Here is a 72089-nt window from a genome sequence, read left to right as displayed (position 1 = left end):
ATGAAGAGGGGTGTTGAGTTGAGCATGCATGAAGAGGGAACAACTATGCTGAGACGAGAACGCAACCAAACACACCCTATATGCCACGCATGTTCATACCATTTGTGCCTTTCTACTTCACTTACTGCGCTACATTACTCAGGTTCGTACGTCCACTCCTGGGTACATGTCCGTCTCGTAGTTCCAGTCCCACGTGTTCTTCATATAGATGGAACGATCCTTGCATAACACGTGCACCTTGATGCTAGATGTCTCGCGTGTTGGCAAAAGGATGAACAAAGCTCACGTAAAAAAATAGAGTGGAAGAACATAGATTCCGGACGACCGAGAAGGAGCAAGGAACCTCGTGGTGGAGCGTCTGCACTCATAATATTTAATATTATTCAGCGATATAAAATTAACCAATCATCTCCACAGTGGACTTGCAGAGTACGAAACACGGCAGCCCAGTGTAGTTACATCATACTAGTACATGGCTAACCCACGCTATCACCATATTTCTTGGCTTCCGTGTGCACTACTAGAAAAAGGGCTATAGATGGGATTGACACTAATGGCGCACCAGACAAGTGGTGCGCCATTAATATATACTAATGGCGCACCACCTTCTGATACGCCATTAGAGTTGAAACTACTAATGGCGCACCTGGCCCAGGGTGCGCCATTAGTATCCTAAAAAAAAAAATTTAACTAGTGCGCCTGTCCAAACATACTAATGGCGCATCTAGACGCAGTGCGCCATTAGTAGTTGAAACTACTAATGGCGCACCTGGCCAGGGTGCGCCATTAGTATCAAAAAAAAAATTTAACTAGTGCGCCTGTCCAAACATACTAATGGCGCATCCAGACACAGTGCGCCATTAGTAGTTGAAACTACTAATGGCGCACCTTGCCCAGGGTGCGCCATTAGTATCAAAAAAAATTAACTAGTGCGCCTATCCAAACATACTAATGGCGCATCCAGACACAGTGCGCCATTAGTGGTTGCAACTAGTAATGGCGCACCTGGCCCAGGGTGCGCCATTAGTATCAAAAAAAAATTTAACTAGTGCGCCTGTCCAAACATACTAATGGCGCACCACCAGAAGGTGCGCCATTAGTAACCTGGATTACTAATGGCGCATTTAGAGTTGGTGCGCCATTAGTAAGTGGGCAGCAACAAGATATTTTGGACAGCCTCTCCTACCCACACTCACTTTCTCCCCACTTCATTCTCTCCACCTCCTCCTTGTCTCGGGTGCCTCCTCTTTTTCACCTCATTTCCACCATAGATTCATTCAATTTAAGTGGTTAAATTACCTTGTTTTGATAGGTAAGTAAGGGGGGAAGCTATATTTATGTTGTTCTCCCTACAACAATGTGCACATGCACTTTTTATGGCCTAGCTAGATCTATGTATGTTCGTGGTGTTGCATATGTTTGTGGTGTTGCATATGTGTTTGTGTTTGGAGGTGTACCGGTATTTGAAATGCGATAGTTGCCAATATTTTGCCGGAATGTTGATTCATTTCCGTTTCGGCGAGAATTTTGGCATTAAGCATTCTTTTTGGTCCTATTTTTAGGGAAAGTCATGCCAAATTTTTTCTATGTTCTAAAATATCGTTTTGCTCTACCCCGCAGGCGACCGTGGTCCGCATGATGACCGAAGGCATCGTGAATAGGTTTTTGAGGTCCGCGAAGGCCGAGATGCTTGAAAAGAACGAGACGGAGATAAGATGTCCGTGTCGAAGATGCAAGCTGAAGAGCCTTATTGCGGACCCGGAATCCTGGCAGGTGCGGGACCACCTGCTCTTGCGTGGTTTCATGGATGGCTATCGGTGGCAAGGTGATGAAGATGACTACGAAGTCGTCCATGGGGGCCGGGCAAGAAATGAGGAAGGGCAGCAAGACAACCACCGCGGCTCGGGCGGGCGAGAAGACGAAGAATCCCCAGGAGATGATCACGACGGTGATGCTGTACACAGTCATCATGTAGAAGATGCAGGACATGATGATGAGGAAGATGCCGGAGCAGACGACGGGCATGATCATGAAGATGATGATGCCGGCGGAGCAGACGACGCTGGACCATCGATGGGCTGGGTGGGACCCTCATATTCAAGAGCTGCTTCTCAAGCAGACGGATAACGCAAGAGCTGCCGCCCGAGAGAAAGCCAAGCTGGATCAACTGGAGATAGACGCGATTACTCCATTGTATGAAGGATGCAGGCCCGAGGATACCCGCCTGAAAGTAACGCTCATGGCTCTGGAGATGAAGGTAAAGCACAAAATGACCGACGCATGCTTCGACGAGAACATGTCAGTCTGGCACGAACGTCTTCCCAAGGGGAACAAGTGCCCGACCAGTTTCGAGGAGGCGAAGAAAATCGTGTGTCCTCTGGATTTACCGCACGTGAAATACCATGTGTGCATGAACAATTGCATCATTTATCGGGACGAGCATGCGGAGTCTACCATATGTCCGGTGTGCGGCGTCACTCGCTACAAGAAGAGGAAGAAAGCTCCTCGAAAAGTGGTGTGGTACTTTCCGATCACTCCTCGTCTGCAGCGGTATTTCGCGGACCCTAAGGTAGCAAAGCTCCTGCGTTGGCACGCGGATAGGGAGGAGAAGAAGCGAGAAGATGACGCAAATGATCCGGAGATAGATAAAAAAGACAAGATGCTGAGTCACCCTAAGGATGCGAGCCAGTGGCAAGCGTTGAACTTCGAAGACCTAGAATTTGGGAACGATCCAAGGAACATCGTGCTGGGCGCGAGCACCGATGGAGTCAATCCGTTTGGCAGCCAGAGAAGCACACATAGCACCTGGCCTGTGTTTGTGTGGATGTACAACCTTCCCCCCTGGTTGTGCATGAAGAGGAAGTACATTCACATGAGTATGCTAATTGAAGGACCGAAACAACCAGGGAACGACATCAATCTGTATCTGGGGCTGCTGAAAGAGGAGCTTGACACGCTGTGGAAAACGCCAGCCAATACATGGGACGCCGCAGAGAAAGAATATTTCCCTATGAGAGCCGCACTGCTCACGACGGTGCACGACTATCTCGGTTTCGGATATCTCGCGGGGCAGGTGGTCCACGGATTTTCTGGATGCGTCAGGTGCATGGATGACACAACGTATCGCCAGCTAGATAGAGATCCCGGGTCTTCGAAAACCGTGTTCATGGGACATCGAAGGTGGCTTCGCGACGATGACCCGTGGAGGAAACGCAAGGATCTGTTCGATGGTGAAACCGAACCCCGAAGACGCCAGCGTACGAGGAGCGGCGAGGAAATAGACGAGCTGTTGAAAAATTGGAAAGACTGCCCACTGCCGGGAAAGAAGCAAAAGGCGCCAGAGCCGGGAAAGGAGCGAAAGGCGCCAGAGCCGCTGCTGAAGGTATGGAAAACGAGGTCTGTTTTCTGGGACTTGCCGTACTAGAAGATCCACCGTGTGCCTCACAGCCTTGATGTCATGCATATCACGAAGAAATTGTGTGAGAGTCTGCTTGGTACCCTGCTCAACATGCCAGAGAGGACCAAAGATGGGCCGAAAGCAAGGGCAGACTTGAAATCAATGGGCATCAGGCAGGAGCTTCACGCTATATATGATGATGATGATGATGATGATGAGGCGAAGCAGGACACGGAAAGTCGTCGCAAAGGCAAAAAGGCCAAGAAGACCGGAAATGACTACCCTCCCGCGTGCTTCACTCTAAGTCAGGAGGAGATCGAGCAGTTTTTCACCTGCCTCGTAGGAGTAAAACTTCCTTACGGTTACGCGGGGAAGATAAGCAGATACCTAGACCTAGCGAAGCTGAAGTTCAGCGGGATGAAGTCTCACGACTGTCACGTGCTGATGACGCAGATACTTCCAGTTGCAATCCGTGGGATCATGGACGCGCACGTCCGTGAAACGCTATTTGGCCTATGCAACTTTTTCGACGTCATCTCTCGGAAGTCTGCTGGCGTGAGGCAACTCAGAAGGCTACAGGAAGAGATCGTGGTGATACTATGCGAGCTTGAGATGTACTTCCCGCCCGCATTCTTCGACGTTATGGTGCATCTGCTGGTCCATATCGTGGACGATATCATCCAACTCGGGCTGATGTTCCTGCACAACATGATGCCGTTCGAAAGGATGAATGGTGTCATCAAAGGATACGTTCGCAACATGTCACGTCTAGAGGGAAGCATAGCCAGGGGCTTTCTGACCGAAGAGTGCATCTCCTACTGCACGAATTATCTAGGCATCGAGAACCCCATTGGTCTGCCCGTCAATAGGCACCTCAGCAGGCTCGCTGGATGGGGTCACCGTGAGGGTCGCCGCGAAATGCATGTCGACTTCGAGGGTCGACTCGCCGACTTTGAAAGAGCAAACCTAGTCGCGCTACAACACATAGACGTGGTCGATCCTTGGGTGGTAGAGCACAAAACCTTTAATAAGAAGACGTACAATGACCGAGGCCAACAGAGGACGGACGGAGATATACTCAAAGAGCACAACTCATGTTTTACGCGTTGGTTCAAGCAGAAGCTTCTGTCGTCCCTTTACATGAGGATCCTTCCGCGGAAGAACAACTCATATTCGCCTTGTCACAGGGCGCCGAGCACAACCTGATGACCTATGAGGCGTACGATATCAACGGCTACACATTCTACACCGAGGCCAAGGACATGAAGAGCGATGGTTATCAGAACTCCGGGGTAACGATGGAATCCTACACCGGTAACGACAAGGACAGATACTACGGAAGGATCGAGGAGATCTGGGAGCTGAGCTACGCTGGAGAGAAGGTCCCGATGTTCCGTGTCAGATGGGCCAAGAGCGTCCTAAAAGAAGACCGGTATTTCACCACCATGGTTATACCCGAAGCCAAATCCAAGACCGCAGGCGCAAACGTCACCGCGAAAAATGAGCCATGGGTACTGGCTTCCCAAGTGGACCAATGCTTCTTCATTACCGACCCGTCAAAGCCCAGTCTTGTTGTTGTGAGGAGAGGCAAAAGGAAGATCATCAGAATGGATGGAGTAGCCAATGAGCAAGACTTCGACAAGTACGGCGACCCGAGAATCGAACATGACGACGATGATGAAGTAGCAGCATACACCACAAGAAGAAGCAGGACCACCCTACCTAAAGGACGTCCGTTCCACAGAAGAACTCCATTTGCGAAAATTAAGGGCAAGAAGATTGTGAACAGATAGCTAGCTAAGATCGATTGTATTTAAATCGTAGCCTTCATTTCTCGATTGTATTTCATGGGCACTTTTTGAACTATCATGAATATTTTTAAATTTCATGGACACTCGATCTCGATCCCCCTCCATCTCGATCGCTAGCTATCCCACCTCGCCAGATCCGGTCCCCCTCGCCGCCGAGCACCCTCCGGTCCACCGGCCCCCGCACCCCGCGCACCCTCCCCCGCTCCACCGGCATTACTGTTTGATGATATTTTAAAAAAAATTATTATTGTCTTATAAAAAAATTATTACTGTCTTATAAAAAAATTATTACTGTCTTAAAAAAAATTATTACTGTCTTATAAAAAATTATTACTGTCTTATAAAAAAATTGTGGAGCCTGGGAATCGAACCCAGGACCTCCTGGTGTGAGAACTGGCTGCTGACCAGTCGAGCTAGTAGAGGGGACTTGGTGTGGATCAGGTAAGGTGGAAGATAACCTGTTGGCTCGAGCAGAAATAAAAAAAATACTAATGGCGCACCAGGGTGAGGTGCGCCATTAGTATGGATGTACTATGGCGCACCGAGGGGTGGTGCGCCATTAGTATTGTGCCCTCGCCCTCGCCTATCCCCGGCCCAAACCTATCCCCTATCTCTCCCTCGCCCTTGCCCTCGATCCCCTTCCCCTCTCCTCTCCCGACGCCGCTGCCCCGCCGCCTCGACGCCGCCCCGTCGTCCTCGTCTCCGCCCCGACGCCCCGACGCCGCTGCCCCTTCCCCTCTCCGCCCCGTCATCCTCGTCTCCGCCCCGACACCCCGACGCCTCGACGCCGCCCCGTCGTCCTCGTCCTCGCCCTCCTCCTCGTCCGCGCCACCGCCGCGCCACTTCGACCTCCTCCTTGTCCCCTCCGGCCTCCTCCGCCTCCTCAGGAACTGCCCCACCTCTCCCTCCCCCTCCGGCCTCCTCCTTCCTCTCCCTCCACCACATTGGCCTTGAACTGACCGTTGTGCCCCTCTATGACCACTTCGTGATGGTCAGTGTATGACGTTCTCATGCTCTGTTCTTGTTGATGAGAAGTGGGTTGGATGCCATTTTGGAAGAAGAAGAAGATGGTGATGTGTCAATTCTGTTTATGGCCATGAATATGTTCTGTTGTTCCAGCATTTCCACCACTCGCTTTCACTTATTTCCCCACATATACATCCACTAAACCAGAGGAATATAAAAGTGAGAGTGGCAAGATGGTCAGTTCAGTTCAGTTCAGGCACATTCAGGTATTCCCTACAAGTGGATGGTGCTGCGGGCATGTGATCATTTATTTACATCAGATAGTAGGTTATAGGGTGTCATTTTATAGTGCTGCCTTTAATCATCTCCATAGCCTATATGTGTAGTAGCACCAGTAGCTCCACGTGTCCACTAGCAGTCACAAAATACAAAGATCAGATCACCGTCCGATTTGATGATTTGACTAGCCATGTTTAATTATGTGCTAGATCTTCACATTAACATTAACAATCTATATATGCTTAATTACCATGTAGTACATCGTCATATCATCAAGTAATCAAGCGTTGGAATAAATCAAATCCAAACATTAAGTTGATCCCCTTCCAACATACTTCCTCTATAAACTTTTATAGGATCTTTTTGTTGTTTGTGTCGGCCAAGAAAAACAGCTAGTTTTTTATCAGTGGTTAACAATATTATATGGTTTGGATTTTTGTAATCATGGTGGAAATGGACACGGACGATTCCCCACATAGCAGCCCAGTGCTCCACTGCCATTGGTTTACCTGTCAACCTTTTTCTTCAGAGGAAAAGGTGATTTAGCCCTGCTGCTTTCAGTAACCCGACAGATAACTACCTATCAGATTTATATATAGTATAATCAAATCAAACTACCTACCAGCCTTTTAAGGAGCTCCTTGCTCTTATATGGAAAGTCGAGATTCGAAGCAGACTGCTTCCGCAAAAAAAGAAAAAGAAATCCAACTGACACGCCAAAAGAAAAGAAAATTTTCTGTCATTGTCTTACTATCCTTCCTGTAGTATTTATAATTATTTTGAAGGAAAGCTTCACTCAACAGTTGAGAAACTTGCATGTTCCATTTAAGAGAAAATTTGAGACATGGTTTTCTATGCATTGATCTATCAATGATGTTGACAGCAAGGAATAGCGTTTCACCCAGTAGCTCAAGCTTATAGTGCACCTACATTGGACAATGAAACATTGGGGTTCCTAAGAACTTTCCATTCCGGAGCATACTAAGTTAAGACTAATTTGCACAAGCAGTATCACTAAAGTATCACTTTAGAACCAGAGCATGCCTTGTGCACCCAATTTTATCTTTCCCAACGAGATGTTTCTCATTACCAACTATCATGTGAAATTTGAAAAGTTACACTATACTGCAGTCAAATATTCAGCAAACGAGTCCATCAAACAAAGATCCTCTAGTAGAAGAAACTCTTCTTTTTCTATCAGTACTAAGCTACTGTTCATGTAAGTAAAACCAGCATACTACTGTTCAGTTGTGTAATTGCATATGTATCGAAGCACTAGGGGGTAAACCAAGAAGGTAGATAGCACAAAATTCTTCACTAGGACAGTGACAACAGTGACTTTCTGTTATCCCTACTGTTCCCTTGGTAAAACGTATAGGATGTACTTCTCACGATCAGGACTGCAGCTAAGATGAACATGCAATCTCTCTTTTCTTTTAATTTTCAGAACATTTACAGTCTTGCTCACTACTCTGATTCTTCTTTATCAGTGGATGCAAAGTCAAAAACAAGAGCTTTTAGGACTTCATGTTTTGAAACCAGTTAAATCATATAGTTTCTGCTATTTTTTCTCATGCTCCTGTTCTCTAAACATATTAGCTGGAAGCATCACATAGTTTGTTAGCTTTTTACAGACAAGTGTGCTTTGATTTTTGTTTAAGATTGCAGCTATCTTCATGTTGTTTGTTCCATAAATATTCTTATATACCATCAAAATAACTTCTGTTAATTAAGTTAGAACGTGTCTGTTTGTCTATTCTAAAACTAAGGTGTAGCATCCAAGAGCTTGTCTTCATTTAGTATGCTTCAGTTTGCCGGAATGATACTGCTTGGAGATGATACTGCTTGGTGTATTTTCCATGTTGTGATGGAGGCCTTTTTTGCCTTGTCCACCCGAGAGGCCCTTGATTTTGCCGGAATGTCGATTAACTTCCGTTCCGGCAAATTCGGGTACTCCATATGTCCTATTTTCAGCAAAGGTCATGCTGACATTTTCCGTGAATTTTAGCATGACTTTGCTAAAAATAGGACATATGGGGTACTTGTGACTAATGCATGGGCCGGGGTATCTTAGTAGTTAATTAAGTAGGATCAAGTGCCCCGGCGTACTTGTGACTAATGCATGGCTTTTAGGGTGCCTCGGTGTCGATAAAAACCGAAATGATGAAAGCTTAGGCTTTTAGGGTGCCTCGGCGTCGAAAAACCCTCAATGATAAAAGCTTAGCTTTTAGGATGCCTCGGTGTCGACAAACCCTAAATGATGAGACCATGATCTTGTTCCTTGACAATAACCAACTTTTTGACCAAACTTTGTTCCTATTTAGAGAGAAACATGGCCAACAACGATGAGGCCGGGGGTTCGAGCGTCAAGCCATTCTGGATGCTGTCCCAGGAGATGGAGGAACAACCTCACTTGTATGAGGACGCCGCCTTCCCCACCGATCCTGAGACCACTGATGGTACCGCCGAGGATGACCCCACTGATGGTGCCGCCGAGGATGCCACCACTGATGGTGCCGCGGAGGATGCCACCACTGATGATGGCAGCGCACGCACAGATGGCAGCCAACCGAAGAGGCAACGGAAGGACCGGCGCCCGACCGTGCTCCGCACCCTCAAGGAGGAAGTTGCTGAAGTGGACTCCGACGGGAAGCCAATGGCGCCCGAATGAATAGTCAAGGGGTACTCGCTTCAGCTCGGGTGCATTCTCTGGAGCACCGTCTCGATCAACACCGAGAACCTGAGGCATCCTGACCGAGGGAATTTGCGCAACCTCCTCTTCACGAAGCTGCACGAACGATACAAGTTCCCCACTGAATTTGAAAACACAAGCCTCAAAGGGAATAAAGTGAACAATGCTGCCCTCACGAAGATGAGCAAGGCCCTGTCTACTTGGAAAAGCAATGTGAAGAGAATGGTCGGGAAAGGTGAGAGTTATGAGAAGATCAAGGAGAAAAATCCTTCGATCACCGAAGATGACTACAATGACTTCAAGATCAATTGCTCGAGCACCGCAAACTCCGAATCAAGTAAGTGGGGGAAAGAAATGCGGGAGCTGAACTTAGGGGAACACACACTCGGTCCCGGCGGTTACAGAGTGGCGGAGCCTATATGGGACAAGGAGGAGGCGGACCGTGCCGAGCAAGGCCTACCGCCCCTCTTCGATAAATACGGTGACAAGCAGACCAGGAACTTTGTCAGGGCCCGGTACAAGAAGGACCCGAAAACAAAGGAGCTTACCACGGATCCGAAGACCAGGGCGCTTGAGCTTGTTCTGGTAAGGAATACACCCCCTCGTAATTAGCTCCATATGGTTGCATTCTAATTAATGAAGCCAAATTTCTAAATGGTTCACATTCCTTCCGCAGGCGACTGAAAGCAGTAGCGCGGGGTCGACTAAGAGCAACCCTTGGGACACCACTCTAAATAGGGCGTTGAATGTAATGAAGAACAAGGATAAGCTCAGTAAGCCGACGTCAGCTGGTCGTGTGGCCGGCAAAGGCTTGTCGACAAAATGGTCGTCATACTATGACACTGCTGGGCGAAAGGAGAAAAAGACCAGCTCGAAAAGCCAGGCGCGCGAGGTTCAAGAACTCAGGGCACAGGTGGCGCGGATTCCGGAGATTGTCCAAGAGCAAGTGCAACAACAACTCGGAGCGACGATCACCGCCATTGTGCCTACCTTGATCCAGGGGATTAGTGCGTGGATTGCGGGCGGCCCCTGTTGGCTCCATATGGTTGCATTCTAATTAATGAAGCCAAATTTGGCCGCCCCCGATTCCTAGCTTCACGGCCAGCAACTCGCAGAACGCGATGGCGGGGCCATTGGTGTCTCCGGCGGAGCCGGCATTGGTGTCTCCGACGCCGGCACGGGAGCTTAATGCACCCGGGTGTACGCCGGCCGGAACCTCTGCAGCAAGCGGCCCCTCCGTCAACTGCACGCCCGCCGTTGGCGGTGCCTCGACATTAGCCGAGCTCGACGCCATCATCACGGTAACTAATTAAGCCTCTCTCGGCCGAGGACTTCATCTCCTTGCCTTTGACTGGGCATCCCTAACGCCCTACATGTTTTCGCAGGGCGCCGCCGACGTTCCGTGCACTCTCCTGCACTTCGTGAACAACGAGTTGGTCGATGTCGCCAAGGGCAAAATCGTTCAACCGGGCAACCCCTTGTTCCACGGTACCCAGATGCCACCCAACTTGTTTAGGGTTCAACTGGTTCGGGTGCTGCCAGGCTGCGACGAGGTGTTACCTCCGATTCGACCAATGGGGGCCGACGATGATGACGTGATGAACCTCAGCGCCTGCCTGAGCTGGCCCCTGCTTTGGCCGAAGAGCCAGATTCGTTTGGGGGCGGGGGACACCACCCCAAAGACAACACCGCCAGTCGTGCCGGCGCCAAGTCGGCCCCATGGCAAGACCGCCGCAACGGTGCCGTACATCCCTATGCCACTGGATCCAAACATGCATATGGCACAGGATCAGAACGACGACGACGACGATACATTTGCCAACGTCGATCAGTACTTTGCCGATCATGGGGATGGTGGCGACTTCATGGGGCCTCCTTCTCAAGAACCCAACCCAACAAAAGACGTGTGCGATCTAGCTGGTACCGCGGAGAAGCCAAGTTGCAACAGGCGTCGTCTGCAGTTCAGCTCTCAGGAGACGCCTCCAGCTGCCGACTTCACCGAGCCTCAGATAGGCGAGGTGCCAAATATGATCAGCCCCAACACACTCAAGAAGGCGGTCTGTGAGCAGAACTCGGTCCCATTACAGGAGATCAAGAAGAAGGCACGCAAAAGAAAGACTAACAAGGGTGCGGGCCAGCTGGCACCGAGTACGATCCGTGCTCAGGACGGGCCACCTTCAACTGCGGATATCTCGAGGAGGGTGCATGTGGCGGGTAGGCCGATGCTACCGAGAAATATGCTCGATGCTACAACCGGTGCTATGCGGAGTCTGCATGACAGTGTGCTTTCTTTGGAGAAGCGGCGTCTCCGAGAGAAGGATGTGGCATACCCGGTTTTCGCGGCCAAGGTGCCAGAGGGCAAGGGCTTTGTGGATAACTCCATCGGGGGTACGATCGTCCTGCGGTTTGATGACATCCACGCTATGTTGAACCTTCATCCGCTGCACTACACCTTCGTTCGGCTATTTTCGCTGAGTATGGAGATGCGGATCATTCGCGACAAGACCCCAGACATCGTGATAGTCGACCCCTTCTACATGTGTGCCAAGATCTTGGGCAGCGCTGGGGACCGGCAAGTCGCGAGTTCTTACCTCGAAGGCGTCATTCTGGCAAACCAAGATAAGGACAACTTCCTCGTGCCTTACTTTCCCGAGTAAGTCCTCCCCTCAACCGCCCCGTAACATATGAATTCTTAGATTTCGATCGTTTTTCTTTTAACATTCCGTGTTTTCTGCAGTGACACACATTGCACGCTCATCCTCCTAAGCCCCAAATATTCCATGGCCACGTATTTCGACCCGGACCGTCAGTCGAACGTAGACTACACAAATGTTAAGAAGGTTCTTGATGATGTTCTCCCCGGCTACGTCAAATCTGGAGGCACCTTCACCAGGCCTATTCGTAAGTACGGCAAGCACGTGTTCTCCCACAACACGACGTTCTGCTGCGTCAAGCAGCCGCCTGGCGGTCAGAAGGGTGCCTACTACGCCATCCATCACATGCGGGCGATCGTACGGGACCATCATCAACTACTGCTACCGAGTAGACTCAAAGATTGGGCCGCGAGCGTGTCGGCAATCCAGGACGCGGACATCAGACAAGAATTCTTTCGCATCCAGTCGGAGTTTGCGGAAATCATCCATCAAGATGTCCTTCGTACCTCGGGGCAGTTCTACCTCAGAAATCAACCGTCCAACAATGACATCGACACAATCCTACAAATGCAGGCTGACAACGCCCGTGGTTTCATGACTCCCACGATAGACGGCGGCTTCATCCACGCTCCGGTCCCTTGAGTCGAGTCGAAAGCAGTGATGCTGTGTCTAGTTCTGAAACATCGATTGGCTCATGTTGTAATTAAACTTTAATGAACTTGTAGTATGTCTCTTTGGTTTCGAGAGTCCTTCAACTTAGATGTAATCGATGCTATTAATGTCTTGCTTTTCTCTTCCGATCGTTCTGTTGCATACTTATATATTGCTGATGTATTGTCTGTGAATTGGTACTAACGTTTCGTTTGGCTACTGCATAGCGATGCCGTGGTATGTCGTGTACAAGGGTAAGGTTCCCGGAGTCTACGACGACTGGGAGGAGTGTCGGAGACAGGTTCACCGATTCAGCGGTAACCGTTACAAAGGGTACGCCACTAGGGTCGAGGCCGAATCTAGATACGCCCTCTATCTAGCGGGAGAGGGGAGGGAGCGTTGGAGGAACCGGATGAAGACGAGTTTCATCGTGACGATGCCCATCGTGATGACCGCAGCTCTCTTCTATGTGATGGTAGTTTAGATGATCGATATCGACTTGTAATGTGAAGACAAACTCGCGGTCTCGAGACTTGTAATATAATGATTCATACTTATACATTTTGTTCGGTCTTTTCAATTCGGAGACTAATATGATGAATTGTATTCGGAGACTAAAATGATGAATTGTATTCAGAGACTAATCTTTTATTGTATTCGATGAATCTGTTGTTGATGTGTGCTGTCTATATTTTGTCCAATTATACATTTTGTAACCTGTGCAAAAAACAGAAAATTAAAAAATAAAAAAAACTAATATTCATACTAATGGCGCATCACATCATAGTGCGCCATTAGTATGCCAAAGGATACTAATGGCGCATCACTAAACAGTGCGCCATTAGTATGCCGAAGTTACTAATGGCGCATCCATCTGTAGTGCGCCATTAGTATGCCAAAGCACCTGGGTATACATGGCCCCCTGGGAGGCATACTAATGGCGCACTGTTGTATATACTAATGGCGCATCTGGGGTGCGCCATTAGTATACCAGATACTAATGGCGCACCAGTGGTGCGCCATTAGTAAAATATACTAATGGCGCACCACTGATGCGCCATTAATGGCCAGATTAGGTGCGCCATTAGTAGGCCTTTTTCTAGTAGTGGTGACACCTATCTCTAGTAATCCAGTAGCCTGTATCGTTTCTCCCTCCTCGTCTCTATCAAAGTGCGGCGGGCTGGCGTTTCTGCCGTCTATTGAGGTCGGTTAACTATCACATGTTAGCGACATGCCAAGAGCATTCTATAAAAATTCCTTTTACGTTCCGTTTTCAAAAAGAAAGAAATCCTTTCACGTACGAATTTGCATGTATGCTTTGAGCAACTTGCATGTCCTATACTGCTCCTGTTTGATACTCTAACTTAGCTGGAGGTTAGACTAACTCATGACTAACCCTGAACTAACTGTAGCCCAAGAGGTGTTTGGGTGACAGGGTTAGATTGACAATAAATGCACTTCATGGAGAGAGAAAAGTGATTTTTCAGTGGTCCCAATGAGAACTATCTCCAGTTAGCACCTCTTGGGTGGGATAGTTTTTTTGGTGGGTTCGGTGCAGCTTGCTCCAATTTAAACCCTCATGCTTGGATACTTTAGGGCTATTTGAGCCCCAACTAGCTCAAACTAACTCTAACCCATGGATCGAAACAGGGCCTATGGCCAGTCTCAACGCGGAGCAATCGCGTGCACAGCGCTCTCTCGGCCGTCGCGCCACTTCAAAGCCAGCGCTAGTGAGAGGTCGCCTCCGCTCTGGCCGGGCATTAATGCGGCACTGACGATCCAGGGCGACGCTGACCGTTTCACGCGGGAAGCGCGCGCTGGCAAGGGAGTATAGGTTTTGAACCGTTTCAGGTGTAGTACTGGTAGTTTGCAAAACTACTCAATTATTGCACTCAGTTTCCTAAGAAATTGTGGTAAAAAAAGTTACTCCACAGCCCGCTTCCCTTCTCCTTCCTCTTCCACCGCCCGCGCACGCCCACGGGAAGCGACGGGTCAACCCGTATATAGGAGTGCTAGCACAAAAAGATGCATGCATGACCACTAAAATTTCCATATTAAAGCGCCGCTCCGGCGGGAGTATGGCGTATGTCGTTACCTTTGGCCGGCCCATGGCTACCGGGCGACGGCGACCAGAGAAGAGGCGGCGGGAGGGGAATGAATGCAGCTACTGTTTGGGTTCGCCTTCCGGCTTAAATAAATGCGCAGCATCACGTGTACCCGCGAGTGCACAAATTGTAACATACGTGTCTGCTTAAGTGGGCATCACGTAACTGGTGTGTGTGTGAGAGAGATTCTGAGAGATAGAGTGTGTGTGTGCGACTCTACTCTTCGGACATGTACTCAACCTTTTGCATCGGGATATAAGTATAATGGTATTTACTTTAGCTAGTGATTTACGTGGCCATGTTAACGTGGTTGTGTCAAAAAAATGTCACTTCCCGCTCGTGATTTGCGTTATATAATTACAAGCAAGATTCTCGTGCATTGCACGGAACATCAATATGCATTTTTTACAGAACACCTGTTGTGATTGACCCATGCAGGAGTAATCCCATGTGTAAAAACTAATGATATCTCGAGAATTTTATCGGAAAACTGGTATCTCGAGAATGTCATCGAAAAAATGGAAGATGAGAGATAAGGCGAGGAGGAGTGGAGCGTGGTGGTGACTGGTGGTCGGAATGGGCGGAGGCATGGCGATGGACGGCGCCGGCAGGCGGCAGCGGCCACCATGCATGCTAGATTGTTCCAGAGACTTATTCCTTTTTTTAATTGCTGAGCAATGAGGTTGCGGGAGATAATGATGTGGAGAGAGGTGCGGGTATCTTTTGTAAAATTATCATAGTTTGCTTTCTATCCTCAGATATAGATCATACGGTCTGTATTACAAGATGGCAGGCACACCATCACCGCCAACTCATTTTTTTATAAGGGTACAGATGATAAGTTTGCTGACTACTAAATTAAAGTGGAATTTGTCCATGTTATGCAAGTAAATAAAGGTGATTGTTTATCATACGGGTAAGGTTGGATGAAGGGTGGTAGGAACAAATGCTCCACCTAGAGCGTGTGTGTGAGATGGAGTCTTAGTGTGTGTGTGGGGTGTGTGTGTGTGTGTGTGAGAGAGAGAGAGAGAGAGGAGAGAGAGAGATGGAGTCTTAGTTTGTCTGTGTGTGTGTGTGTGATAGAGAGAGATAGATGGAGTCTTAGTGTGTGTGGGGGGGTGTGCGTGCGTGCGTGCGTGTGTGTTGTGTGTGTGTGTGTGTGTGTGAGAGAGAGAGAGAGATGGAGTCTTAGTGTGCGTGTGTGTGGGGGGGTGCGTGCGTGCGTGTGTGTGTGTGTGTGTGTGTCGCGTGGTCCTCTGTGGAGGATGTAATTTAAGTGTGCATGGCTTCATCATAGAGAGGTGATGTGTATGGCAGAGGCCACCAACGATGGGGTGCGAGAGAGAAAATGACCGTAGAGAGGGAAGAGAAGGTGTGTGCGCGTGAGAGGAGTCGACATCGAGAGAACGTGTTTGTTCGAGAGACACCGAGGAAGACTACTATATATCGATGGTGCATGTAGGCGGGAATTAAACAAAGGGATGGTCTTATTGGTTTCGGGGATATAGGGGAAGAGTGAGAGGCGGGGGGTAGCTAGAAGGAGATTGTTAAGTGTGAGTGTGTGTTTTACCCATCCAGGCGGAAGTTATGTGCACAAAAGAGGAGAACGATTCGATGTGGCGTTAGGATTGAGGGTAATTAAACGTATGGAGACATAGAGACCTTGAACGTGCATGTGTGAGAGGTATACATGTATACGTGGGATGTGTGTGTGTGCGCGCGCGCATGATCGAGATAAAAGAAAGAAGACATAAGTCATAAGATCAACGACATGGGAGAGACGGATCGGTATGACAATATGCATGCATGTGAGAATGCAGGGAAGAAGGCCCGACAATTGAGCATGTGTTTTTGTCTTTAAGAGATAGTGGCGTGGGCTGGAGCATGCATCTATGGCGAGCAGAGGGAGTGAGGCGCAACGATTGTGCAAAAGAGACCAACCTATAAATGCATATGTATGGAGAGACATATATAGTGTGGGTGATAGGAAGCAAGACTCCGTGCGAGAAAGAAATGTTGACGGAGAAACTACAGATAGATACAGAGATGGAGATGCTAGCTAGAGGGACATCCGCTAGTTTGGGTGTTGGAGATGACCGTCGGGTGGTTCAAAGGGTGAAGTTATATATGTGTGTGAGAGGGCACTTGACTGCATGTAGAGAGAAACATATGTAGTGTGCGTGATAGGAATCAAGAGTGAGGGCGAGAAAGAAGGTTGATGGAGAAACAGATAAATAGAAAGATAAAGATGCTAGCTAGTGTGCGTTAGAGATAGGAGTCGAGTGGATCAGAAGGCTGGGTTATGTGTGTGGGTGTGAGAGAGATAGAGAGAGGGTGCATGTGAGTCACATACAAACAGATATCAGAGAGAAATGAGATCCAGAGAGACGGAGTTTTGTGTCTGCGAGAGAGAAAGATATTTCACAACGAGAGTGATAGCTAGAGAGACATACGAGGGAACGCAAGATATCTCTAGGGAGAGAGGGTGTGTGTGAGCGACATACAAGAGAACAATGGAGAAATATGAGACCCTGGGAGACAGAGTTTGTGTTTGTGTGTGAGAAAGAGATATTGAAGAGGAAGAGTCGTAGGTTCTCATATCTAAGGAGCGAAAGACATCTCTGTATGAGGGGTGTGCGAGTGGCACACATGGGAATAGTAGAGAGAAATGAGACCCCGGGAGACAAAGTTTTGTGTTTGTGTGAGAGAAAGAGATTCCACATGGAGAATCATAGTTAGAGACACATAGCAGGGAGCGAGATATACTTAGAGAGAGATAGAGTGATGAAGGTCGAGGGAGAGAGTACCGTCAGTGTGTTACGAAGATAAAAGATCATTGTCGACATACAGGTAGCACGAGAGATACCTGAGAGACGATGAACGCGTATAGGTCCAGAGAGATAGTCCTATATAAGCATGAGTGATAGCTATATGAGACGAATATCTGGATTAAAGGGGATTCAAATATTTAAACTGGAGATCACGACATCGATAATATCATAACGCAAATTGGTGTATCAAACATGCATATTCATTTGAATTTGGGCACACGTGTAATGTTATATAGTTTATCAATATTGGTGATCCATAGATTCTTCAATTACAAACAATGCATGGTTTATATGCAATTAATGTCTAAACGGGATTACACTATATGTTGCGTGTGTGAAACACATTATACATGTTTGAGAAGTAAAAAAAACCCGCATGAAACACACATTAATTGGAGACAGTTAGCGAGGAATGCATACATTGGATTTCAACATAAAGTGGTTTCAAATATTTGAAAATCCAAATTGATGGATACAACCTTATGAATCTGAGATCATGCCATTTGTAAACCATATTTATGTATAAATGGTGTTGTGCTTTTGAAAGTATATATAAAAAATGATGTATATAGAATGTAATTCCAATTGAAAATGGATCCCGCCCGAAAAAAATAGAATACAAACGGGATTCGAATTGAGTTGGCACGGTAAACGTGCACTCTGCAAAATTTGAACGAAGCGGGGAAAGTCGCAGTAACCGCCCGAAACCAAAATCTGCGAGATGGAAATCACTACTGCCTATCCCTGCCACGCAAAGCCTATCTGCTGGATTTCTATAGGTTTCGATAGGGGTAGGTTTGTAATTTCACCCAAACGTGACGTAACCGCCTCTCACCCGGATTCATACACGGTGGGCGCCAAAACACAGTGTGTCCTCGGCCGAAATCGACTCCCTCCCCGATTCATATTCATACACGGTGGGCGCCAAAAACAAACTCTCGTCGGCAAATATTCGGTGTATGCGAGATTACCGTCCTATCCCCAACCGACTAATGTTGCTGTGATGTAGTAGAAATTTGAAACGGGGGCTAAGTTTGTAAATTTCCTCGCATTTGAGACAAGCGCGCCCTGAATACATGGTTCCCCCTTCCTCTCTACCTCCCTTTTCCCCATTCGTACTCCGTGGGCGCCAAAACACCCTCTCCACCCCACCCTCCTCCGTCCGCCGCCGTCCGCCACCCCATCCACCGCCGTCCTCCTCCACCATGCCGGAGCTGATACCCCGACGCCGCCGTCCATTACAAGAGATCGACCTCTCTCATCCACGGCTTCGGACCGGGATCCTTGCATCCCGTCCTCTCGCTTCATCCCCGCCGTCGTCCACCTTGCCGGCGCCGCTCCTACGACCGTCTCGTCCACCGCGCCCCGCCGCCACCGTCTACCCTCCTAGATCTGCTTCCACGCCGCCGACAGCCATCGCTACCGCAGCACCGTCAAATTCTCAGCAGATGCGTACACGGCGCCGCACCAGAGGCGGTACTCTTTCGTATCTGCTCAACTTATTTATCGCAGCAAGAAAATAGATCGCCACTGCTTTACTCTGATTTCTTGTCTTGGTTGCGAAGTTGCCTTTGTCCGGTTTGCACCTTCAGATCCGCCATGGCACGCTCAACACTATACTCCCAATGCTTATGGTTTTCCCCTTTTATATTCCACACTAGTTAAATCACAGTAGACTAAATTTCAAAATTGGGTCAGTCGATTTTTCAGAGCTCGCCGGAGTTCGCCGGTGCGATCGAAGGGGCTCGGGTGGTTGTGGGGCCTCGCCGAACGAAGAAAACTCGACGCGGGTGGGGGTTGGGGCGGGGGTGGGGGTGGGGTGGCGGAGGAACACAGGCGGTGGGGGCCGGTGGTCCGGCCGGCGGCCCGTGCGGTGTTCTGTATGGGAAGAATCAGAGACGAGGAAGAAGAAGGGTTAGGAGACGTAGGATCTTCATCCAACCGCCTGAAATGGTCGAGAGACAGCTGGGAGTTGCATTCTTAATGCGCTCTGGTTCATCATGTGTGGGCACTGCGCAACCAACATTTTATTATCCAAAATCTGCTTGCTCTTCTTTACCATGTTCCTCTTCCGTTCTTCTTTAATATGTACTCTCTCCGTTCCTAAATACAAGTCTTTGTATAGATTCCACCATGGACTACATATGGAGCAAAATGAGTGAATCTACACTCTAAAATGTATCTGGATACATCTGTATGTGATCCATAGTGGAAATCTCTACCAAGACTTATATTTTGGAACGGAGGGAGTATGATAGTAGTACAGTATGTTCCTTGTACTGAAGATGAGCAGGGACATTTGCAGTGTAGAGGTCTATACGGTCGGTTGTGATGGACACTTTGAGCCTCTTTGATTCGTAGGATCTTGTAAACATAGGAATAGGATTTGTAGTGGCCTGCCCACTTGAATCCTATAAGAATAGCAAGGAAATGCGGGGAGCTGTGTCGCCTTTGAGAGTTACACTGATATTAACAGTACCGCACCTTCACTTGAAGAGAGCTGGTATCCGAAGCCTTTCTAGCCGTACCGGCAATACTAGCACATATATTCCAGCAAGTTCCACTTTGCTGATTTTACTCTGATGCTTAAGGTTTTCCCGTTATATCTACACTATGATCTGTGTAGCTGCTTTGTGTCGCACTAGCAGCAGTCCACTCTTGAAGCTAAACACTGCAATGACTTACAAAATTGGCACCAAGGCATTGAGTGCCATTCTGGATGCAATGAAACTCATACGCTCCCCACCTGTTGATTCTTGTTCAGAATATGATCCTAATGACTATTCTAACCTCGAGGAGTCAAAGGCAGATGGCCTGTCCTGTTCACCCATCAAGGTGCCTGTTCTAATTTGGCAATGTTTTATTGATTGCGGGTATCTTGCATATGTTGTCTTGCATTTCTTCTACTTTGTTGCACCGCCATCTGCTTAGTTTACTCATCATATATGTCGAGATGCCATGCCCATCCATTATCAATACATATTCCATCTGTCATCATACCATGTTTTTCCACTCAAATGTTGTTCTTGTGCATCAGACATCAAAAAGGAAGAGGGTGATTGCCGAACCTGAAGGAGCACCAGCAAAGTCCTTGAAAAACGTGGTGGTGCCGGAGAAATCAGACAGCACCCCACTTATATTGGCTGTACAACCAGTGACACAAAACGTAGGACCGACTCCAGCAGACTGTACCCATACTTCACTGGCCACACCACTAGCCCCACCACACAGGACCTGCACTCCAGCAAAAGGTATACCGATTTCATTTGCCATAGCACCAGCTGTACCACAGAAAAATCCCACTCCAGCAAAAAGTACAGCAAGTCCACCGGCCGAAGACCTATCCCAACTGCAGAGACGGCCAATTCCTGCAGATTGGAACCCCATTCCATTTATTCCCAGTTTAAAAGACAATGCTTTCAATGTTGTTAGGGACTACGTGCATATATTCCCATCATGGGAAGATTATTGTGAAGACAAACACCATTTTCACATCTTCCTGTCCAACTTACGTGTAAGTGCTATTATTCATGGTTATTATTTTCCTGTTTTCTGCTGATTGAACACATCAATGATTTACATTACATTGTTGTAACTAGGCGAGGGTCAATCTGGATAGTCATGACGAGCAAAGCTTGCTTGTGCTTTTCAAGGAAGCATTGCAGCAGTATCGGTGTTACCTGAGGAAATCACACTTTGATGGCAAGTCTATAAACGAATTTCCGGTGAAGTCTCCTGTGCTAAATTTAGAAGACATTGAATGGAAAAACCTTGTTATGCACTGGTCTCGTTCCCAGGATGAGGTACTGTCTATGAAATCACATGACAATTTGAACTTCTACTTTTCCGCATGTGCCTTACGGATCTTTTTTGCAGGAAATCTGCTCGAAGAAGAATTCCGGTTTGACAAGAACGACAGGATATCGCAAATATGCTGCCCGCTGCTTTGCTCTTGTTAGTACATGTTGTCCTGTATCACTGTACTTGCATACATACCTGGTTCATTATGTGACAGCAGTATGCATGATAGCTTGCTTATCAATTGTTCGCTCCAAATTATCTGATCTGTATGAATGGTTACATTAGTGTAGAATATATCCAATGCCAATGTTTTTTAGCTCTGCATTGTTCTTGTAAGTACATGCTGTCCTTTATCAGTGTACTTATAATGACAGGTAGTTGTTCATGTACCATCACTCTGCAGCTTATTTTCCTTTGCCCTCCATTTTCTACACATCAGATCTATATTTACTCTTACCATAAGGTTGGTACTGAAGAAGTTTAGCTGTGCATTGCTCTTGGCTGTACCTTTTGCCTGTATCGCTGCACTTACATTTATAGCTACTTGGTTATGTAGCATCACTCTTCATCTTATCTTAAATATTCTCCATTTTTTCGTATATTATCACATCTATATTTACTCTTAACAAAATGTAGAATAAAGGCAATGCTTTTGAAGAAGATTCTGTGGTAAACTTCTTGAATTGCCCCCCCATCAGCATGGACAAGGCCTTTATAGAGCCTGTCTTCACCAATAATGTAAGTTTGTCCATCTCAAGCCTTCAAACTTTGTTGTATATATTTGGTTAGGCATGACTGCAACAGCTGTTTATTTTTGGTGTTTGCATCAAATTGCTTGTTTAAAGTTTATTATGTAGTTCATAAACAAAAGTTTGTCCTTTCTCAATTTAAGTTTTCAGTTGTACAACCAAGTTCCTTCTTCATACCATGTAAATTAAACTATACAGAGCAAGTGATCTTCTTTTGCACTGCATGTATGCTTCTGTTCTTCATCCGTAATCCAGTGGTGTGGTGAACCTACCCACTACAGCACAATGTCATATTCTGCAATGTCTTAACTATGAACAATGTCATATCATTCTACTATTATTTAAACCGTCTCTTTATTTGCCAATCTGAAATGGTATAAATTGACAGCACACTAACCATTGATACTTATGAGTTCTTGATCTGTAATCCAGTGGTGTCGTGAAGCTGCCAACTCCTTCACAATGTCATTTCCTGCCATGTCTTGACCTGAACAATACCATATTGTGTTAATGCAATTTTAAACTGTGTCACTTTATTCGTCAGTAAGAAATGTGATGAATTGTTAGCACTGATACTTTTATGTGCAAAACCTGTCATCTGTCTGCTTGTTTATCTTTCAGAGTGAGGAAGATATAAGTGTTGAACAAGCGCAGTCTCATCATCTTGCTCAGCTGCTTGCGCTGCAGCTCCCCAGCAGGGCTAACCTTTCTTGAACTCTATTGAAGTGCTGTCGGTTTTGTATATTATTTTGTCGGCGTGTTTATTTGCACTGGTGGCGATCTTTGATGCCCAGTGTATGTAATCTGATGTCTGCTTGTGCTTTATTATCATAGTAGCGAACTTTGATGCCCAGTGGATGTAATATGCCGTAATTTCTTTATTGTATAGTCTAGGTTTTTATTATTCACGATGCTGTAGTTATTTTACTGTCTATATATCCTGTCTTCGCAGTAAACCGGCCAAACCGTAAAATTAAGGTACATAATCGGGCCGTCATGCAATCACGATGTAGGTTGGGCCTGAAACGTGCCGAACAGCTCACGGGCTGGCAGCAGCCCGAAATGAACCCCGGCCCATGATTGTGCGAATCAAATCATGGGATTTTAACAGGCCAAAATTGTCTCGGTCCTTGTTTGGCCCAATTAGATATTGGCTGCGAGCAGGCCAGATGCAAACCGGGCCGTAGTTAGGCCCAACTATAGGACGGGCTTTTAACAAGCCGAAATTAATATAGGGCCGAAATGTTAAACGGGCCTTTAACAGGACAAAACTAATATCAGGCCGAATTACTAAGTGGGCCTTTAGCAAGTGGGCCCAAAAGCATAGTGTCCAGTTGACGGGCCGAATCTAATATGGGCCATAATTGAGCCCAAAGCCTCTTAAAGGGCCAGACCTGATCTGGGCCGTAATTTGGCCCAGAACGTGGTAGGCTTTTAACGAGCCGGATCTCATATGAGCCACTATTAGGCCCGGAGCGTGGCAGGCCATTAATGGACCGGATCAAATATGGGCCGGCATTTGGCCCAAAACATGGCAGCCAGTTAATGGGCCGGCCTACTAGGGTCCTCAAAATCTTGTGGGCCTACAGCTAGGCCGGCCCATTAATGTCGGCGAAATCTCGTGGGCCTTTAGCTGGGCCGGCCCATTATGATCCGGAAGAATCTTGTGGGCCTTTACCTGGGCCGGCCCATTATGGCACACAAAAATCTTGTGGGCCTTTACCTGGGCCAGCCCATTATGGTCCGCAAAATCTTGTGGGCCTTTAGCTAGGCCAGCCCATTATGGCCCGCAAAATCTCGTGGGCCTTTAGCTGGGCCGGCCCATTATGGTCCGCAAAATCCTGTGGGCCTTCAGTTGGGCCGGCCCATTTAAACTTGATGGGCCGGTCCATGTGTCATTGGATGAGTGACACCTGTGCCAACGCGGATCTGACACGTGTCTCCTCCAGCCAATGATGATTTTAACGTGGAAAATCCCCATTGGTCGGGGCTGTTAACGGGTTATCGAATCCAAAACCCGACCCGATAGCTTAACGGCGTTCCGTTACGGTGGATGCCACGTGTCGGTCACCCTTGACGAAAGCACTACTGTGATGCGCGATTTATCGTCATGGAAGTGGACACTTCCGTGATGATAATTTTGGTAATGTCATGGAACACTTCTACGACAGCACAGATATGACTATCTTGACTCTGTCATAAATTTGTCATGGATGTACGTGCATGACAAAAAACGCGACCTACTGTGACAAACACGTATCATCATGGAAGTGTATTTTTTGTAGTGTAAGGACTCGACAAGCATGACTTTGTCCATGTGTCGATCCTTTGTGATCGCAACCTTACCTAGACCCAATACCTGACTTTTGCCTTTGTCAGCGAAGATGATATGCTTTAGATGCGATGGAGATAAGGGAGTATCCATCAATAGATTCTTGTCACCAGTCATGTGATTTGTACATCCACAATCGAGGACCCACTCAGTGGCTTTGGGTTGATCATCCTGTAGATGAATTAGTGCAGCTTATGAACTTCATATACTTCATCAGTGAAGAATATGACATCACAATTCATCAGATCAATTTCATCAAGCAACAGAATAGATAAAGCAGTAGGAGGACTTGAGAAATGAAAGTTCATTTCTTCATGATTAGCCTGCGTCCTTTTAGGCACTCTCAGGTCTCCAGCAAATTCTTCAGACGTTTGAGCACGTCTGGAGACCTGACCCTGCAGAAGAGATTAGTTCTTTTTCTTCACCACCTACATCTGAAGGGGTGGCAAAGAGTTCATCACTCTGCGAGCTCCATATGAGAAAGGTGGCATAGAAGCCAGCCCATTTCGTTTCACATAAGAGGAGTTAGGATAAGCATATGAATAAGCAGAGAAATTCTTCGAGGACTTATGAACATAATGGTTAGAAGAATAATGCTCATATTCATAGCCCTTAGCTCTTCCCTGCGAGACAGAGTTGTTAGCACGATAATGATCATATGAGGACTTTGATCCTTTTGAGGAATTTGATCCACGTGAGGAATTTGGTCCGTATGAGGACTTGGATCCATATGAAGAATTTGATCTGGGGTTCCTATTCTTCACAGGTGGTGTCATGAGGACATTCACCTGAAGACTTTCAAGGAAACTTTTGGGAACCCAGATTTTCTTCATAGGGGAACCATTCCTGCAGTTAGTGCCAACATATCTAGCAAATACTTCACCATTCTGATTTTTTAACAGTTTATAGTTGGAGTCAAATGACTCATCAGAAGAATGAGGAGATTCACATGTAAATCCAGATAAATTGGATGGATCAACTGGAGGTCCCTTTGCAGCAACCCATGAAGTTTTGGGGTACTGCTCAGGCTTCCAATATGTACCATCAGCATTGAGTTTCCTCTCAAAGGCAATACCCTCTTTCCTAGGGTTCCTGTTGAGGATCTGCTTTTTAAGCACATCACAAAGAGTCTGATGCCGTTTGAGGCTTTTGTACATGCCTGTCATGTACAATTCCTTCAGCCCTGCATCATCAGTGATACTAGCAATGTCCTCGGATGAGGAATTAGTGATAGCAGAGGCGGGTGAAGAATTTGTAACATTAGAAGCATTTGAACATTTAGGTGAAGAATTAGCAGATTCACGTTCAATGCATTTCAAACATGGAGGAACAAATTCTTCCTGAGCAGCGCTGATTTGTTGAGCAAGTAATGAATCGTGCTCCTTCTGAAGATCTTCATAACTCACTCTTAGCTTTTCAAGATCTTGCTTTCTTTGAAGAAATTCATAAGAAAGCTTCTCATGATCAGATAAGAGAGTGTTATGATGACCTTGAAGGGTGTCAAACTTAGACTGAAGTCTCTGAAGACTTTCAGCCAAAGCTTTCGACTGATCCATTTCTTCACCCAACATATCATCGCTCTTATTTAGCATGTATTGAACTTTTTCCAAAGCTCTTTGTTGTTTAGAGGCAAGGGAAGCAAGTTTGACATAACTGGGTCCAAATTCATCACCAGATTCTTCATCACTGGACTCAGATAGGTAGCATTCAGTTACCTTAGCACCTTTTGCCATAAGGCATGGAGTAGAGGATGATGATTCTGGTTCGAATGTCATCGATTTGAGAGATTCCTTGAAATCCTCAAACCAGGGATTCATGATGGGTTCGATGACCTTCGTAGACCTCAAAGAGACGGTCCCAGATAAGCTTCGCATGATCGAGATGCATGACGTTCCTGAACTGATTTTGAGACAGACAGGAGCAGATGACGTCCTTCGCCGTGAGGTTGAAAAGAGTGTACTTGCGAATGTCATCAGCTTCCGCCATCTTGCACAGATCGGTAAGACCAATATCAGTGACGGTCCACAGCTCGCTGTTCATCGCCATGAGGCGCTTCTTCATCATGGCCTTCCACTTGGGATACTCGTGATCGTCAAAGATGGGGCATGACATAGTCTTCATTCCTGTGGTCGACATAACTAAAACTCCGGGCGGTTAAACCAAAATCACACAGAACAAGGGAGTACCTCGCTCTGATACCAATTGAAAGTGCGTTATATCGACTAGAGGGGTGTGAATAGGCAATTTTTATGAATTCTTCACTGAGGAATTTGCCGGTGAGGAAATTCCTTAGCGAAGAACTACTTGCAGCGGAATAAGTACTCAAAAGTAAACATAAAAGAATACAAGCATGGTCATCATGATGAAATGAAAACAAGCACAGAGTATTGAAAGCGTAAACACAGGATAACACAGGATGAAGACAAACAGACTGAAGAAATTGAACTGTGGAAATTGAGAAAGTCTTCAGTCAAAGTCTTCAAACACAGATATGAAAAGCACACAACACAGTAATGAGGAAATGAAAGAGTTGAGGAAATAGAACCAGTAAGCTTGGTGAAGACAATGATTTGGTAGACTAGTTCCAACTGTTGTCTCAGTTGTACATCTGGTTGGAGCGGCTAGGTATTTAAACCTGAGGACACACAGTCCCGGACACACAGTCCTCACCGTATTCTCCTTGAGCTAAGGTCACACAGACCTCGCCCAATCACTCGTGGTAAGTCCTCAGGTGACTTCCGAACCTTCACAAACTCGGTCACTCGGCGACCCACAATTCCTCTTGGATGCTCTAGACCATGACGCCTAACTGTCTGGAAGAAGCACAGTCTTCAAAGGTAACAAGCGTCGGATCCACGCTGGATCAATCTCTTCAGTGATGCTCAATCACTTTGGGTTTGTAGGTGTTTGGGTTTGGGTTTTCCTCACTTGATGATTTTCGCTCAAAGTCCTCGGAGGATGGGATGCTCTCAAATGACAAGTGTCAGTTTCTCTCGGAGCAGCCAACCAGCTAGTGGTTGTAGGGGGCGGCTATTTATAGCCTAGGGAGCAACCCGACATGATAAGACATAAATGCCCTTCAATGATATGACCGTTAGGTGGGTAGATATTTTGGGACAGCTGGCGCATAGGACAGCAACGGTCAGAAATTTGAGTATCAAATTCCTCAGGGCTATCATGTTCCTCACTGTGTAGGCAATCCGCACTGGCGAATTCCTAACTCCTCAGTCAGAACAAATTCCTCAGCGACCAGAAGAACTTCGTCTCTGTCACTGAAGAAATTGACTGAACTGTATGAGATTTCCAATGGCTTCACTCGAAGGGATTGGTAGGTGTAGGATTTTGAGTTGAGCATCACATGGAAATTTTTCCTTAGTATTTCCTCGACCCCCTTTAACAGTACGGTGCTTCCTATGACTCAAGAAAGAGAAAATGAAACTATGAAAACAAAAGTCTTCACGCTTCATGTTCCTTGAATGAATACTAAGTGTTCAAGGTCACACCAATTTCTTCACTTTCAAAGTCTTCAGAAAGTCTTCAGAAATCCAAAGTCTTCAGTCGAAGAACTTCATTTTTAGGGGTCGACTTTCTCTGTAAATATCAAACTCCTCATAGACTTATAGACCTGTGTATACTCATAAACACATTAGTCCCTTAACCTATAAGTCTTCAATACACCAAAATCACTAAGGGGCACTAGATGCACTTACAAAGACTGAAGAACAGCTAGCCGATATCTTCACAAAGCCCTTGGATGAGAAGATATTTAGCAAGTTGCGGTGTGAGCTAAATATCTTAGAATCTTCAAATGTTCTTTGAATAGGACACTCATCCTAACACGTATGCATAAATTGATGACTTAGATGTGCAACACATGAAGAAACGTTTTTCTTCAATCAATGAAGACTAACAATCTAAGTGTGAAGAAATTAACGAAGAATTTGATTCTCAGAACCCTACGACAATTGTACGCGGTGTCTGAAATCATCATTCTTATACGGTGGGTCACGCCACCACCAAAGTTGAAAATCTTCAATTTGAGTTTCTCCTCAGTATTGAAATTCCTCGGTTGTTCATTTTCTTTAACTTTGCATTGTCTCCACCTTTTCCATCATTTTTCTTCATTGGCTATATATGTATATGTATATATATATATATATATATATATATATATATATATATGTGTGTGTGTGTGTGTGTGTGTATATATATGAGTTTATGTCCTCTACAGCATTCACTTATTGCTATTTCTTCAAGTTGTTTTTCCTGCTAAGTGAATGTGATCGGACCCTTCCCCCTCTATGCTAAACTCAACCCATTCTATTCACAAATTCTTCATGTGCGTTTTATTTTAAACTCGTTCAAAATATTCACTGTGTCCTTGTCAGCTGAAGAATTTGCGAACGCAACGTTAAAACTTATCTTATCCAAAAATTTCGGTTTTGCCGCTCAAACTGTTCTGAATCCCACGAAAACACTTATCTATTCACCCACGATCTCACACAATCTCCACTTCTCAGTACGTGGGTGACACATGTCAAGCGAATGAGAAGGGTCAGGGGCACGTTCGTCCAATTTCTTTGGGCGAACAGTTTTTCACCGTGGCTATAAATACCCCTCCCCTTCCTCACTTCTCTTTTACTCCGCTCGATCTCACTCCCGCTCGAGCTTATCAAACCCTAGCGCCGCCACTACTTCATCGTCGCCGGTGAGGAAGAGCTTCACTGCCTCGACCTCGTCGCCGTCGTACTCGCGCCGGCAGCGGATTTCTTCACTCCGCCGCCGCCGTAGCTGTCTTCCTCAGCCGAGTTAGGGCGTGGAAGATCTGCACTGACGAACTTCACATCTCCACTTCCCAGTTCGTCGTGTTCTTCGTCCAGGGTAATTAAAAGTTACTTTTACTGCCCTCTTTGATTCAAATGATTTCTACAAAATCCTCAAAGGTGTTTTTCTTCAAATCTTCACACACTAAACACCTCACATGTCATCTGTTCTTGATTCATTTCTCTAAGCTGTGTTTTTCTTCAAGATTCCTCAATTTTGTGGATTCTCAATCTATACAACTCTGGAACCTAAGACAAAGAACTCTTAGTGAAATTCTTCAAGACTCATCTGGTCAAATTTCTCAAACTTGTTCTTTTAACAAAACCTTCTGAGAACGCATATGACCTCTCCAAATTCCTCGCAACTATACTCTGTTCACAGCTACTCATGTCCGCTGCTGAATCACTAGGTTCTCATCAACTTAACTCATTTGCAGCATTCCTCGAAGAAAAGTTGCATACTTCTTCAGAGAATTCCATTGTTCAAATTCCTCATCTGAAGAAAATGGTTGATGGAAAGAAGCCACAGAAAGGAGGAAAGAGGCCTAAAATCAATACTGCCTTTGAGATCCCCGATGACATATACAAAGATTATTGCACTCCTGATGAGGCCAAGTTCGGAAAAGAGGACAAAAATCAGCGCAAGGTGCGCATACAGAGGATAGAAAGGAGATGGGCAAGAGAGTGGAGGGAGTACAGGTATGTTACTCCCAAGTACATGAAGAAATTCGCACTCAATCCTCCATGCCCAAGACCTCCATTGGCACCTGGCCAAGAAGCAGATCCCACCAGCCTCAAGCGCGGTGAGGATTATCCTGATGAATGGGCCAAGCGCCAGGCCAAGTTGGCCAGACAAGCAAGAGAAGCAGTGAGGAAATTCAACGAATACTCTGCTGCTGCTGCTGCCACTGCTGAGGCCTCTGCTAACAAGCCGAATAAGGCCATGGCAAAGAAGCCTGCGCATAAGCCAAGTGCTTCACCTTCAATGCCCTCAAGGCCAAGTTCCTCAGCAATGCCCTCACGGCCAGATTTCTCAAAGCCTTCACGGCCAACTCCTCAAACTGCTCCTGCTCCTCCAAAGTCCTCGGCTCCTCCGCCAAAGTCTTTGGCTGCTCCGACCAAATCCTCAGCACCAGTGCATCTCGCCACGTGCCAAAGGACTACTGGCATATCTATTGCCTCATAAGCCTCTGCAAGTTCCTCAGCTGCTCCAAGTTCCTCAGTTGGCCCCTCTCTGCTGAAGAAAAAGGCCGCTGCTGGACGAGGTCATCGACCAAGTCCTCACAAGAAGCAGGTCACCTTCCACGTGCCCTCTGATGACATGAGGTTGATGATGAAGAACTAGCCGAAATCATCAGAGACAGACAAGTCAAGGCCGCTAGAGCCAAATGAAGCAAAGTGCCACTGCTTTTGGATCCGAAGCTGATCCTAGACTTCATCGATCTCTGGCACAAGGATCCCAACACACCTTTGCCTGAGATGAACCTCACACCTGGTCAAAGTCATGTTCTGACTGCCTTCATTGAAGAAGAGAAATGGAAATTTGAGAAGGCAAGGCAGCTGAAGAAAGCTCAGTACAGGAAGGAGCGCTTCCTGAAGAAAAACGTTGTCTCTATGACAACTGAAGAACTAGTGAAGATCCAGGCTGAAATCAAAGGCCTCGGCGATGACTTCAATGCTTACTATGCTGATTGGCAAGGAGCCAAGGTCAGGTTTGTAAAACTGACTGAGAAATTCACTTCAAAGGTTGCAGCTCCATTGCAGCCAGAAATTCCTCAAGCCGAAGCATCTGCTCAACCAACAGAAGAGCACGCCAGCACCGCTGATGAAAATCAGGCTGCTGAAGAAAATTTGAGTTCCAGGGCTGATGACTGCATTCCAGCCGCTGAAGAAATTGCCAGGGCATCCACTAGTGGTGCGCCTGAAGAAAATGAAGAAGTCAGGGCAACTGCATCAGTTGTGCCTGAAGAAATTCAACCAAATTCCTCTGCTCCTCCTGTGCCTACCCCAACTCCAATCCTTCCATCTGCATCAGATGTGAAGAAGACCAAGGCTGCAGAGCGTGCAGCTGTGAAGAAAAGGAAGGCATCAACTTCATCAGATTCTTCAGCCCCAAAGAAGATGAAGCCATTGACTAGCTCATTTGACAACCCAATTGATGTTGTTCCTATCTCAACCATGCCATCAAAGGACCTTGTTCCTTTTGATGAAGATTATGTGATTCCAAGTGAATCCGATGAAGACATTCCCTCTACTACTTCCTCAGAGCAGATGGATGAAGAAATTGAAGCGGACGCAATCCCTTCAACTCCAATTGTCTTCTCGCCCATGCCTCAGTTCACTGCTGGAGAGGCCGGCGTTGAGGAATTGGATGAACAAAATTCTGACGTGGACATTGGGAGTACTACTCCATTGATGAATGATGACTTTTGGGATAGTTAGCATCCCAACTCTCCTCTGTTCACGCCATTGCAACAAATCCCTCAGTCCCCAGCACATACTGTTCCATTGGGCTCTGAAGAAACTCACCCCCACTCCGTCTGTACATGAAGAAATTCCAGCCACTAGTGCTGAAGAAACTGCTGCTGCTGAATCACTGCAGACACAGACTGCCACTGAAGAGGAACCAGAAATTCCTCAGCCTGAAGAACCTGAGATTGCGATTCCTGAGGTTGTGATGCAACTGACTGACACTCCTCAACCCAAGCCAAAGGATCCATTCTCAAGGAAGCAAAAATTCAAGACTAATGATTTCTTCGGCGAGCATGTATTCTTCACTGATTACAACCCCTATGACTCTGCTCGCATTAGGAAGAGGCGTTTCTGAACTGCCAGCCAGGCAAATTTATATTCCTCAGTGTTGTTCAACAAAGACAAAGTCTTCGATCATGAGCACATTCCTCACGTGGATATGGAATCTCTGCCGTGCTTCGTGCCAGTCCTCAGTGTTCTTCATGACGTTGGACTGTTAAATTTCTGCACTGACATATGTGATTGGAATGAAGAACTCGTTCTTCAATTCTATGCAACGCTGCACATCACCGGAGACTCTGAAGATGTGAATTCATGGGTGCTGGACTGGATGACTGAAAACACTCACTACAAAGCACCAGCTACTGAATTGCTTCGTGCATTGCCTCTCAGTCCTCCCCTTGAAGATGCTCGTTGCATGTACCTAGAGCCTGAGCTTACAGATCACTATATGCAAGTGCTGATGAAGCCATTGACGCCAGGTCAGGCCCCAAGAACCAAATTCCTCGTGAAGGAATTGCTATATGTGCCTCGGACTGTCTATCGCATTCTGTCGAAGACATTGAGTCCTATCAAGGGCCACGACTCGAATGAAGAAGAAGTCGTTGGCATCATGAAGAATCTGCTTTTCAATATCATTCATGGCGTTCCCGTCAACTTCCATGATTTCTTCATGAGGACTCTGGCCAATGTCGCTATGTCACCGTTTGAGTTGAAGCCTTATGCTCCGTGGATTATGAGATTCATCAGAACAAGGTCTTCACTCAACTACAAAGCTGATACACTGAACCATTGCAGCTACTTGCCCCCGATTGAAGTCCTCAAACGGACATTTTCCTCAGCTGATGACAAGGGCAAGGCTTCTGATGTTATTGATGAAGGCATTCGTCCATTGGATGGTCAATTTCGCAAAGCTGCATCCTACTCCACCAATGATGACTCTGCCACCCATGATTCTGCCGCCAACGCACCCAAGCAAAATCCTCAAGGCACAGCTCCCAGGGTGATGACTGATCGTGAGCTTCTCCTCAGTCTTCACCAGAAGGTTGATCGCAATCACAAATGGGTTAAGCGTCAGTTTGGTTCAATTCTTCACAACATGACTGCTACCCACAATGCAGTGAAGAAAAACCATTACTACCTCCATGAAACCTTCAACCTTACCTGGGCTGTTCTGTCTCACATTTATAGTAAAGAAGATCTGAAGAAAATGGGTCTCAAGGAAGATTTTGACTGGTCTGCTCCTCCACCGAAGAAATACAAGAAGGTCAAGGTTCCTTCCTTGGTAGCAAGCTCCTATTCTTCATCGCGCGACACCGACGAGCATGAAGACTTGGACGACACTGCGGCAGGCCCTACATCAACAATCGACCCCAACAACGCTGGCGCTCCTTCATCAACTTGATATTCTTCAGGGGTGTTAGTCCTCAGTTTCGATCCTTTTGGTCATTCGATGACAAAGGGGGGGAAATTTGAGTTAGTCTTCAAGCGGGTCTATCCTATATGGGCGTTTTTTTCTTAAGTTACAACTCTCGTTCTTCTGATGACTTTGCTGGATCGAGTTGTAAACTTAAACTCTATGGTGGCCTGGTACTTTTGCTGTGGCTTTTCTGCATGCTTATTCCTCATTAATGTTTATGCACGCATGCTGAATTGCATCAGTCACGATATTTCATCATGCATTTCAAATTCTTCATACATTATGTTGAATGCGTGTATGAATTACAAGATATAGGGGGAGATCTCCATGATTTTACTCTTCAAGTGTGCATTGCTTCAAAAGCAAATTCCTCACTATGCACATCTTCAGGGGGAGTTCTTCTATATCTTGCAATCAAATTCCTTAATATCAGTATTTACACTTCATATGTTTATCCCCGTTGAAAACTTAACCTATATTGTCATCAATCACCAAAAAGGGGGGAGATTGTAAGTGCATCTAGTGCCCCTTAGTGATTTTGGTGTATTGAAGACTTATAGGTTAAGGGACTAGTGTGTTTATGAGTATACACAGGTCTATAAGTCTATGAGGAGTTTGATATTTACAGAGAAAGTTGACCCCTAAAAATGAAGTTCTTCGTTTGAAGACTTTGGATTTCTGAACACTTTCTGAAGACTTTGAAAGTGAAGAAATTGGTGTGACCTTGAAGACTTGGTATTCATTCGAGGAACATGAAGCGTGAAGACTTTTGTTTTCGTAGTTTTATTTTCTCTTTCTTGAGTCATAGGAAACACCGTACTGTTAAAGGGGGTCGAGGAAATAATAAGGAAAAAATTCCATGTGATGCTCAACTCAAAATCCTACACCTACCAATCCCTTCGAGTGAAGCCATTGGAAATCTCATACAGTTCAGTCATATTCTTCAGTGACACAGACGAAGTTCTTCTGTTCTCTGAGGAATTTGTTCTGACTGAGGAGTTAGGAATTCGCCAGTGCGGATTGCCTACACAGTGAGGAACATGATAGCCCTGAGGAATTTGAGCCTCAAATATCCGACCGTTGTTGTGCTATGCGCCAGCTGTCCCAAAATATCTACCCACCTAACGGTCATATCATTGAAGGGCATTTATGTCTTATCATGTCGGGCTGCTTCCTAGGATATAAATAGCCGCCCCCTACAACCACTAGCTGGTTGGCTGCTCCGAGAGAAACTGACACTTGTCATTTGAGAGCATCCCATCCTCCGAGGACTTTGAGCGAAAATCATCAAGTGAGGAAAACCCAAACCCAAACACCTACAAACCCAAAGTGATTCAGCATCACTGAAGAGATTGATCCTACATGGATCCGACGCTTGTTACCTTTGAAGATTGTGCTTCTTCCAGACGGTTAGGCATCATGGTCTAGAGCATCCAAGAGGAATTATGGAACACCGAGTGACCGAGTTTGTGAAGGTTCGGAAGTCACATGAAGACTTACCACGAGTGATTGGGCGAGGTCTGTGTGACCTTAGCTCAAGGAGAATACGGTGAGGACTGTGTGTCCGGGACTGTGTGTCCTCAGGTTTAAATACCTAGCTGCTCCAACCAGATGTACAACTGAGACAGCAGTTGGAACTGGTCTACCAAATCATTGTCTTCACCAAGCTTACTGGTTCTATTTCCTCAACTCTTTCATTTCCTCATAACTGTGTTGTACGCTTGTTCATATCTGTGTTTGAAGACTTTGACTGAAGACTTTCTCAATTTCCTTAGTTCAATTTCTTCAGTCTGTTTGTCTTCATCCTGTGTTATCATGTGTTTACGCTTTCTGTACTCTATGCCTGTCTTCATTTCATCATGATGACCATGCTTGTGTTCTGTTATGTTTACTTCTGAGTACTTATTCCGCTGCAAGTAGTTCTTCGCTAAGGAATTTCCTCACCCGCAAATTCCTCAGTGAAGAATTTATAAAAATCGCCTATTCACCCCCCCCCCCTCTAGTCGATATAACGCACTTTCAAGTTCACTACAAATTATATCGTTTAACAAATAAAAACTCAAGTTTCATCACCATTCCCGGCCTCGCTCTTGAGCCTCCATAGGTGCTCCACCAGATCGTGTTGCAGTTCTTGATGCACCTGTGGGTCTCGGATCTCTTGACGCATATTGAGGTAGTCAGTCCAGTTTGCCGGTAGCTGATGATCAACTTGGGCAAGTGGACGCTGCCTGTGGTATGGTTCAGTGTCAAACACTGGCTCTTCCTACTCGCTCTCAATGATCATGTTGTGCAAGATGACACAGCAAGTCATGATCTCCCACATTTGATCTTTCGACCAGGTCTGAGCAGGGAACCGGACAACAGCAAATCGAGATTGGAGCACACCAAATGCCCACTCGACATCCTTCCTGCAAGCCTCCTGAATCTTCGCAAACCAGGCGTTCTTGCCTCCTGCCACAGGGTTTGAGATGGTCTTCACAAATGTTGACCATCTCGGATAGATGCCATCAACTAGATAGTAACCCTTGTTGTACTGCCGTCCATTGACCTCGAAGTTCACCGGAGGAGAATGACCTTCAACAAGCTTGGCAAAGACTGGGGAGCACTGCAGGACGTTGATGTCATTGTGAGTTCCTGGCATCCCAAAGAAAGAGTGTCAAATCCAGAGGTCCTGTGTGGCCACTGCCTCAAGCACCACACTGCAACCACCTTTGGCACCTTTGTACAACCCCTGCCAAGCAAATGGACAGTTCTTCCATTTCCAATGCATGCAGCCGATGCTTCCAAGCATCCCAGGAAATCCTCTTGCTTCATTCTGTGCTAGGATCCGAGCAGTGTCTTCCGCATTGGGTGTTCGCAAGTACTGCGGTCCAAACACTGCCACCACTGCCCTACAGAACTTGTAGAAACACTCAATGGTGGTGGACTCGGCCATGCGCCCATAGTCGTCGAGTGAATCACCGGGAGCTCCGTATGCAAGCATCCTCATAGGTGTCATGCAATTCTGGATCGAGGTGAATCCAAGTGTGCCGGTGCAATCCTTCTTGCACTTGAAGTAGCTGTCAAACTCCCGGATGGAATTCACAATCCGAAGGAAAAGCTTTCGGCTCGTCCAATAACGGCGCCGAAATATTTTCTCACCGTGCAATGGAGCGTCGGCGAAGTAGTCCGAGTAGAGCATGCAGTAGCCTTCCAGACGATGCCGGTTCTTTGCTTTCACCCGCCCAAGCGTCGAGCCACCTCGCCGCGGCTTCTCACTGCTCGCGAGCAGGCCGGCGAGGGCGGCGAGCACCATGAGATGCTCCTGCTCCTGGACGTCGAATTCGGCTTCCTCATCCAGCAACGCCGCGAGTGCCTCCTCATCTTCGGAGTGCGTCGCCGGGCCGGGCAATTCACCGAACACCTTGTGGGCGAGGTGGGCGCAAGCCTGCCGGCGTACAGGCCCTGCGCAGCAGGAGCGCCGGAAAAGGTGCCCGGGGCGAAGAGGCTGCCTTGGCGACGCTCCTTTTTCTAGGCTAGAGACAGTCTACCTAGCTGCGGCGGGCGGTGGTCGGCGCCGGGATCGGCAGGGTGACGCAGGGTGGCGGCCGAGCGCGGGGGGAAGGAGGGCGAATCTGGGCGGGTGGATTGACTTTTCGCCTGTCAATGTGGCCCGAGGAACACTTTTCCCTTGCGCCGGAGCCCCCGAGCGCCCCCAGTGCGCTGGGTTCGGCCTGCGAGCGCCGGGCGCAAAAACGGCTCGAGCCGGCGGAATTCGGCGTCCTGGAGGCGCGACTGAGACGTTTTTTCGGCGCCGGCGCAAATAAATCACCTGAGAAGGCCGTCCTGGGGCGCGTTTGGAGATGCTCTGAGGACTGAGAAGCATGCGAGAAAGGTGAAGCCTAGCCTGCCTTGTAATGTTGGCCCAGCCCAATCTGTCGATTGAAAAGGCACATGGCTTTGCTATTAGCTGAGTCGTTAATACAAAGCCGGGCAATCCCCTAAAAAGTATATCCAGGCAAAAAATATCTGCCCCTAAAAAAAGCAAATATCAGCATCAGCGAACTATTTTATATTGATAAATGTTACACATGTGACACGAAGTAACACCGCCTGACATTTTTATAACTAAAATTGCCAAAAAAAACCCAAAAAAAGCCATCCAAACAAAAAGTTGTCATGCTTCACAACTAAAATTGCCATCCTCCGGTAGCTAAAGTTACCATAAAAAATTCAGGGCGGAATTGCTTCATGCCACACGTGAGGCACTTATCAGGCTCCTTGTTTTTTCTAATGTTTCACACATATACTTTGTAAATACTTTTTTAGCCTTTACTAAGTATACGTGTGATGTTTCTACCAAGAAACAAAATGTGTGATTTAATTCTGGGAAAAATACTACACGTGATTTGGTTCATAAAGAGTGAATAAATTATCTAGAAGCATTAAACAGAGCAACAATTGTCCTAAAAAATGCAACAAGTGTCGAATGTCTGAATCAAAATAATTATGTCGTTTAGTTTAGTCAACAAAGACATAAAAGTAATCAAGATTTATTCCAGGTTAGTGATCCGATCAACTGGTAGGTTCCCAGAATGGACAAACTTCGCATTGCCAATCGTACAGATAATGTGATCATCTTTTGCTAGCTTCAGCCTATGATTCAACATCCGGCTCATGCACTTTGGATCATTTGCCGTCTAATAATTAATTAAGATGGTATGTCTGGTTTTCGATGTTAACTGGAGCACCAACGTCAACAGTGCCCTTCTTAGCTCGAGCTTGTATGTGCTCGGTATGAACAGTCAAATCTGAAAGAAAAACAATTCAAAATATTTTGATTTTTTTTACTAACTTTGACAAATGTTTTCAATGTTGCCAACTAAAAAAAATATGCTTTTGAAAATAACATTTTTGAAGCATCGATTAATATATTTTTTGCCACAACTTCCAAGGAAGTCATATCATGATGAACTTGTGCAAGCATTGAAAACATTCGTCAAATTGGGCCACACGAAAGTTCGTCGGCGGCGCGTAGGACGTGCAGCTGGCGTTGTTCTCGTTCGCGGTCGCCTACAACTACGCCTCCGCGGCGGCCTGTTCTTGGCGAGCGGCGGCTTGAGCGTGGGCGGCCTCGCAGATTGCACGATGCTCTGCAATAAAGATTGGGTTCGACGCAGCCATGGCCGCCACTGCCTCCTCGCTCGCGCGCTCGCCATCAATTTGGCCTTCCGTTAGCCGCTCCTGCTCGAGGAGGAACAGGTTGTACCGTTGGAGGAACAGGTTGTACCGTTGTTCCTCCTACGCCTGCAGGAACGCTGACATAGGCACCGGCGCAAACTGCTTATCCTTCATGGCAGCGTTGAGTGCGCCTGCGCATGCTCCATGGTGAAGCCGACATACACATGCGCGGGCTCGTCGAAGTACGTCTCCATCATGGGGTCGTCCTCATCGTCGGAGACCTCAGGCAAGCTGGTCGGCATGCCGGCCTCGATCCACCTGGCACAGCGGGCTCTGCCAGGGGGACCCAAGGGCGGCCACCTCGTGCTTCATCTACGTCGAAAGGCTCTCCCACAAAGTGTTGCTGCCTGCAATCATGGCGGATGTGGTACAACGGAGGAGGATGTGAGCAGCTTGTGTTTGTGGCGTAGAGTTAGCCAGGTGTGGTCGCCTTTAAATAGCGGATTCCGGTGAGGCCAGGCGTCCGGGTGCGTTAATGCGCGGCGTCGGAGTGGGTTTCTCGGTCGACGAGCCTGCTTAATGGCCGCATACGAAAGGAAGGGGCATTGAACATGTGTGATAGATATCCATCCGTCTTGTCCAGTAACGCGTCTCCGACATTAAACAGGAGCGGAAACCGGGGGCGCGTCACGGGCGGCGCCCTCGGCCGGCGCACCACTTCAATGGCGGAGCCAGTGAGAGGTCACGTTCGCTCTACAACGGCATGAATGCGGCAGTTGGCGCCACGCGGAAACACGCGCGGGCAAGGATGGATGGTTTTAGGGTGGGCCGGGGTGGTTCGAAGCGGGCATAAGTGTTGTCCGGATGCCCACAAAGCCCCCTAACTTGTCCCCGGTTTATGGGAGAAAATGCGTCCGGACCGTCTTACAAACCGATGCAGGACCGTGTTGGATGACACAACACATTCGGACGGTTACGGGCAATTTGAGAGTCGGTGTTGGAGACACCCTAATGCAACGGCTTAAACACGAAATTGCCAAATAGATGAGGACTTCCTGAGAACATATCGGGTGATACAACCTCTCGGGTGCTACGATGCTCCAATGGGCCGTTGATCGTTAGATCATGTTCTACTGGACAGGAGGATGCGCACGTGATAGCCAGTTCCTTCACCTCAGAATATACAAATACACCCTCGATCATGTCCTTAAATGAGCAGAGGCCCTTTTCGTACTACTACTAGTTTACCAGCCTCATTTACACTGAATGTGCAAACAAATGGTTTCGATTTCACCATGCAAACACACCCCCATTTTTATCTACTACTACAGTTGAACAAAATAATAAAATCAACTGCTTTTTTATTCCTCCATCCATCAATACTGCAGACTGGTTTAGCATGTTAAGCCCATGATTTTCTGTTAGAACTGCTATTAAAACGAACTTTTTTCGCCATGTGTCAGACGCACCTACTGCGGAAGCTTATGCATTGCGCCATGGACTTTTACTAGCACGACAACTTGGGATTAGTAACCTCGTTGTGGAATCTGATTCATGGAGGTGATAGACACGATGAATGTTGGAGGGTACACATCATCTGGAGCGGCTGCAATTTATGCTGATTGTAATATTTTATCTCTTGGTTATATCCCGTTAGAGCAGCATCAAACGGTCCAGAACCTGTTGTAGCATCGTATCACCCGATGATACGATGTTCTCGGGGCCTCCTCTGTCCTCTGTCTGTCGGGGCTCCAGTTTGGGAGTATTCCTGCAAGTGTCGGCTGTCGCCGCCGATCTGACCCCGGCCGTGCGCCTCCCATGAATGGCCGAAAGAAGCCACGCTACAGCCCCGCTGGCCGTCGTGTACGCCAGCACAACCCGCACTCGCCCCGCAACCAAAGCGTACGTACATGGTCCTGCAGGAGCCACTCACTGTTGCTTCGCGCGCCCCCCGCCCCGTTGCTTCGGGGCACCAAGCGATCGACCGACGCTCGCCCCTCCCCGCGTGCCGATGCGCCGTCGCCGTTGCATCCGGTGGAGGCGCGACACGAGAGCCGCTCACTAGCCCGCTGCCCTGCCCCCCGCATCCGCATCTCACCAACCCAACCGCCCCCATCTTTTCTTGACTCTCATGCACCTCGCGCCGATGGCGAGGGGGCCATGCCTCCTTCCCTCCTTCCCAGTATGTACTATTATTCATTGCAACACGCGCGCGCGCATCCATCGCCGTCACCTTTACTTTTTCCGATCCCTCTTCTCCGACGCGGTGCGTGACATGACATGCATCGCATCCTCCACCCCTCTCCCAAGGACACGGAAGCGACGGTGGGCTCGCTAGACGGACCCGTCAACCGCCTACTGCATATATACACGCACGCCCGGACGGGTACACAGCCACGCACACACTTCTCCCCCGAGCCAGAGCAAGGAGCCGCCAGCAGCTAGCTACTTGAGAGACAGAGCAAGAAGACGGAGAGATGAACGGCGGAGGGGGCGTGGGCGCGGGCAAGATCAGCCTGCGGCTGCAGTACTACGTGCTGCTGGCGGGGGTGGGGGCCGTGCTGCTCGTCGGCTGCCTCAAGTACATGCCGGCGGCGGCGGTGGTGGCGGCCGGGTACGGGTCCTGGGGGAGCGGGCTGGCCGTCGCCAGCCGCGCCGCGGAGCCGGAGGCGTCCCCGGTGGTGATCTTCAACTTCGGGGACTCCAACTCCGACACGGGCGGCATGGCGGCGGCCAGCGGCCTCAACATTGCGCTCCCGGAGGGCCGCACCTACTTCCGCCGCCCCACCGGAAGGCTCTCCGACGGCCGCCTCGTCATCGACTTCATCTGTGAGTCCCATCCCCCTTCCTTCCCCGCTTCACTTCTTGGTCCCATTTTCATGTCCAGCACTGTGGTGTTTCCCAAATTACTGGCTGAAACAGAAAATCAAAATGAAATTCACGGATTCTGAAGTGGAACTGCTTTGAATTTCGTCGAATTTTAGTCACTTCTGCTCTTACCCATCTTCTACTGCTTCTCTCTCCCTGCGGCATGGGACTTCGCTGGGAACAGAGCGGCCATGGTTTAGGATAAGGCAGTGGTGGGTAGATTTTTTGTTTACTTTTTTTGTGAGGAAGGGGAGAGTAATATGCACATGGGAGGTTGAATCGAGATCCAACGACCGGGAGAGCTGACAAGAAATCTTAATAAAATTCCACCAATATGTACAGCAACCAATTTAAGCAAAATATCAGGCACTGCTGGGGGCACAGTTCTAAACACCAAAGCATCATGGCAAGAAAGGCAATTAACCAAATCAGTCCATGATTTTATCTAGCTAGTGTCGGTGTGCAGTGCACTGACCCAAACAAACGAATCTTGAAAGTTTATTCCCCTCGCAACACAAATGGGAACTACTTTTCTGAAGCTTTGAAGAAAGGGCAGCTTTAGAGTAGCATAACACCTTCAGAAAAGTAAAGAGAGATCTTAAACCATCTTCAAAAGCAATTAAGTTAAATCAAGGGAAAGGGATGGGCATTGTGAGAAAAGGTGAAGGGGACGCACGAATGCGTATGCCGACAAGCAAATGGGACGTCGCTGTAATGGGATCATAAAGGCGATTTATGCGGCCACTCCACATGTACGCTTGCGTTGCCCAAAGGGAAGCCATCCCATTGCGTCAAAGTGTTTGCACTCCACTCACTTATGGGCAATATCGTTTTTTTTGTCCATGCCATGATGCAGGTGAGAGCCTGGGCACGCCTCATCTGAGCCCGTATCTCAAGGCGCTGGGCTCCGACTTCAGCAACGGCGCCAACTTCGCCATCGGCGGGTCGACGGCGACGCCGGGGGGATCCCCCTTCTCGCTCGACGTGCAGCTTCATCAGTTCCTCTACTTCAGAACCAGGTCTTTCGAGCTGCTCAACAAAGGTTTGCCCATCCTTATCAACAACTTGTTTGCACAAATGTATGAACTGATCAAACTATTACAACAAAAGAAACCACGATCTGTCGCCTAGGGGGAAATTTTATGGAGGAAACAAAAATACTTTATCTTATTTCGTGTGTGTTAGCTTCGGCTTATGCGTCGCTTTTGGAAGAAAGAATATTTTAGCTAGCTAGCTTGTTATGTAAGGTTGTTGTGTTGAGCCTTGACTTAAGCAGAAGCCACACCGATGGTCCCGAACTATCCAAAGATGCCTATTGCCCAACACATGTTGCGTATCTTAGCTTCGGCTCATGCGTCGCTTTTGGAAGAGAAGAACATTTTAGCTAGCTTATTACGTAAGCTTATATTATGCTGAGCCTTGACTTAAGCACAAGCTACACTCATGGTCCCAAACTATCCCAACATGTTGTGTGCATCTGCATCTAGCACAAGCTACGCCAATGTGTCGTGTATGTTAGATTCGGCCTATGTGTCGCTCTTGGAAGAGGAACATGTTAGGTTACTTATTATGTAAGCTTATTAATGTCCTGAGCCTTGACTTAAGCACAAACTACACTGATGGTCCCAACTCCCAAACTGTGCCAGCATATGCAGTGTACATCTACATTATGATTTTTTTGTTTTTTTGCAGAGGAACATGTTTAAAATTAAATTGCATGTTCCCACCTAATCAACAGCTAGTCTCTAGAGAAATAATGATTGATGCAGACATGCCACCCGCACTGCACGCGAAATTTGTCCTGTGAATAGTTGTGTCTTGTGTCATGACAAAATCCAAGTCCTAAATAATAGTTCAGTCTACTGTCCAAGCAGAAAAAGGTGGAAGGATAATAATATGTCCGACGAAAAGTAAAACCATTGTAGTACCTTGATGGCTGTTTGTTGTGAGATGTGATGCAGGTGAGAAGACGCCTGTTGATCGGGAGGGGTTCCGGAACGCCATCTACGCCATCGACATCGGGCACAACGATCTCTCCGCTTATCTTCACCTCCCCTACGATCAAGTGCTCGCCAAGATCCCTGCCATAGTCGGTCACATCAAATTCGGCATGGAGGTAAAAACATGGTTGGTCACCTCTGTATACGCGATAAATCTCCATTGATATGTGGTGCAAATAATGGAAGCGATCATCATACGTACCTGTAGACCCTGTACGCGCACGGGGCTCGGAAGTTCTGGATCCACGGGACGGGGGCGCTGGGCTGCCTGCCGCAGAAGCTGTCCATCCCCAGGGACGACGACAGCGACCTCGACGCCAACGGCTGCCTCAACAAGTACAACGACGTCGCCAAGGCCTTCAACGAGAAGCTCGCCGAGACCTGCAACCAGCTCCGGCAGCGCATGGCCGACGCCGCCATCGTCTTCACCGACCTGTACCCCATCAAGTATGACCTCGTGGCCAACCACACCAAGTACGGCGTCGAGAGGCCCCTCATGGCGTGCTGCGGCAACGGCGGCCCACCCCACAACTACAACCACTTCAAGATGTGCATGTCGGGGGAGATGCAGCTGTGCGACATGGACGCAAAGTTCATCAGCTGGGACGGCATCCACCTCACCGAGTTCGCCAACGCCATCGTCGCCTCCAAGCTGCTCACCGGCGACTACTCCAAGCCCAGGGTCAGGATCGCCAGCCTCGTCAACTCCACCGCGCCTCACGATGGCTAGCTTGGCTTGGATCATTCGTCGTGTATCTGGGTCTGCCGGTGCCATTGATTTGATTTGGTTGGCCTACCACTGCCAGAGATGATGAGAATGTGTGCATGATGCAGCAGATCAGTGAGTGAGCTGAGAGCAATCATCTATCTCTTTTCTCAAGGCTCAGATGAGTGATTTGACCAAGAGGGGAAATTCATGGCCGACTCAATCAAGGCACATTTGACTGACGTGTGTGTAAATGTAATTCACTTTGAAATTTGATCAAGGAATCGATGGAGTGCATAGTTTTCTTCTTGTATATATTTGGTCGGTTGACAACCATCTTACACATTGTTGTTTTTTTAGGAGAGGTTTTATTGGCATACTGTTTGTCATATCTTACAAATTTGATCAATTGATGTGTCTACCCACTCAGATGAAATCGTAAACTAAAATCTGGAATGAAATTACCTAAAAGTAAGAAAACATAAGACAGGTCACACGCGTCAACCTAGTACAATATTAACAGCCAAGTGGGTTATTTGTACCTCGAAAGCCAGAACTGCCAAATGTGCTGATAAATATAGGCATGAATAAATTATTTCAAGCATGCTATAGGAACGACATGTGTTGATTTATGTAAGCGAGTAGACAAATCTCAGCTACGTACCACCAGTTCACCACCACCATTCAAAACCAAAAACTGAAAACTACTGTGTTTTTCGATAAATGATTGTATATCTTAGACCATATACAGTTTGAGACAAAACATCCTTTCACAATTTAACAAATCTTCATTTTGGAACTGACGCAGCTTGCTGGAAGAATGACACATACCAGTAGGCTGAACAATGTTCGCTTCACCAGCCTGATCCTTCAAGCACCACCTCTGACTGGCGACCTATCCAGTGCTATAACTTCTTTCTTATTTAGAAAATTATCACACTGAAATCACTTAAAACTGATTAGTTATCAGAACAAAGTAATTCCGAATAGTAGGCAGGCAGGCCGAATTGTCCCCATCGACAACTCCTTGTGGAAAGTAATTCCTAACAAGAAAGCAAAGTAATATCATCATATGTCAGACAAACCTGATGAAACATATAAACACTCAAGTGTATGATCAATCATATAGATTGACCGCATGAACTGCGAAAAAAATAGCCTTTATCATTGCCAACAAGGTGACAAAATCTTAATGAAACCTAGGAGGAAAAATCATTGTGAGACTTCAACAGGGTTGTGTCTTACTGAAAACAACAAATAATTGGCAGTTGAACATGGGCGCACCTTTAAGGTCCATCTCCAACAAAACCAATTCTTCACCCCGGGAGCCTTTCCATAAGCCTGCATTGACAAGTAAAATAAGTAGAGCATTAACAACACGTATCAAACATTGATGTATGATAGCTTAAAGTAAGGCCAGCACTGAAAGTCTGAAATGTTTACTTTGTTACAAAAAACAGACCATGACAACTACAGCCTATCTGCCTTAGAAGTTAAACTAATTCTAGCACTCTTTGGCAGTTACTTTGGAGGTTAAAGAAAGTACTGGAGTTCTTTGTGTTTACAGATCAAACATGGTTCAAATCCTTTAGTTTCCCTTGCAAAAATCAAACAGACACAGGTATCAAATTTTACTATCCGTCAATGAACTTCAATGATATCTTTCTCTAGATGAACACCCAAGATGTCAGAAACTAATTCAAGTACAGATTATGTGATCAGTTAGAAGTAATGTGCCCCAAAACAGCTAGCAGATTATGTGCACCATTTAGAACAAACAAGAATACTAGGGGGGAGTAATTAAGAACCTGCAGTCTCTGCAGATATTCAGACCATGTATTCGGAGTATGGATGTACATGATACCAACTGTTTCGTGCCTATATTCAGTCACACCAACCAAAGAAATAAATTAAGCACTCAGTTTTAGCCAAACTAAAGAAGAGCTAGCTTAAACTTAAACAATGACAACTCTCCTCCATGTGAGAGTTCGATGTTTAGTAAACTGAGCATCTCCCTTTAGCAGATAACCTGTACAGATATGAGCCCTGCACATTTCATCCTGCGGCCCAGAAGGTATTTCCAATATGACCACTTGCTCCAAAATTGTTACCTCTGATCCAACTAAAGGAGAATCCACTTCCAGACACTTCTCATAGTTGAATGCATACATCTATATTAGTTAGTTAAAGCAAAAAAAAAAAAAATGGATCACTGTGAATCCCTTTTTTTCTTTTTGCAGGGGGTCACTATGAATCTGCAGATGAGCAAACCATAATTGAAAAATAGATTAAGCTAAAGACAGGTGAATTGACCCTGGAACCTACATAGGAAGAGCTAACACCAGGAGGCAACATCCCCTACACTGATTTCAAAAAGACTATTTACCAAAATTTGTGACCGGCATCTGACCGATGCTCCGATTATCCACATGAAGTACATTACCACATGCTTACTGTGGGTAATTGTCTCAATGCACCAGCAACTAACTTGAAAACTGAAACTTTAATGCATTGCAGAATGGCCTGATCTGACACTTACTTAGTTCCAACAGGTGTGACTATAACATGAATGAGGACGAAAAAGTTCATAACCAATCCATGGTTTCTTCTCTGCTGAGTGATGACATTACATACCAGTATTCAGAGATCAAATTATCAGTTTCATCACATGTTAGCAACGACCAACCAGCATCTAACAGACATACAGCAGCGGACAACCAGCACAGTTACATCATATCCCGTTCTTGGCTTATGTGAATCTGAAATTAGTCGGCACTTCCCCCTTACAAGCGACATCATAGTCTTCTGCGAGGTGCGGTGCAGCTTCCTCATGAGGGCATATGAACTGCTTCCTGAATGCCTTCTCGGTCAACTTGATAATTGTGTCGTAGCTCGGGCCATGCCTGAGCAATCCATTTTCCTTGAGAAACTTTACAGCATAGTACCTGGGCATGAGCCGGCCTTCTAGGCTGAGACCGAGCATTACGGGTCGATGAGCAATGTACGACGGTTCCAAGCCCACCTCGGAGATGAGGAACTCAGACCTGCGCTGCAACGATTCCTTGGACCTATTCAGCAGCAATGGGGCCTTAGAAACAGCAATGCTCACCTCAGCATCCGTCCACGTGAACGTGTTCTTCAAGTGCTCCACCCTGGCTGCGATCTCCTCCTTGCTGAAAGATGCAACAGCATTCAGCGCGTGCCTGAACATCCCAGAGTAACGGGGTACACCGATGCTTTCAGCGCATCCCACCATCTCCTGGACACGCTCCGGGTTGGTGATGATTATCCTCGGTCTTTGGAGGCACAATTTGGCAATATCGCAATCTCGTAACCCACACTCTCGCAGGTATGCAACATTGGGCTTGACCACCCTCTCGAGGCTGTATGAGAGGACATTGCAGCACTTCATCACCCGGAAGAAGGTGTCCGTGGATCCGAAGACGCCCATGTAGTAGTGCAGCTTGGAGACAATGGCTTTTTTGCGGAATGCGTCGTCGGCGAGCAAGGCGAGCCGCGTGATTTCAGAACGCGACAGGCCAAGGCCGGTGAGCCCGATGACGACGGGCGCCAGCGTTTTTTCCACTCTGGCGCAGAGGAGCTTGGGGTCCCTGACGACGAGGGCGGCGGCGTCGGCGCTGGAGAGTCCGAGGCCGGCGAGAAAGGCGAGCACGGCGTCGGGATTAGCGGGCGGCTTGAGGTGGGGGAGCTTGGCGGGCAGGTGGCGACGAGGTAGTCCTCGACGGCGAAGCTGGGGTTTGGAGAAATGCGGGGGGCAGCGGGCGCTGCGGCGGAGAGGAGGCGGTGTAGAGGAGAGACGGAGGTGGGTGAGGACGCAGCTTCGGAGGCGGAGCATGGCGGCGCGGCAGCGTGGTGGCACCGGCGGCGAGAGAAAGGGGAACGACAGAGAGAGTGGCGAGGATATGGTCTGTTTTTTCTTTTGTCGAGAAAATGGGCTGGTCTGTCTCGACCCCGCATCTGATAATGGCAACACCCAAACGGTGTTACCCCGACGGCAGCTGAAAGGTGTCCACCAAAACGTCCATTAGCGCGACACGACAACATCCAGACGGTGTCATCCGTCTGCAGCAAAGGAGGCACACGCAGGATCTACCAAATTTTTTGGTAAGATTTTTGTACAGTTTTGATCACACCGTACGAACGTGCAACAACAAGTATTACTACGCAAATCCCATTCTATAGTTTGAGAAATTTTCGAAATTCGGTTTTCACCAACGGATACACGTACTTTTTTTTTAGTTATATGCAAACTCAGCTCCTGGCTTTAATTATGTTGCCCACTGGATAAACCAAAGGAAGAAGAACATGTTTTACCCCTCAAAGTGGATGCCCCAGTGAGCTACATACTGTACACACAAGTCCAATAAAAAAACAAAGAAAAAACAAAATGTTTACATGTGAGACCTATGAGAAAATAAAAAACAGCAAAGAAAAATTTGAAAGGACTGCAAAGCACAGCCAACGGCCCAGATACGAAAGCTAAGCCCTGTAGAAGGCACGCTCTGCCAGGGACAAAGCCCTGTACATTTTGTGCTTTCCGGATACCTCAGCGACAAAACAAATATAAGTCACATCGTACAATAAATCTGGTCGACTGTGAGTCACATAGCTAATTCTCAGTCAACTGAGAATTAGCACAACAGATATGTATTAGCTAATCAATCATTTCGGTCTTCTCTAAATTTATGTTTGTAATTTACTCTGAAATCTGAAATCAGTGTGTGGCCATGTACACCCAGCCAAATACATGAAGTTCCCTTGACATCGCTCTTCCACACATCCATCAGCCAACACATATGCAGGGTATCAATTTTATTCAGAGACCATGTACCTAGATTGCTTGAAAGGTCCCTGCGGCCGACGGCGACGGCGAGGAGTCATTCTACGTGCAGCGGCGGCGGATGCGTATGTGGCAGATGTGCTGCGTGGTGGGCCGGCGTCGCCCGGGATATGAGCTGCATGGCGGCCTGTGATCTTGTCAGGGTCAAGTGGTCGATCAACGGCTTCAAGTCGCAGGCTCGCAGCTTCTCGTGCGGTGTCTCCACCTTTGGCGGACGATGTAGGGACTCCAGATCGTGGCTGAAAGGCATCTCATTTGCATGTATCAAGCACATACGAAGGTACATGATGCATGCTTACATGGATGAACGGTGGCTCACCAGGCATCTCTTGGATCTTCGTGCATGGAGCCGTCTGATGGCCCTTGTGGGCTCTTGGCGGCGCACTTGATCCTGAAGTTGGCGGTGACTGTTGGAAATATGCCCTAGAGGCAATAATAAATGGTTATTATTATATTTCTTGGTTCATGGTAATTGTCTATTATTCATGCTATAATTGTATTGTCCGGAAATCGTAATACATGTGTGAATACATAGACCACAACCTGTCCCTAGTAAGCCTCTAGTTGACTAGCTCGTTGATCAACAGATAGTCATGGTTTCCTGACTATGGACATTGGATGTCATTGATAACGGGATCACATCATTAGGAGAATGATGTGATGGACAAGACCCAATCCTAAGCATAGCATAAAAGATCGTGTAGTTTCGTTTGCTAGAGCTTTTCCAATGTCAAGTATCTTTTCCTTAGACCATGAGATCGTGCAACTCCCGGATACCGTAGGAGTGCTTTGGGTGTGCCAAACGTCACAACGTAACTGGGTGACTATAAAGGTGCACTACGGGTATCTCCGAAAGTGTCTGTTGGGTTGGCACGGATCGAGACTGGGATTTGTCACTCCGTATGACGGAGAGGTATCTCTGGGCCCACTCGATAATGCATCATCATAATGAGCTCAATGTGACTAAGGCGTTAGTCACGGGATCATGCATTGCGGTACGAGTAAAGAGACTTGCCGGTAACGAGATTGAACAAGGTATTGGGATACCGACGATCGAATTCGGGCAAGTAACATACCGATTGACAAAGGGAATTGTATACGGGATTGATTGAATCCTCGACACCGTGGTTCATCCGATGAGATCATCGTGGAACATGTGGGAGCCAACATGGGTATCCAGATCCCGCTGTTGGTTATTGACCGGAGAGGCGTCTCGGTCATGTCTGCATGTCTCCCGAACCCGTAGGGTCTACAAACTTAAGGTCCGGTGACGCTAGGGTTGTAGAGATATATGTATGCGGAAACCCGAAAGTTGTTCGGAGTCCCGGATGAGATCCCGGACGTCACGAGAGGTTCCGGAATGGTCCGGAGGTGAAGAATTATATATAGGAAGTCCAGTTTCGGCCACCGGGAAAGTTTCGGGGGTTATCGGTATTGTACCGGGACCACCGGAAGGGTCCCGGGGGTCCACCGGGTGGGGCCACCTGTCCCGGAGGGCCCCGTGGGCTGAAAGTGGAAGGGAACCAGCCCCTAGTGGGCTGGGGCGCCCCCCTTGGGCCTCCCCCCATGCGCCTAGGGTTGGGAACCCTAGGGGGGGGGAGTTCCCCCTTGCCTTGGGGGGCAAGGCAACCCCTTCCCCCCACTTGGCCGCCGCCCCCCCCCCCCTTGGATCTGATCTCCAGGGCCGGCGCCCCCCCCAGGGGGCCTATATAAAGGGGGGGAGGGAGGGCAGCACACAACAGCCTTGGGCGCCTCCCTCCTCCCCTGCAACACCTCTCTCTCTCTCGTAGAAGCTCGGCGATGCCCTGCACGAGACCCGCTACATCCACCACCACGCCGTCGTGCTGCTGGATCTCCATCAACCTCTCCTTCCCCCTTGCTGGATCAAGAAGGAGGAGACCTCGCTGCACCGTACGTGTGTTGAACGCGGAGGTGCCGTCCGTTCGGCACTCGGTCATCGGTGATTTGGATGACGGCGAGTACGACTCCGTCATCCACGTTCATTGGAACGCTTCCGCTCGCGATCTACAAGGGTATGTAGATGCACTCCCTTCCCCTCGTTGCTAGTACACTCCATAGATGCATCTTGGTGAACGTAGGAAAATTTTAAAATTATGCTACGATTCCCAACAGTGGCATCATGAGCCAGGCCTATGCGTAGTTACTATGCATGAGTAGAACACAAAGCAGTTGTGGGCGTTGAGTTTGCCAATTCTTCTTGCCGCTACTAGTCGTTTCTTGTTTCGGCGGCATTGTAGGATGAAGCGGCCCGAACCGACCTTACACGTACGCTTACGTGAGACTGGTTCCACCGACTGACATGCACAAGTTGCATAAGGTGGCTAGCGGGTGTCTGTCTCTCCTACTTTAGTCGGAACGGATTCGATGAAAAGGGTCCTTATGAAGGGTAAATAGAAATTGGCAAATCATGTTGTGGTCATACGTAGGTAAGAAAACGTTCTTGCTAGAAACCTACGAACCACGTAAAAACTTGCAACAACAATTAGAGGACGTCTAACTTGTTTTTGCAGCAAGTGCTATGTGATGTGATATGGCCAGAAGATGTGATGAATGATATATGTGATGTATGAGATTGATCATATTCTTGTAATAGGAATCACAACTTGCATGTCGATGAGTATGACAACCGGCAGGAGCCATAGGAGTTGTCTTTATTATTTTGTATGACCTGCGTGTCATTAAATAAACGCCATGTAAATTACTTTACTTTATTGCTAAACGCGTTAGCCATAGAAGTAGAAGTAATCGTTGGCGTGACGACTTCATGAAGACACAATGATGGAGATCATGATGATGGAGATCATGGTGTCATGCCGGTGACAAAGATGATCATGGTGCCCCGAAGATGGAGATCAAAGGAGCATGATGATATTGGCCATATCATGTCACTATTTGATTGCATGTGATGTTTATCATGTTTTTGCATCTTATTTGCTTAGGACGACGGTAGCAAGTAGGATGATCCCTTATAATAATTTCAAGAAAGTGTTCACCCTAACTGTGCACCGTTGCGAAGGTTCGTTGTTTCAAAGCACCACGTGATGATCGGGTGTGATAGATTCTAACGTTCGAATACAACGGGTGTTGACGAGCCTAGCATGTACAGACATGGCCTCGGAACACACGCAATACACTTAGGTTCACTTGACGAGCCTAGCATGTACATACATGGCCTCGGAACACGGAGGACCGAAAGGTCGAGCATGAGTCGTATAGAAGATACGATCAACATGGAGATGTTCACCGATCTTGACTAGTCCGTCTCACGTGATGATCGGACACGGCCTAGTCGAATTCGGATCATGTTTCACTTAGATGACTAGAGGGATGTCTATCTGAGTGGGAGTTCATTAAATAATTTGATTATATGAACTTAATTATCATGAACTTAGTCTAAATCTTTACACTATGTATTGTAGATCAAATGGCCCACGTTGTCCTCAATTTCAACGCGTTCCTAGAGAAAACCAAGCTGAAAGATGATGGCAGCAACTATACGGACTGGGTCCGGAACCTAAGGATCATCCTCATAGCAGCCAAGAAAGATTATGTCTTAGAAGCACCGCTAGGTGAAGCACCAATCCCTGAGAACCAAGACGTTATGAACGCTTGGCAGCAGCGTGCTGATGATTACTCCCTCGTTCAGTGCGGCATGCTTTACAGCTTAGAACCGGGTCTCCAAAAGCGTTTTGAGAAACATGGAGCATATGAGATGTTCGAGGAGCTGAAACTGGTTTTTCAAGCTCATGCCCGGGTCGAAAGATATGATGTCTCCGACAAGTTCTTCAGCTGTAAAATGGAGGAGAACAGTTCTGTTAGTGAGCACATACTCAGAATGTCTGGGTTGCACAACCACTTGTCTCAGCTGGGAGTTAATCTCCCGGATGACGCGGTCATTGACAGAATCCTCCAGTCGCTTCCACCAAGCTACAAGAGCTTTGTGATGAACTACAATATGCAGGGGATGGAAAAGACCATTCTCGAGGTATATTCAATGCTAAAATCAGCTGAGGTAGAGATCAGAAAAGAACATCAAGTGTTGATGGTGAATAAAACCACTAAGTTCAAGAAGGGAAAGGGTAAGAAGAACTTCAAGAAGGACGGCAAGGGAGTTGCCGCGCCCGGTAAGCCAGTTACCGGGAAGAAGTCAAAGAATGGACCCAAGCACGAGACTGAGTGCTTTTATTGCAAGGGAAGTGGTCACTGGAAGCGGAACTGCCCCAAATACTTAGCAGACAAGAAGAAGGCCGGCAACACCCAAGGTATATGTGATATACTAGTAATTGATGTGTACCTTACCAGTACTCGTAGTAGCTCCTGGGTATTTGATACCGGTGCGGTTGCTCATATTTGTAACTCAAAACAGGAACTACGGAATAAACGGAGACTGGCGAAGGACGAGGTGACGATGCGCGTCGGGAATGGTTCCAAGGTCGATGTGATCGCCGTCGACACGCTACCTCTGCATCTCCCTACGGGATTAGTTTTAAACCTCAATAATTGTTATTTAGTGCCAGCTTTGAGCATGAACATTGTATCTGGATCTCGTTTAATTCGAGATGGCTACTCATTTAAATCCGAGAATAATGGTTGTTCTATTTATTTGAGAGAACTGTTTTATGGTCAGCCCCGCTGGTCAATGGTTTATTTTTGATGAATCTCGAACGTGATGTTACACATGTTCATAGTGTGAATACCAAAAGATGTAAGGTTGATAACGATAGTCCCACATACTTGTGGCACTGCCGCCTTGGTCACATTGGTGTCAAGCGCATGAAGAAGCTCCATGCAGATGGACTTTTGGAGTCTCTTGATTACGAATCATTTGACACGTGCGAACCATGCCTCATGGGTAAGATGACCAAGACTCCGTTCTCCGGAACAATGGAGCGAGCAACCAACTTATTGGAAATCATACATACCGATGTGTGCGGTCCAATGAGTGTTGAGGCTCGCGGAGGATATCGTTATGTTCTCACTCTCACTGATGATTTAAGTAGATATGGATATGTCTACCTAATGAAACACAAGTCTGAAACCTTTGAAAAGTTCAAGAATTTCAGAGTGAAGTTGAGAATCAACGTGACAGGAAAATAAAATTCTTACGATCAGATCGTGGTGGAGAATATTTAAGTCACGAATTTGGTACACACTTAAGGAAATGTGGAATAGTTTCACAACTCACGCCGCCTGGAACACCTCAGAGAAATGGTGTGTCCGAACGTCGTAATCGCACTCTATTGGATATGGTGCGATCTATGATGTCTCTTACCGACTTACCGCTCTCATTTTGGGGTTATGCTTTAGAGACTGCCGCATTCACTTTAAATAGGGCTCCGTCGAAATCCGTTGAGACGACACCGTATGAATTATGGTTTGGGAAGAAACCTAAGCTGTCGTTTCTAAAAGTTTGGGGATGCGATGCTTATGTCAAGAAACTTCAACCTGAAAAGCTCGAACCCAAATCGGAAAAATGCGTCTTCATAGGATACCCTAAGGAAACTATTGGGTATACCTTCTACCTCAGATCCGAAGGCAAGATCTTCGTTGCCAAGAACGGGTCCTTTCTGGAGAAGGAGTTTCTCTCGAAAGAATTGAGTGGGAGGAAAGTGGAACTTGATGAGGTGATAGTCACCCCTTCCGAACCGGAAAGTAGCGCAGCGCGGGAAAATGTTCCTGTGGTGCCTACACCGACTGGGGAGGAAGTTAATGATGATGATCATGAAGCTTCAGATCAAGTTGCTGAACTTCGTAGGTCCACAAGGACACGTTCCGCACCAGAGTGGTACGGCAACCCTGTCCTGGAAATCATGTTGTTAGACAACGGTGAACCTTCGAACTATGAAGAAGCGATGGCGGGCCCGGATTCCGACAAATGGCTAGAAGCCATGAAATCCGAGATAGAATCCATGTATGAAAATAAAGTATGGACTTTGACTGACTTGCCCGATGAGCGGCGAGCCATAGAAAACAAATGGATCTTTAAGAAGAAGACGGACGCAGATGGTAATGTGACCATCTACAAAGCTCGACTTGTCGCTAAGGGTTATCGACAAGTTCAAGGGGTTGACTACGATGAGACTTTCTCACCCGTAGCGAAGCTGAAGTCCGTCCGAATCATGTTAGCAATTGCCGCATACTATGATTATGAGATATGGCAGATGGACGTCAAAACGGCATTCCTTAACGGCTTCCTTAAGGAAGAGTTGTATATGATGCAGCCGGAAGGTTTTGTCGATCCTAAGAATGCTAACAAAGTATGCAAGCTCCAACGCTCAATCTATGGGCTGGTGCAAGCATCTCGGAGTTGGAACATTCGCTTTGATGAGATGATCAAAGCGTTTGGGTTTACACAGACTTATGGAGAAGCCTGTGTTTACAAGAAAGTGAGTGGGAGCTCTGTAGCATTTCTCATATTATATGTGGATGACATACTATTGATGGGAAATGATATAGAATTCTTGGAAAGTATAAAGGCCTATTTGAATAAGTGTTTTTCAATGAAGGACCTTGGAGAAGCTGCTTATATATTAGGCATCAAAATCTATAGAGATAGATCAAGACGCCTCATTGGTCTTTCACAGAGTACATACCTTGACAAGATATTGAAGAAGTTCAGTATGGATCAGTCCAAGAAGGGGTTCTTGCCTGTATTGCAAGGTGTGCAATTGAGCACGGCTCAATGCCCGACCACGGCAGAAGATATAGAACAGATGAGTGTCATCCCCTATGCCTCGGCCATAGGGTCTATTATGTATGCCATGCTGTGTACCAGACCTGATATAAACCTTGCCGTAAGTTTGGTAGGAAGGTACCAAAGTAATCCCGGCAAGGAACACTGGACAGCGGTCAAGAATATCCTGAAGTACCTGAAGAGGACTAAGGATATGTTTCTCGTTTATGGAGGTGACGAAGAGCTCGTCGTAAAGGGTTACGTCGACGCTAGCTTCGACACAGATCTGGATGACTCGAAGTCACAGACCGGATACGTGTATATTTTGAATAGAGGAGCAGTAAGCTGGTGCAGTTGCAAGCAAAGCGTCGTGGCGGGATCTACATGTGAAGCGGAGTACATGGCAGCCTCAGAGGCAGCACAGGAAGCAGTCTGGATGAAGGAGTTCATTACCGACCTAGGGGTGATTCCCAATGCGTCGGGCCCAATGACTCTCTTCTGTGACAACACTGGAGCTATTGCCCTTGCGAAGGAGCCCAGGTTTCACAGGAAGACCAGGCATATCAAGCGTCGCTTCAACTCCATTCGTGAAAGTGTTCAAAATGGAGACATAGATATTTGTAAAGTACATACGGACCTGAATGTAGCAGATCCGTTGACTAAACCTCTCCCTAGGGCAAAACATGATCAACACCAGGACGCAATGGGTGTTCGATTCATCACAATGTAACTAGATTATTGACTCTAGTGCAAGTGGGAGACTGTTGGAAATATGCCCTAGAGGCAATAATAAATGGTTATTATTATATTTCTTTGTTCATGGTAATTGTCTATTATTCATGCTATAATTGTATTGTCCGGAAATCGTAATACATGTGTGAATACATAGACCACAACCTGTCCCTAGTAAGCCTCTAGTTGACTAGCTCGTTGATCAACAGATAGTCATGGTTTCCTGACTATGGACATTGGATGTCATTGATAACGGGATCACATCATTAGGAGAATGATGTGATGGACAAGACCCAATCCTAAGCATAGCATAAAAGATCGTGTAGTTTCGTTTGCTAGAGCTTTTCCAATGTCAAGTATCTTTCCTTAGACCATGAGATCGTGCAACTCCCGGATACCGTAGGAGTGCTTTGGGTGTGCCAAACGTCACAACGTAACTGGGTGACTATAAAGGTGCACTACGGGTATCTCCGAAAGTGTCTGTTGGGTTGGCACGGATCGAGACTGGGATTTGTCACTCCGTATGACGGAGAGGTATCTCTGGGCCCACTCGGTAATGCATCATCATAATGAGCTCAATGTGACTAAGGCGTTAGTCACGGGATCATGCATTGCGGTACGAGTAAAGAGACTTGCCGGTAACGAGATTGAACAAGGTATTGGGATACCGACGATCGAATCTCGGGCAAGTAACATACCGATTGACAAAGGGAATTGTATACGGGATTGATTGAATCCTCGACACCGTGGTTCATCCGATGAGATCATCATGGAACATGTGGGAGCCAACATGGGTATCCAGATCCCGCTGTTGGTTATTGACCGGAGAGGCGTCTCGGTCATGTCTGCATGTCTCCCGAACCCGTAGGGTCTACACACTTAAGGTCCGGTGACGCTAGGGTTGTAGAGATATATGTATGCGGAAACCCGAAAGTTGTTTGGAGTCCCGGATGAGATCCCGGACGTCACGAGAGGTTCCGGAATGGTCCGGAGGTGAAGAATTATATATAGGAAGTCCAGTTTCGGCCACCGGGAAAGTTTCGGGGGTTATCGGTATTGTACCGGGACCACCGGAAGGGTCCCGGGGGTCCACCGGGTGGGGCCACCTGTCCCGGAGGGCCCCGTGGGCTGAAAGTGGAAGGGAACCAGCCCCTAGTGGGCTGGGGCGCCCCCCTTGGGCCTCCCCCCATGCGCCTAGGGTTGGGAACCCTAGGGGGGGGAGTTCCCCCTTGCCTTGGGGGGCAAGGCAACCCCTTCCCCCCACTTGGCCGCCGCCCCCCCCCCTTGGATCTGATCTCCAGGGCCGGCGCCCCCCCCCAGGGGGCCTATATAAAGGGGGGGGGGAGGGAGGGCAGCACACAACAGCCTTGGGCGCCTCCCTCCTCCCCTGCAACACCTCTCTCTCTCTCTCTCTCTCTCTCGTAGAAGCTCGGCGAAGCCCTGCACGAGACCCGCTACATCCACCACCACGCCGTCGTGCTGCTGGATCTCCATCAACCTCTCCTTCCCCCTTGCTGGATCAAGAAGGAGGAGACGTCGCTGCACCGTACGTGTGTTGAACGCGGAGGTGCCGTCCGTTCGGCACTCGGTCATCGGTGATTTGGATGACGGCGAGTACGACTCCGTCATCCACGTTCATTGGAACGCTTCCGCTCGCGATCTACAAGGGTATGTAGATGCACTCCCTTCCCCTCGTTGCTAGTACACTCCGTAGATGCATCTTGGTGAACGTAGGAAAATTTTAAAATTATGCTACGATTCCCAACAGTGACTCCTTGCTACAGTTGGCGCCATGGCTCGCGTACGGATGCATTGTCATCTACGATTACATCTTACACGGGCATGGTTACGAGACCTCGCGATCCCATGAAGGTTCGCGGCCGGCAACCATGGATCTGGTGGTGACCACCCGCGGCGCTATGATCCACGGCTTGGTGGTGGTGATTTAGATTCGGTCGACCGAGTGAGGGTGACTGCACACTGTGCTGCAGCGACCTCGTATGGCTCCACAACAACGGTGGTCATTGCAACTTCGGTCCATCTCAGGATCCAGTGGTTGACTTCGGTAGTGGGATGCAAATTATGAGCGACCACTTGACGCAGAGGAATGGTTGTGCAGTGGCGGCGGTCACATCGCATGTAACTGCTTGGATCGTGGAAAAGTGGTGGCGACAACACTTGCATGACTTCGATGGTGGTGCTACTCGAGGTGAAAGCCTAGGTCTGAACCGAACTGGTTATGTCTGTCAATGGCGATGTTTTTTTACGTCGTTACCTTGTTGAAGGCATTGTCCGGATATGCTCCGACTGATACTTCAAGGTGAAAACCTAGATTCTGCCCTTGGTGGTTGAATCCGGTAACGACGACGCTTGAGTGTCGCTCCCTTCTTGAAGGCGTTGCTGTTGAAGAACCTCGTTGTCTGGTGTCATTAGATAATTGGTGCGGATATGGTGTTTACTGTAGTTTGCCGATCGTGGCTCTGATCACTTTGGGTTTTTCTTTTTTCCTCGGCTACGCATAGCTTTGGTCTTATATGACTTTGCTATTTGCTGCCGTGTTTTTGTGTGTGCGCGTTTGTGTTGGCTGTGTGCATCTTAGTTATGCAGAGGCCGGGTGTGTGCTCTTTTGGTTTGTATCTGTTGGGGATCGTTGCAGAAATTTAAAATTTTCTACGCATCACCAAGATCCATCTATGGAGTCATCTAGCAACGAGAGAGATGAGTGCATCTACATACCCTTGTAGATCGCGAGCGGAAGCGTTCAAGTGAACGGGGTTGATGGAGTCGTACTCGTCGTGATCCAAATCACCGATGACCGAGCGCCGAACGGACGACACCTCCGCGTTCAACACACGTACGGAGCAGCGACGTCTCCTCCTTCTTGATCCAGCAAGGGGGAAGGAGAGGTTGATGGAGATCCAGCAGCACGACGGCGTGGTGGTGGAAGTAGCGGGATTCCGACAGGGCTTCGCCAAGCGCTACGGGAGGAGGGAGATGTGTCACGGGAGGGAGAGGGAGGCGCCAGGGGCTGTGGTACGGCTGCCCTCCCTCCCCTCCACTATATATAGGGGCCCTGGGGGGGCGCCGGCCCTAGGAGATCTGATCTCCAAGGGGGGGCGGCGGCCAAGTGGGTGGCTTGCCCCCCAAGCCAAGTGGGGCACCCCCCCACCCCTAGGGTTTCCAACCCTAGGCGCAGGAGAGGCCCAAGGGCGGGCGCACCAGCCCACCAGGGGCTGGTTCCCCTCCCACTTCAGCCCATGGGGCCCTCCGGGATAGGTGGCCCCACCCGGTGGACCCCCGGGACCCTTCCGGTGGTCCTGGTACAATACCGGTGACCCCCGAAACTTTCCCGGTGGCCGAAACTGGACTTCCTATATATAATTCTTTACCTCCGGACCATTCCGGAACTCCTCGTGACGTCCGGGATCTCATCCGGGACTCCGAACAACTTTCGGGTTACCGCATACTAGTATCTCTACAACCCTAGCGTCACCGAACCTTAAGTGTGTAGACCCTACGGGTTCGGGAGACATGCAGACATGACCGAGACGACTCTCCGGTCAATAACCAACAGCGGGATCTGGATACCCATGTTGGCTCCCACATGTTCCACGATGATCTCATCGGATGAACCACGATGTCGAGGATTCAATCAATCCCGTATACAATTCCCTTTGTCAATCGGTACGTTACTTGCCCGAGATTCGATCGTCGGTATCCCAATACCTTGTTCAATCTCGTTACCGGCAAGTCACTTTACTCGTACCGTAATGCATGATCCCGTGACCAAACACTTGGTCACATTGAGCTCATTATGATGATGCATTACCGAGTGGGCCCAGAGATACCTCTCCGTCATACGGAGTGACAAATCCCAGTCTCGATCCGTGCCAACCCAACAGACACTTTCGGAGATACCCGTAGTGCACCTTTATAGTCACCCAGTTACGTTGTGACGTTTGGTACACCCAAAGCACTCCTACGGCATCCGGGAGTTACACGATCTCATGGTCTAAGGAAATGATACTTGACATTGGAAAAGCTCTAGCAAACGAACTACACGATCTTTGTGCTATGCTTAGGATTGGGTCTTGTCCATCACATCATTCTCCTAATGATGTGATCCCGTTATCAATGACATCCAATGTCCATAGTCAGGAAACCATGACTATCTGTTGATCAACGAGCTAGTCAACTAGAGGCTCACTAGGGACATGTTGTGGTCTATGTATTCACACATGTATTACGATTTCCGGATAACACAATTATAGCATGAACAATAGACAATTATCATGAACAAGGAAATATAATAATAACCATTTTATTATTGCCTCTAGGGCATATTTCCAACAGTCTCCCACTTGCACTAGAGTCAATAATCTAGTTACATTGTGATGAATCGAACACCCATAGAGTTCTGGTGTTGATCATGTTTTGCTCTAGGGAGAGGTTTAGTCAACGGATCTGCTACATTCAGGTCCGTATGTACTTTACAAATATCTATGTCTCCATTTTGAACACTTTCACGAATGGAGTTGAAGCGACGCTTGATATGCCTGGTCTTCCTGTGAAACCTGGGCTCCTTGGCAAGGGCAATAGCTCCAGTGTTGTCACAGAAGAGAGTCATCGGGCCCGACGCATTGGGAATAACTCCTAGGTCGGTAATGAACTCCTTCACCCAGATTGCTTCTTGTGCTGCCTCTGAGGCCGCCATGTATTCCGCTTCACATGTAGATCCCGCCACAACGCTTTGCTTGCAACTGCACCAGCTTACTGCCCCACCATTCAAAATATACACGTATCCGGTTTGTGACTTAGAGTCATCCAGATCTGTGTCGAAGCTAGCATCGACGTAACCCTTTACGACGAGCTCTTCGTCACCTCCATAAACGAGAAACATATCCTTAGTCCTCTTCAGGTACTTCAGGATATTCTTGACCGCTGTCCAGTGTTCCATGCCGGGATTACTTTGGTACCTTCCTACCAAACTTACGGCAAGGTTTACATCAGGTCTGGTACACAGCATGGCATACATAATAGACCCTATGGCCGAGGCATAGGGGATGACACTCATCTTTTCTCTATCTTCTGCCGTGGTCGGGCATTGAGCCGTGCTCAATTGCACACCTTGCAATACAGGCAAGAACCCCTTCTTGGACTGATCCATATTGAACTTCTTCAATATCTTGTCAAGGTACGTACTTTGTGAAAGACCAATGAGGCGTCTTGATCTATCTCTATAGATCTTGATGCCTAATATATAAGCAGCTTCTCCAAGGTCCTTCATTGAAAAACACTTATTCAAGTAGGCCTTTATACTTTCCAAGAATTCTATATCATTTCCCATCAATAGTATGTCATCCACATATAATATGAGAAATGCTACAGAGCTCCCACTCACTTTCTTGTAAACACAGGCTTCTCCATAAGTCTGTGTAAACCCAAACGCTTTGATCATCTCATCAAATCGAATGTTCCAACTCCGAGATGCTTGCACCAGCCCATAGATGGAGCGCTGGAGCTTGCATACCTTGTTAGCATTCTTAGGATCGACAAAACCTTCCGGCTGCATCATATACAATTCTTCCTTAAGAAAGCCGTTAAGGAATGCCGTTTTGACGTCCATTTGCCATATCTCATAATCATAGAATGCGGCAATTGCTAACATGATTCGGACGGACTTCAGCTTCGCTACGGGTGAGAAAGTCTCATCGTAGTCAACCCCTTGAACTTGTCGATAACCCTTAGCGACAAGTCGAGCCTTATAGATGGCCACATTACCATCCGCGTCTGTCTTCTTCTTAAAGATCCATTTATTTTCTATGGCTCGCCGATCATCGGGCAAGTCAGTCAAAGTCCATACTTCGTTTTCATACATGGATCCTATCTCGGATTGCATGGCTTCAAGCCATTTGTTGGAATCCGGGCCCGCCATCGCTTCTTCATAGTTCGAAGGTTCACCGTTGTCTAACAACATGATTTCCATGACAGGGTTGCCGTACCACTCTGGTGCGGAACGTGTCCTTGTGGACCTACGAAGTTCAGCAGTAACTTGATCTGAAGCTTCATGATCATCATCATTAACTTCCTCCCTAGTCGGTGCAGGCACCACAGGAACATCTTCCCGCGCTGCGCTACTTTCCGGTTCGGAAGGGGTGACTATCACCTCATCAAGTTCCACTTTCCTCCCACTTCTTTCGAGAGAAACTCTTTCTCCAGAAAGGACCCATTCTTGGCAACAAAGATCTTGCCTTCGGATCTGAGGTAGAAGGTATACCCAATGGTTTCCTTAGGGTATCCTATGAAGACGCATTTTTCCGACTTGGGTTCGAGCTTTTCAGGTTGAAGTTTCTTGACATAAGCATCGCATCCCCAAACTTTTAGAAACGACAGCTTAGGTTTCTTCCCAAACCATAATTCATACGGTGTCGTCTCAACGGATTTCGACGGATCCCTATTTAAAGTGAATGCGGCAGTCTCTAAAGCATAGCCCCAAAATGAGAGCGGTAGATCGGTAAGAGACATCATAGATCGCACCATATCCAATAGAGTGCGATTACGACGTTCGGACACACCGTTACGCTGAGGTGTTCCAGGCGGCGTGAGTTGTGAAACGATTCCACATTTCCTTAAGTGCGTACCAAATTCGTGACTCAAATATTCTCCCCCACGATCTGATCGTAAGAACTTTATTTTCTGTCACGTTGATTCTCAACCTCACTCTGAAATTCCTTGAACTTTTCAAAGGTCTCAGACTTGTGTTTCATTAGGTAGACATACCCATATCTACTCAAGTCATCAGTGAGAGTGAGAACATAACGATAGCCTCCGCGAGCCTCAACACTCATTGGACCGCACACATCGGTATGTATGATTTCCAATAAGTTGGTTGCTCGCTCCATTGTTCCGGAGAACGGAGTCTTGGTCATCTTACCCATGAGGCATGGTTCGCACGTGTCAAATGATTCGTAATCAAGAGACTCCAAAAGTCCATCTGCATGGAGCTTCTTCATGCGCTTGACACCAATGTGACCAAGGCGGCAGTGCCACAAGTATGTGGGACTATCGTTATCAACTTTACATCTTTTGGTATTCACACTATGAATATGTGTAACATCACGTTCGAGATTCATTAAGAATAAACCATTGACCAGCGGGGCATGACCATAAAACATATCTCTCATATAAATAGAACAACCATTATTCTCGGATTTAAATGAGTAGCCATCTCGCATTAAACGAGATCCAGATACAATGTTCATGCTCAAAGCTGGCACTAAATAACAATTATTGAGGTTTAAAACTAATCCCGTAGGTAAATGTAGAGGTAGCGTGCCGACGGCGATCACATCGACCTTGGAACCATTCCCGACGCGCATCGTCACCTCGTCCTTCGCCAGTCTCCGCTTATTCCGCAGCTCCTGTTTTGAGTTACAAATATGAGCAACCGCACCGGTATCAAATACCCAGGAGCTACTACGAGTACTGGTAAGGTACACATCAATTACATGTATATCACATATACCTTTGGTGTTGCCGGCCTTCTTGTCCGCTAAGTATTTGGGGCAGTTCCGCTTCCAGTGACCACTTCCCTTGCAATAAAAGCACTCAGTCTCAGGCTTGGGTCCATTCTTTGGCTTCTTCCCGGCAACTGGCTTACCGGGCGCGGCAACTCCCTTGCCGTCCTTCTTGAAGTTCTTCTTACCCTTGCCTTTCTTGAACTTAGTGGTTTTATTCACCATCAACACTTGATGTTCCTTTTTGATCTCCACCTCCGCTGATTTCAGCATTGAATATACCTCAGGAATGGTCTTTTCCATCCCCTGCATATTGAAGTTCATCACAAAGCTCTTGTAGCTCGGTGGAAGCGACTGAAGGATTCTGTCAATGACCGCGTCATCCGGGAGATTAACTCCCAGCTGAGTCAAGCGGTTGTGTAACCCAGACATTTTGAGTATGTGCTCACTGACAGAACTGTTTTCCTCCATCTTACAACTGAAGAACTTGTCGGAGACTTCATATCTCTCGACCCGGGCATGAGCTTGGAAAACCATTTTCAGCTCTTCGAACATCTCATATGCTCCGTGTTGCTCAAAACGCTTTTGGAGCCCCGGTTCTAAGCTGTAAAGCATGCCGCACTGAACGAGGGAGTAATCATCAGCACGTGACTGCCAAGCGTTCATAACGTCTTGGTTCTCTGGGATGGGTGCTTCACCTAGCGGTGCTTCTAGGACATAATCTTTCTTGGCAGCTATGAGGATGATCCTCAGGTTCCGGACCCAGTCCGTATAGTTGCTGCCATCATCTTTCAGCTTGGTTTTCTCTAGGAACGCGTTGAAGTTGAGGGCAACGTGGGCCATTTGATCTACAAGACATATTGTAAAGATTTTAGACTAAGTTCATGATAATTAAGTTCATCTAATCAAATTATTCAATGAACTCCCACTCAGATAGACATCCCTCTAGTCATCTAAGTGAAACATGATCCGAGTCAACTAGGCCGTGTCCGATCATCACGTGAGACGGACTAGTCAACATCGGTGAACATCTTCATGTTGATCGTATCTTCTATACGACTCATGCTCGACCTTTCGGTCTTCCGTGTTCCGAGGCCATGTCTGTACATGCTAGGCTCGTCAAGTCAACCTAAGTGTATTGCGTGTGTAAATCTGGCTTACACCCGTTGTATTCGAACGTTAGAATCTATCACACCCGATCATCACGTGGTGCTTCGAAACAACGAACCTTCGCAACGGTGCACAGTTAGGGGGAACACTTTCTTGAAATTATTGCGAGGGATCATCTTATTTAAGCTACCGTCGTTCTAAGCAAATAAGATGTAAAACATGATAAACATCACATGCAATCAAATAGTGACATGATATGGCCAATATCATTTTGCTCCTTTTGATCTCCATCTTCGGGGCGCCATGATCATCTTCGTCACCGGCATGACACCATGATCTCCATCATCATGATCTCCATCATCGTGTCTTCATGAAGTTGTCACGCCAACGATTACTTCTACTTCTATGGCTAACGTGTTTAGCAATAAAGTAAAGTAATTTACATGGCGTTATTCAATGACACGCAGGTCATACAAAAAATAAAGACAACTCCTATGGCTCCTGCCGGTTGTCATACTCATCGACATGCAAGTCGTGATTCCTATTACAAGAACATGATCAATCTCATACATCACATATATCTCATTCATCACATCCTTTTGGCCATATCACATCACAAGGCATATGCTGCAAAAACAAGTTAGACGTCCTCTAATTGTTGTTGCATGTTTTTACGTGGCTTCTATAGGTTTCTAGCAAGAACGTTTCTTACCTACGTAAAACCACAACGTGATATGCCAATTTCTATTTACCCTTCATAAGGACCCTTTTCATCGAATCCATTCCGACTAAAGTGGGAGAGACAGACACCCGCTAGCCACCTTATGCAACTAGTGCATGTCAGTCGGTGGAACCTGTCTCACGTAAGCGTACGTGTAAGGTCGGTCCGGGCCGCTTCATCCCACAATGCCGCCGAAACAAGATAAGACTAGTAGTGGCAAGAAAATTGACAACATCTACGCCCACAACAAGTTTGTGTTCTACTCGTGCATAGAAACTACGCATAGGCCTGGCTCATGATGCCAGTGTTGGGGATCGTTGCAGAAATTTAAAATTTTCTACGCATCACCAAGATCCATCTATGGAGTCATCTAGCAACGAGAGAGATGGGTGCATCTACATACCCTTGTAGATCGCGAGCGGAAGCGTTCAAGTGAACGGGGTTGATGGAGTCGTACTCGTCGTGATCCAAATCACCGATGACCGAGCGCCGAACGGACGGCACCTCCGCGTTCAACACACGTACGGAGCAGCGATGTCTCCTCCTTCTTGATCCAGCAAGGGGGAAGGAGAGGTTGATGGAGATCCAGCAGCACGACAGGGTGGTGGTGGAAGTAGCGGGATTCCGACAGGGCTTCGCCAAGCGCTACGGGAGGAGGGAGATGTGTCACGGGAGGGAGAGGGAGGCGCCAGGGGCTGTGGTACGGCTGCCCTCCCTCCCCTCCACTATATATAGGGGCCCTGGGGGGCGCCGGCCCTAGGAGATCTGGTCTCCAAGGGGGGGCGGCGGCCAAGGGGGTGGCTTGCCCCCCAAGCCAAGTGGGGCGCCCCCACCCCTAGGGTTTCCAACCCTAGGCGCAAGGGAGGCCCAAGGGGGGCGCACCAGCCCACCAGGGGCTGGTTCCCTCCCACTTCAGCCCATGGGGCCCTCCGGGATAGGTGGCCCCACCCGGTGGACCCCCGGGACCCTTCCGGTGGTCCCGGTACAATACCGGTGACCCCCGAAACTTTCCCGGTGGCCGAAACTGGACTTCCTATATATAATTCTTTACCTCCGGACCATTCCGGAACTCCTCGTGACGTCCGGGATCTCATCCGGGACTCCGAACAACTTTCGGGTTACCGCATACTAGTATCTCTACAACCCTAGCGTCACCGAACCTTAAGTGTGTAGACCCTACGGGTTCGGGAGACATGCAGACATGACCGAGACGACTCTCCGGTCAATAACCAACAGCGGGATCTGGATACCCATGTTGGCTCCCACATGTTCCACGATGATCTCATCGGATGAACCACGATGTCGAGGATTCAATCAATCCCGTATACAATTCCCTTTGTCAATCGGTACGTTACTTGCCCGAGATTCGATCGTCGGTATCCCAATACCTTGTTCAATCTCGTTACCGGCAAGTCACTTTACTCGTACCGTAATGCATGATCCCGTGACCAAACACTTGGTCACATTGAGCTCATTATGATGATGCATTACCGAGTGGGCCCAGAGATACCTCTCCGTCATACGGAGTGACAAATCCCAGTCTCGATCCGTGCCAACCCAACAGACACTTTCAGAGATACCCGTAGTGCACCTTTATAGTCACCCAGTTACGTTGTGACGTTTGGTACACCCAAAGCACTCCTACGGCATCCTGGAGTTACACGATCTCATGGTCTAAGGAAATGATACTTGACATTGGAAAAGCTCTAGCAAACGAACTACACGATCTTTGTGCTATGCTTAGGATTGGGTCTTGTCCATCACATCATTCTCCTAATGATGTGATCCCGTTATCAATGACATCCAATGTCCATAGTCAGGAAACCATGACTATCTGTTGATTAACGAGCTAGTCAACTAGAGGCTCACTAGGGACATGTTGTGGTCTATGTATTCACACATGTATTACGATTTCCGGATAACACAATTATAGCATGAACAATAGACAATTATCATGAACAAGGAAATATAATAATAACCATTTTATTATTGCCTCTAGGGCATATTTCCAACAGTATCTTCTTGATGCTCCTTTATGAGCTAATAAAATCCACCCTTTATCGAAAAAGATGAGTGAAGGAGAGAGAGTAGTGGGTTGACCAACAGGGAAAATTCATGGCCGACGACTTAAGCAAGGCACATTTGACTGGCGTGTGTGTAAATGTAATTCACTTTGAAATTTGATCAAGGAATTGATGGAGTGCACAGTTTTCTTCCTATATATATTCGGTCTGTTGCCAACCATCTTGCCCCTTGAGGTTTTTTATTTTATTTTTAGGACGCCGATAACTGCCACACGTGTGGCATCTAGTGGGGTTGTGCCGCACGCCCTGTGTGGCACGGAGACGAACCCGCCCGCACGACGGCGTCCGGGCACAGGCAGCCACAGCCGCACGTTCGGTGTGTGGCACAATCGCCTACACGTCCAGGCGATCGACCGCACTGCCCGCACGACCTAACGCGCCCCCTCGTCCCAGCCAGCCTTCCAACCCCAGTCCGACCTGCCGCCGTCGTCTCCTACCTCTCCATCCCCTACCTCCATCGCCTTCCTTCTCTAGTTGCCATGGCAACCAGAGCAGATCCCTAGCACCTCCCCACCGCTACCCACCCCCCAACCCCGTCCTCCCGAGACGATGAGCTAACAGGTGGATCTCCGATCTCCTTCTGTTTCTTGTCGTTCTTCTGTCCAGAAAACTGAAATTGCAGATTGCCCATGAAGATGGCGACTAGATCCACGCTGTCATGGCAAACACACCACGAATTTGTGTGTATTCACATTTGCCCACCAACATACGCCAGATCTGCCATATTCTATCCTAGAGTTGAGCTAAGCTTCTGGGTTGGCTTGGTGCGAGTAATTGCTACAGAAGGATGCGTAGGAATCACTAAAAATAGGGGAAGAAAGGGGGAATTTGGCATAGGGAGGGAGGAAAAATAATTGCCACATGTATCTGACGTTAGTTGCCACCTATCTTTGCCATCAGCTGCCACAATATTATGTTGTTACTTGCCATCATATTATGTTGGCTGTTGCCATCGGTTCAAATTTCAAAATGATAGTTGGCATCCAGATTTTAGAAAAGAGAATGAATGTGCATGTCCTACTTGCCATGATGTGTTGGTTGTCTATGCAAGAAATGTGATAAGATTGTTGTGTTATCTTGTATGTGCAAACAGTAAGAATGCATTTTGCGGATATTGATGCTTCTTGTTCATGCAGTGACTGAAAACACGGTGGGAGAAAAAGCGGAAAAATTGAATCATGAAGACGGCACTGATCCTTGGTTTTATCAAAGGCTGGAAACGCCCCCTTGGGATGCAGCAGAGTACAATCAACTCATTTCTGCAGGGCCGTTGCTGCCACTACTAGAGCAGTACACGAGCATCGGTACGATGCATGATAAAAAAGGGACAATTGCCATGTTTGTGACGAGGAAGATGGCATTCTACTTATGTCCTACAATGTAATTTTTGCAGGTTCTTATGACCCAACCACACACACGAGGATACCATGGAAAGTTCAGGCACAGGGTGCTAACGCTGACAGATGTACGGGCGACCAACTTCAAGTAGCCAATTAATGTGGCAAATCAAGGTAACGCATACGAAAAAGAAACATGCTGGTGTGGCCATGAAATTAAATTTGCAAGGATGGCAAAGACTTACGAGTTATATGGAAAAATGTAGGACCTTCATGCAGCACGTGGCAACAGGCGGCAACCATGTACCAGCCATCAACGTCGTACACAGATGAGTCTATGAAGTGAAGTTGTGGACAGTGAATTAGGAGAAGGAACATAGGTGACATTGGGGTTTTCATGATGACTTTGACAGCTGCAGTTGTCATGCCTGGACAGCTGCATGGCCGACGACTTAAGCAAGGCACATTTGACTGACATGTGTATAAGTGTAATTCACTTTGAAATTTGATCAAGGAATTGATGGAGTGCACAGTTTTCTTCCCGTATATATTTGGCCTGTTGCCAACCATCTTGCCCCTTGAGGTGTTTATTTTTATTTTTAAGAGAGGTTTTATTGGGAAATCGGTGCCTACTGTTTGCCATATCTACTGCACGAAAGATCAAATTCAGTATCTCTTCAAGACTTGTTCGGTTAAGCCCACATTAGCAGGAAAACAAAAACACCATGAAAACCAATCCCTCACATGTGTTGTTGTTCAGTTGCAGGGGATTAGTTCACATGTGGGGGGTAAACCCTCTTGAACAACACGACCCAGAGAATAACATATATGATGAGCAACTAGAACTCATGTTTGCAGGAATACATAAGCATATTGGTCTGTAGCAACATTCAGACAGAACAAACACAAAGTTCAATCACAACCAAGCCAAGCGGACGACAGTCGTAACAACTACTACACCTGATGATGTCCCTTGCTGATAACATGCATCGCTCCTGCCGCGGACGACGGTGACAGCCTTCTTGCCACCGCTGATGAAGAGGAAGGGCGACACTGGCTTGATGCTGTATGTTTCAGCAGGACCCTTTAAATTTTCCGATAGGAATCTGCTGAATGGCAGTAAATTTGGACTTGCAAAGTGCTGTAGTAGAATGTAGGCAATCATTTCAGGACAACAGAGATTTAGCCTGAAAGCCACTCCTATCTCAGAGAAGCATATACACTGCTTAGCCTAAAAGACACTGTTGTCACTACAGTAAAATGGTCCAATAGCTCCTGTGCGACACATTTGAGGTGAATTGGCAAGAGTGCGACGTTGTTCGAGCGAATGGCTGTGATGCGGCAATTTTGAGCAGGTAAATAGCCCACGCACGACATGGCTGTTAAACTCAACTGATGCCCTCGTTAGCTGTTGGGGGCTGGACCCACCACTTATCCACGTAAGCGCAGGACCCACCACTTGTCTATTCGTGGGACCCACCTCCTCGCAGCTAGAAGAGACGAGCGCCCGTGCCCGTCCGCCCGCCGCCGCCCATTCATCCCCTTTCCCCAATCTTTCTCTTCTCCGGCGACCTAGCGCAAATGTCTACCTCCTCCGCCACGCACTCAAAATGGCGACAGTATGGACCAGTGCTGCTCATAAGGTGCCCTGACTGCCCACGCCCAGACCCTCTTAAACGGTTGGTCACTAAGAGGGATGACAATGGCAATCTTGGGCGGGAATTTGTGAAATGCTTGAGCAAACCAATGGCAGGAAGGGATGGCAAGGTTAGATCTCAGTTCTTAGCCCGTTCTTTCGCTGTCTTTTGCTCTGATTTCTCCATATTTTGTTTTTTCTCCTCGAATTTGGGATTTAGGGTTCATGTTGTTCTTTTCAGATCTTGAAGAAATGTTACCATTTCGAGTGGATTGATGAATATGTTGATAGGATTCAGTTTGAGGGCTACGTTGATTCGAGCGTGGCCGCAACCTGGGGAGCTCAATTTGGACGGGGTGCCGCCGATTGCGGGCCAATAGCTCATGTGCGACGTCTTTGATGTGAATTGGAAGGAGTGCGACGTAGTTCGAATGAATGGCTGTGATGCGACACATTTGAGCATGTAAATAGCCCAGGGCCACATGGGGTGTTAAATGGGGTTAAATTGGTCATCAACCAAGCCCGTTTATGTTAGGACATGTGGGTCCAACTTAATTGGTCCTCAAAATAGCTGACCGTGCCCTGCCGCCCGACCGTGCCGGGCCCGCCACTCTGCCCCCCCCTTCTCCGGTGACGGCGGATCTTGCGTTCTCGGTGGTGGCGGCGGAGCCCTCGTTCTCAACGGCGGCGGAGCCTTCATCCTCAGAAAATGGTGAGTGAATTCGAACCCTAGTCCCGTTCCTCTCTCGGGCCCGTAGATCTCAGCTCGTTTCCTCTATTTTCGCTTGTTGAATCGACAGGTTCTGAGGGGAGCCCGTGGGCATACTGAGATGGAGCCGCCAGATTCAACTTCGAATAGGTAATGCGCCTCTCTCCGATCCAATTTTGCATGCAATTAGGGCCTCGTCTGCTCTTTCTCACGGGCTCACACTGTCCGCCACTGACAGAGGGGATGCTGCCGCTCGGACCTTCGAACTGACGGTCAATTTCTTTCCATCAAAGGAAAAATTAGTTGATGGTAGCATACAGAACATTGAGAGAGACACAATTGTTAAATGGGAGGTTGAGTTTACAGAGATTGATCCACAAGTTCTACAGAACATGGGAGAGAAGGCAGTGAAGAAATGGGTGGAAAAAATTGAGGAGAATATTGTTTGGGGTCCAGAGCCAGAAGTATCACTGTTGCGGTTTGATGATTGGAAAGGAGAGTATGTGAGAATAGAAGATGGTGAACAGATTGTTGAAGAAATCGATCGGCAAAACGGCTGGACAAGCAAACGGGCTAATTTTTTTGCTGAGCTCGTTGATCTGAATATTTTTTCGAAGGTTGGATATGTGTCATCACACTTGGCTGCACAGATGGTAGATGATGATTGGGCTACACAGAGGCCATTGATTCCC

The 72089-nt window shown here is 47.5% G+C and overlaps 1 protein-coding gene across 1 annotated transcript; it reads left to right on the top strand.

Moving 5' to 3' along the window:
* Positions 1-40664: 40664 nt before the first annotated feature.
* LOC123143263 (GDSL esterase/lipase At1g09390) lies at positions 40665-44309 on the top strand. The gene is made up of 4 exons (XM_044562118.1): positions 40665-41251; positions 42147-42332; positions 43252-43406; positions 43499-44309. The coding sequence occupies exons 1-4, from the start codon at positions 40900-40902 to the stop codon at positions 44018-44020; spliced, it is 1215 nt and encodes a 404-aa protein (XP_044418053.1). The 5' UTR covers positions 40665-40899; the 3' UTR covers positions 44021-44309.
* Positions 44310-72089: the final 27780 nt, after the last annotated feature.

Source organism: Triticum aestivum, chromosome 6D, assembly GCF_018294505.1.
Source record: "Triticum aestivum cultivar Chinese Spring chromosome 6D, IWGSC CS RefSeq v2.1, whole genome shotgun sequence".
Taxonomy (NCBI): domain Eukaryota; kingdom Viridiplantae; phylum Streptophyta; class Magnoliopsida; order Poales; family Poaceae; genus Triticum; species Triticum aestivum.
The sequence above is the reverse complement of the archived record's forward strand: the minus strand, read 5'-3'. Positions and strand labels throughout refer to the sequence as shown.

Excerpts from the sequence above, each read along its gene's own strand:
- LOC123143263 (XM_044562118.1), top strand. The coding sequence starts at position 40,900 with ATGAACGGCGGAGGGGGCGTGGGCGCGGGCAAGATCAGCCTGCGGCTG. Across the intron at positions 42,333-43,251 it reads TTTCGAGCTGCTCAACAAAG|GTGAGAAGACGCCTGTTGAT; the intron begins GTTTGCCCATCC and ends GATGTGATGCAG. Across the intron at positions 43,407-43,498 it reads ACATCAAATTCGGCATGGAG|ACCCTGTACGCGCACGGGGC; the intron begins GTAAAAACATGG and ends ACGTACCTGTAG.